General features: G+C 46.2%; 6 protein-coding genes; 1 reads left to right on the top strand and 5 right to left on the bottom strand.

Annotated features, from left to right (window-relative positions):
• Positions 1-40,320: 40,320 nt before the first annotated feature.
• Positions 40,321-41,875, bottom strand: GSTUM_00009287001 (uncharacterized protein). XM_002840603.2 has 3 exons: positions 41,454-41,875; positions 40,761-41,389; positions 40,321-40,688 (listed from the first exon to the last, which is right to left on the bottom strand). The coding sequence occupies exons 1-3, from the start codon at positions 41,567-41,569 to the stop codon at positions 40,636-40,638; spliced, it is 798 nt and encodes a 265-aa protein (XP_002840649.1). The 5' UTR covers positions 41,570-41,875; the 3' UTR covers positions 40,321-40,635.
• A 2,019-nt stretch (positions 41,876-43,894) lies between these two features.
• Positions 43,895-46,515, bottom strand: GSTUM_00009286001 (uncharacterized protein; the record flags this gene model as incomplete). XM_002840602.2 has 4 exons in its annotated part: positions 43,895-44,498; positions 44,570-45,812; positions 45,877-45,982; positions 46,033-46,515. The coding sequence occupies 4 exons, from the start codon at positions 46,513-46,515 to the stop codon at positions 44,300-44,302; spliced, it is 2,031 nt and encodes a 676-aa protein (XP_002840648.1). The 3' UTR covers positions 43,895-44,299.
• Positions 46,516-56,156: 9,641 nt separating this feature from the next.
• GSTUM_00009284001 (uncharacterized protein) lies at positions 56,157-58,218 on the top strand. XM_002840601.2 has 4 exons: positions 56,157-56,822; positions 56,900-56,924; positions 57,060-57,257; positions 57,306-58,218. The coding sequence occupies exons 1-4, from the start codon at positions 56,372-56,374 to the stop codon at positions 58,132-58,134; spliced, it is 1,503 nt and encodes a 500-aa protein (XP_002840647.1). The 5' UTR covers positions 56,157-56,371; the 3' UTR covers positions 58,135-58,218.
• A 556-nt stretch (positions 58,219-58,774) lies between these two features.
• Positions 58,775-61,382, bottom strand: GSTUM_00009283001 (uncharacterized protein). XM_002840600.2 has 4 exons: positions 60,744-61,382; positions 59,313-60,558; positions 59,038-59,251; positions 58,775-58,979 (listed from the first exon to the last, which is right to left on the bottom strand). Exons 2-4 carry the CDS (start codon positions 59,962-59,964, stop codon positions 58,919-58,921), a joined length of 927 nt encoding a protein of 308 aa, XP_002840646.1. The 5' UTR covers positions 59,965-60,558; positions 60,744-61,382; the 3' UTR covers positions 58,775-58,918.
• Positions 61,383-62,511: 1,129 nt separating this feature from the next.
• Positions 62,512-64,358, bottom strand: GSTUM_00009282001 (uncharacterized protein; the record flags this gene model as incomplete). The annotated part of the gene is made up of 5 exons (XM_002840599.1): positions 62,512-62,931; positions 63,013-63,455; positions 63,506-63,599; positions 63,697-64,135; positions 64,210-64,358. 5 exons carry the CDS (start codon positions 64,356-64,358, stop codon positions 62,512-62,514), a joined length of 1,545 nt encoding a protein of 514 aa, XP_002840645.1.
• A 2,983-nt stretch (positions 64,359-67,341) lies between these two features.
• Positions 67,342-70,377, bottom strand: GSTUM_00009281001 (uncharacterized protein). XM_002840598.2 has 8 exons: positions 70,319-70,377; positions 69,959-70,165; positions 69,607-69,895; positions 69,384-69,546; positions 68,893-69,144; positions 68,193-68,776; positions 67,607-68,135; positions 67,342-67,525 (listed from the first exon to the last, which is right to left on the bottom strand). The coding sequence occupies exons 3-8, from the start codon at positions 69,704-69,706 to the stop codon at positions 67,486-67,488; spliced, it is 1,668 nt and encodes a 555-aa protein (XP_002840644.1). The 5' UTR covers positions 69,707-69,895; positions 69,959-70,165; positions 70,319-70,377; the 3' UTR covers positions 67,342-67,485.
• Between the last annotated feature and the right edge of the window lie 374 nt (positions 70,378-70,751).

Below are 70,751 nucleotides of genomic sequence, written 5' to 3'. Positions count from 1 at the left end.
ACCTTGGGGATGTCACCATACAAGGCAGTTTTTGGCCGTCAATACCCCCTCCTACCTTCAACACTATTTAAGAACTCCTCAGTCCCTGCCTCTGATGACCATCTAAACTGCCACCAAGCAATTTGGAACGATGCCTTCCAAGCTATTAAGGCTGCCCGATTCCAAAGCACCACTACTGCCCAGAAACCACGACGCAAACATGTCCCCATCTTACCAGGAGACATGCTCATAGTACACGGTAACATGTTCATTACCAATGTCGGACGCAGCAAGAAACTGCAACTCCGATGGCGTGGACCCTTCAAAGTCATATCCTTTGACGAGCATACAGAGAACTACACTGTCCAGATGGATGGACGCATGTACCGCCGCAATACTGCAGTCTTTTACGCCTCAGCTGTCAAGCGATTCCATCCAAATGATGACTCCAAGTTTCCTGGAAGAACCCACTCTCGGCCTGCACCTATCATCATCGATAAGAAGGATGAATGGGAAGTTGAAGAAATCAGAGACCACCGCCTTTGGCATGGAAATGATCAGTTCCTAGTCAAATGGAAAGGATATCCGACGAGAGAAAACAGTTGGGAACCACTGGAAGGACTAGAGCACGCTATGGATATGGTGAACGGATGGTGGAAAGACAATATGCCAAACGAATCCCTCCCCCCAACAATCAATTATATCACCATGTGCTGGACACCTACAATGCCAGAAACTGAGCGGTGGCACGCAGAACTCGAAGCTAGAGATGGATTTTGGGCACCACACTTTGAGTCGGAGTTCGAAAGCAGCGATGAGGAGAATCAAGCTATGGAGCAGGCTCTCGACAACTTTATCTAGTCACCAATCACCATCTGAATACCATAACCATGTCAAACTATGTGGAGATCAATGTGAGGCTGCGACAACAGATTGTTGGACTGTTGTTGAACCGCGATGCTATCCAACTTGAAGACTATTTCGAAATCCTCTGGATAGATTACTGTCCTGACTGCGATCACGCTTGGGTTGATGTACAACGCGAATCTGGTATTCGTGACTACTGTGATTTACATTTCTTTGAGTCTAAGTGTTTCCTTAGGGTTTCTTTCTGCCCCTGGTGTGATACTTATGATGAGGAATTTCTTGCGGAAACTGAAGCCATGAGTTTCTCGGAATCCACGTTTGATGATTATTAGGTTTTGTTTGTTTTAAACAGTTGTTTTGTTTTGGGAAATGTAACCGGTACGGGTACTCGGTTATTGGTTTTGTTTTATGTTTTGTTTTAAGTATCGCTTTGATACTTGGTTTATTTTAAAGTATCGTTTGATACTTGGTTTTGTTTCATGTTTTGTTTTAAGTATCGCTTTGATACCTGGTTTGTTTTAAAGTATCGTTTGATACTTGGTTTTGTTTTATGTTTTGGTTTAAGTATCGCTTTGATACTTGGTTTGTTTTAAAGTATCATTTGATACTTGGTTTTGTTTTATGTTTTGTTTTAAGTATCGCGTTGATACTTGGTTTTGTTTTATGTTTTGTTTTAAGTATCGCTTTGATACTTGGTTTGTTTTAAGTATCGTTGGATACTTGGTTTTGTTTTATGTTTTGTTTTAAGTATCGTTTTGATACTTAAGGAGTTTTACCAAAGAGTATCAATTGATACCTTTGATTAGTTTCGTTCAAGCTAGACATGAACAGATTTATGTATTTAAAGACTGGCTGTTTCTACGATAGAAAAGGCAGACTTCGACAGACAGTATTTAAATATACTTGGTTGAACGGTTACTCCTTTGTTCCCCAGTACACCCGCGAAGCTTCCTTTAGTTCTCAGCTCTCACCTCCTCTCTGGAAGAGCAGGCCACCTGCCAACTATCGTATCTTTACCGATAACGTGATTAGCACCTTGCGAACATGTCACAGTGAAGGTATTGCCCCTTAGAATGTGATTGAAAGTGGTGAGAGCATCAATCACAGCAAGGGCTTCCTTATCTGTTGTTCCATAGTTCATTTGTGAATTAGTAAACTTCCTACTGTGTAATGCCGCCGGTCTTGCCATTTCATGAGAGACCCCTTGTCCAACCCATGCTTCAACCCCAACATCCAATGCATCAGTAATCAGCCATATCGGGTCCGGTTTGCTGTAGTCAATAGGTCGTATAACATTGGCGTTTTTAATCAATTCCTTGATGTTGGTGATGGCTTGGTCATGAGTGTGGGTCAAGACAAATTCTACATTGCCGGTAAGGTCTGTGAGTGGCGCTGTCACAGTGGCATGGTGTGGTAGGAACTGGGAGATATAGTTGACTAGTTCTAGGAATCGCATGAGTTCCTTTTGATTCTGGGGTGTTGTCCATTCTGTTAAACAGGATATTTTTCCAGGGACTGCATATATCCCTTTATCATCTATCACATGTCCTAGGATATCGAGCTTATCGGCAAATAGAATTGATTTGTTTCTGCTAGTGTAGAATTTAGCTTCCCTTAGCTTGGTACAAACCAAACCTATATGGTAGGGATGTTCTATTTTGGTGTTCGAGAAAATGAGAATATTATTAATGTAGACCCAGACAAAATGGTGGAGGTATTCGCTCAGGAAGTTTTCCATAATTCGCATAAAGGTGGTGGGCGCTTTCATATCACCTTGTAATATAACTCGGCTAATGAAACTTCTGAAGGGTATTTTGAAACTGTTGTAGGATTCGGATTCTAGATCTAACCTTGTTGGGAAGTAGGCATCACTTAGGTCAATCTTGCATCAGAATCTAGCCCATCCAACTGCATTCAGGATCTCGGTTTGATTTGGGATAGCAGAGCTGTCCAAAACCGTGTTTTCATTCCGTAGTTTGAGGTCAACCAAGGGGCGGATTCTTTTACCATCTGCTTTGAGTTGAACAAACATAGGAGCGGCACCTGGGGCTTTACCTCAGTAGATGACTCCTCTTCTTTATTGTTAGTTGATCCAATCACAAAGTAGGCTTTTGTATGCATCAGCGATAGAGTAGGTGGGTTGGTTCTTCAGATTAGATGGGTCTCGGAGGCTAATGTGGTGGTTTACCTCTCTCATAGGCTGCAGTTCTTCGGGTATACAATCAGGGAAAATATCAGAGTATTCATCCAATAGGCGTTGGGTCATTGCTTCACAAACTGTGGCTCGGTACTCTCCGCTTGTTGGCTCGCAAGAAACTCTGACCTGCTGATCTGGGAAATCGATTGTCGATTCCCCACATCTGATTATAGCTTTGTGGTGGTTCAAGAATGGCATTCCAATCAGGGCATCATACTTGGCTAGATTCCCAACTAGCATCTCCTGGGGAGGTAGGACGGCAGAACCAAGTCGAATAGTTGCGCCGCAGGTTTTATGACTTGTCGATTGTGATCCCTTTACTGCTGTAACCCGTACGGGTACTCGGTTATTGGTTTTGTTTTATGTTTTGTTTTAAGTATGGCTTTGATACTTGGTTTGTTTTAAGTATCGTTTTGATACTTGGTTTTGTTTTATGTTTTGTTTTAAGTATCGCTTTGATACTTAAAGAGTTTTACCAAAGAGTATCAGTTGATACCCTTGATTAGTTTTGTTCATGCTAGACATGAACAGATTTGTGTATTTAAAGACAGCCTGTTTCTACGATAGAAAAGGTAGACTTCGACAGACAGTATTTCAATATACTAGGTTGAACGGTTACTTCTTTGTTTCTCAGTACACCCTCGGAGCCTCCTTTAGTTCTCAGCTCTCACCTCCTCTCTGGAAGAGCAGGCCACCTGCCAAGTATCGTATCCTTTACCGATAACGTGATTAGCACCTTGCGAACACGTTACATTTCTTTAACCTCAGCAAGTGGTTAAGAACCTGTCCCAGGATTTAGGCCTGATCAACCTATCGATATCCACCTCAGAACGCTAGCGGAGAGAAGCGGCAGAATCACAGCACATTCGGCTTCATCTCAAACCCAAGATAGAGTCTTTGACAACCAGGAGTGGGAAGCAAATCCCACGGCAAGACCTTACAAGAAAGAAACAACCCCGGCGCTCTGCTAAAGAGCCAGGCGATCCTGCAAACACGGAAGATACACAGCCTCCAGGAGAATTCCCTTCTACTCCAGCAAAGAAGCCTTCCTTTGAACCTCCAAACGACCCCAAATCTAGTAGCGAATCAGATATGGCTAGCACAGGAGGAGGGCCTTCTGGAGGAGGGAAATCTCGGGCAAGGCCTGAAGAAGAGGAGGTACCCGCAGCATTTGAACCCCCTAAGTTTAAACTCCACCTCCCAGCGAAGTTTACAGGCGAAGGGAAAGACCTCAAACCTGAAGCCTTTGAACGATGGGCAACAGAACTCTCACACTTCCTACTCTTACAAGGAAAAGATGTGGAAGACCCTACAACCGGACTTATCATTAAATCATTCTGTGAAGGAAAGGCAACCGATGCATACTACCAATGCTATAAGGATTTCGGCGGAAATGTAAGATTAAGAGGATCTACAGTTCTCGATTACCTGAAAGGACAATTCCAATCCTCTATAACCAACGACCTCCTATACAACAAATTCAACCAGCTCCAGCAAGTTAATGGGACGCATGTCAAGCGAATCACCGATGTGGCTACAGACCTAATAATGTATAAGGGCCGGATGGAGAGAGGAAGTATCTCCAAATACATCCTGAAGCGACGATTCTACGACACCATGCACCCTACCCTCCGGCGAGAAGTAGAACCACTCGAGGAAGATGGCGATGATATTGCAGTAATAATTGCAAGAGCAGAATGAAAGGACGCCATTCTCCATGAGACCAAGGCCTACAAAACACAGACATCCTCTAGTAGGAACAGCCAGCCATGACACAAAGCCTCCAGTAACTTTGGAGACGATACCCCACGGGTTTTCAAGAAGAAAACAAAATCCTCCAAAGAATCGAGACGGGAAAAAGGAGAATGTTTTGAATGTGGAAAAACCGGACACATGGCAAAGAACTGTCCTACGAAGAAAAGAGAAGGAAAGGCAATTAAGCAAGAGGCGTCGGCCAACAATGTTGAAAGCGATAACGCTCAATCCAGTGAATATGAAGAGATCCATATCGGATATAGCGATGTGGAATGCAACAGTGTTCGACCTCCGGCTACATTCAAAGCACACACCGCTCTGGAAGGTTCTATCCTGATCAATGGCAAAAGGGCTCGAGTCCTATTCGACACTGGCGCAATCGGAAGAGATATGATCAGTAATGCCTTTGTCTCTGTCCATGGACTCCCAACCCGAGACCTTAACCAACCTATACCAGTCAATATGGCAGTAAAGGGATCACGATCCACAAGCCATAAAACCTGTAGTGCGACCATTCGACTTGGTTCTGCAGTCCTACCCCCCCAGGAAATGCTGGTTGGAAACTTAGCCAAATACGATGCCCTAATAGGTATGCCATTCCTGAACCACCACAAAGCTATAATCAGGTGTGGGGAATCTACCATCAATTTTCCAGTTCAGAAGGTTAGAGTCTCATGCAAGCCAACAAGCGGAGAGTACCGAGCCGCAGTCTGTGAAGCAACTGCACTACGACTATTGGATGAGTACTCTGATGCTTTCCCTGATCAAATACCCGAAGAACTACCACCTATGAGAGAGGTGAACCACCACATCCACCTGCGAGACCCCTCCAATCTCAAGAACCAATCCACCTACTCTATTCCTGACGCATACAAAAGCCCTCTTTGTGATTAGATCAACCAACAACAAAGAAGAGGAGTCATCTACCGGGCAGAAGCTCCAGGTGCCGCTCCTATGTTTGTTCAACCCAAAGCAGATGGCAAAAGAATCCGCCCCTTGGTTGATCTCAAGCTATGGAATGAAAATACGGTTATGGACAGCTCCGCTATCCCAAACCAAACCCACATCCTAAATGCAGTTGGACGGGCTAGATTCCGAAGTAAGATTGACCTAAGCGATGCCTACTTCCAAACAAGGTTAGATCCAGAAAGCGAACGATACAACAGTTTCAAAACACCCTTCGGAAGTTTCATTAGCCAAGTCATGTTACAAGGTGATATGAATGCGCCCGCCACCTTTATGCGGATTATGGAAAACCTCCTAAGCGAATACCTCCACCATTTTGTTTAGGTCTACATTGATGATATCCTCATTTTCTCGAACACCGAAATAGAACATGCCTACCATATAAAATTAGTCCGTACCAAACTAAGGGAAGCTAAATTCTACGCTACCAGAAACAAATCAATCCTGTTTGCCGACAAACTCGATATCCTAGGACATGTTATAGATGATGAAGGAATACATGCAGCCCCAGGAAAAATAGCCTGTTTAACGGAATGGTCGACACCCCGAAACCAAAAGGAACTCATGTGATTCCTAGGACTAGTCAACTATATTGCCCAGTTCCTACCACACCATGCCACTGTGACAGCGCCGCTCACGGACCTTACCGGCAATGCAGAATTTGTCTGGACCCACACCTATGACCAAGCCTTTACAAACATCAAGGAATTGATAAAAAATGCCAAGGTTATACAACCTATCGACTACAGCAAACCAGAACCAATATGGCTGATTACTGATGCATCGGATGTTGGAGTTGGAGCATGTGTTGGGCAAGGAGCCTCCCATGAAACGGCAAGGCCGGCGGCATTACACAGCAGGAAGTTCACTAACTCACAGATGAACTATGGAACAACAGACAAGGAAGCCCTTGCTGTTATTGATGCTCTCGCCGCTTTCAATCACATCCTGATGGGCAATGCCTTCACTATTGTCACCGACCACCAACCCCTCACTAATCTTAAAACGGAAAGAATACCTGGAAGAAGAAGAACAAGATGGATAGTCGAGATCAGCAAATACGATGCAAAAATCATCTATACCCCTGGGGGAACGAACTATTTAGCTGATGCTCTCTCCCGCCTATATGAGAATCAAGACATCGCAGACCCACCGTTCGTCCACGACCACACAAGACAAAGCAAGGACAGCCCTGACGACACCTCCTATGAACAAGAACCATCGATGGCTGCCACCAGCTCTGCCACTCCCTCCAATCCTTTCTCTTACACCATGTACTGTGCTGCCGGAACAGAACGAGGAAAGGACATTGATGAAGAATGGAAAGACAATTGCATGCTCCGCAGCACACCTCCTCACGAACTTGAACAAAGCAGACTCCACTGGTCCCACTGTTATCACGACACTTGTCCATTTCACCAGACTGAGATCAAGTTCGGCAACAGATACCAGCGACCGTACTATATGCCTGCTGACGATTCCACAGACACCAGCTTCGACACCGCAGAAGGAGAAGGAGAGATGATCGATGAGAATGAGTCAACCCAATCCCCTCATGTCCTTAACCATGCTCCAACACGATACCAAGGTGTTGAAGAACTCGAACAAGCAGCAGCCTACGTGGATGCAATATCCTATTTACACCCCCCACAGTCAGCCCCGCCATCCTCTCCTCCCATAATCGATTCACAACCACTATATGGTGGACCCTTACGAGTATATAACAATGAAACCATTGTCTCGGTCATACCCCCTACTATTCCCGAGCATCGGCATTAACTCTATGAAACCTTCGAGGAAGAGGAAGCCCCTATTGAACCAACAAGAGGATCCCTAATCGAGGATGAACGAGATGTTAGATCAACCACAGAAGAATTAACCTCCTGTTTCCGAAGCCAAATGATAGCCAGATATCGCCATGACCCAATTTACTTCAAAGCCATGGATAGCTCCAGGCATGGAGATCTTGCTCCGTACAACATATCCAACGGAATGGTCTTTACCAGTACCCATTACGGTGAACATTGCTTATACATACCAAAAGGCCACATGTTCAACGGAATGACGATTAGAGAATATGTCATATCCGAGATTCACAACAAAGGACACCACAGCGCGGACCGCAACCTTCAATACACTTCAGAATATGTTTACTGGCCTGAGATGCGCAAGGACTTCCGCGATTTCGTCAAACAATGTGAACTCTACCAGGCAAACAAGGAGCAAACACAACTACCTGAAGGAAAGGCGCAGACCCTCCAACTGCCATGTGAAATATTCGAATCATATGCCATCGATTTCGCAGGACCATTCAACAAGTCCGCCGGATATGACACCATCCTGGTAGCTGTGGATCGATTCTCTGGATACACCTGGTTAATACCAATGAAGGTCACCAACTCCTCCAAAGACACCTGGAATAACCTCCAACGATACCTGTTTACCCCCCACGGGTATCCCTTATCTATTGTCAGTGATACAGATCCCCATTTCACTACCAGATTCTGGAAACAAATCTTGACCTCCCTCGGAATAAACCACATTATGGCTGCCCCTGGACACCATGAGACTAATGGCCAGGCAGAACGAAAAATCCACGAGGTTAAGACCGGAATTAGGAACATGATCAATGAACGACAAACCAACTGGGAACCAGCCCTTGTTGAGCTCGCTGCATATATCAATGCTGGACTTTCAGATACATTGGGAATGTCACCATACAAGGCAGTCTTTGGCCGCCAATACCCCCTCCTACCTTCAACACTATTTAAGAACTCCTCAGTCCCAGCCTCGGATGACCATCTAAACCGCCACCAAGCAATTCGGAACGATGCCTTCCAAGCTGTTAAAGCTGCTCGATTCCGAAGCACCACTACTGCCCAGAAACAACGACGCAAACATGCCCCCATCCCACCAGGAGATATGCTCATGGTACACGGTAACATATTCCTTACCAATGTCGGACGCAGCAAGAAACTACAACCCCGATGGTGAGGACCTTCAAAGTCATATCCTTTGACGAGCATACGGAGAACTACACTGTCCAGATAGATGGACGCATGTACCACCGCAATACTGCAGTCTTTCACGCCTCACCTGTCAAACGATTCCACCCAAATGAAGATTCTAAGTTCCCTGGAAGAACCCACTCTCGACCCGAACCTATCATCATTGAGAAGAAAGATGAATGGGAAGTTGAAGAAATCCGAGACCACCGCCTTTGGCATGGAAATGATCAATTCTTAGTCAAATGGAAAGGATATTCAACGAGCGAAAACAGTTGGGAACCACTGGAAGGACTAGAGCACGCTATGAATATGGTGAACGAATGGTGGAAAGACAATATGCCAAACGGATCCCTTCCCCCAACGATCAACTACATCACCATGTGCTGGACACCCACGATACCAGAAACTGAGTGATGGCATGCAGAACTCGAAGCTAGAGATGGATTTTGGGCGCTGTACTTTGAATCAGAATTCGAGAGCAGCGATGAGGAAAATCAAGCTATGGAGCAGGCCCTCGACAATTTTATCTAGTCACAATCACCATCCGAATACCATAACAATGTCAAACTATGTGGAACTCAATGTGAGGCAGCGACAACAGGTTGTTGGACTGTTGTTGAACCGCGATGTTATCTAACTTGAAGACTATTTCGAAATCCTCTGGATTGACTACTGTCCGGATTGCGATCATGCTTGGGTTGATGTACAGCACGAATCTGGTATTCGTGACTACTGTGATTTAGATTTCTTCGAGTCTAAGTGTTTCCTTAGAGTTTCCTCTTGTCCCTGGTGTGACACTTATGATGAAGAATTTTTAGCGGAAACTGAAGCCATGAGTTTCTCGGAATCCGCTGTTGGTGATTATTAGGTTTTGTTTGTTTTAAAACAGTTGTTTTGTTTTGGGGAATGTAACCGGTACGGGTACTCGGTTATTGGTTTTGTTTTATGTTTTGTTTTAAGTATGGCTTTGATACTTGGTTTGTTTTAAGTATCGTTTTGATACTTGGTTTTGTTTTATGTTTTGTTTTAAGTATCGCTTTGATACTTAAAGAGTTTTACCAAAGAGTATCAGTTGATACCCTTGATTAGTTTCGTTCATGCTAGACATGAACAGATTTGTGTATTTAAAGACCGCCTGTTTCTATGATAGAAAAGGCAGACTTCGACAGACAGTATTTCAATATACTTGGTTGAACGGTTACTTCTTTGTTTCTCAGTACACCCTCGGAGCCTCCTTTAGTTCTCAGCTCTCACCTCCTCTCTGGAAGAGCAGGCCACCTGCCAACTATCGTATCCTTTACTGATAACGTGATTAGCACCTTGCGAACACGTTACAACTGCCATATTGTCTGGTATGGGATGGTTAAGGTCTCGAGTTGGGAGTCCATGGACAGAGATAACAGCATTACTGACCATATCTCTTCCGATCATGCCAGTGTCAAATAGGACTCGAGCCTTATTGCCATTGATCAGAATAGTACCTTTCAGGGCTGTGTATGCTTTAAATATAGCTAGAGGTCAGACGCTGTCGCACTCCACATTGATATACCCGATATGGATTTCCTCTTATTCGCTGGATTGTGTAACGTGTTCGCAAGGTGCTAATCACGTTAACGGTAATAGGTACGATAGTTGGCAGGTGGCCTGCTCTTCCAGAGAGGAGGTGAGAGCTGAGAACTAAAGGAGGCTTCGAGGGTGTACTGAGGAGCAAAGAAGTAACTGTTCAACCAAGTATATTGAAATACTGTCTGTCGAAGTCTGCCCTTTCTATCGTAGAAACAGGCGGTCTTTAAATACACAAATCTGTTCATGTCTTAACATGAACGAAACTAATCAAAGGTATCAATCGATACACTTTGGTAAAACTCCTTAAGTATCATAGCGATACTTAAAACAAAACATAAAACAAAATCAAGTATCAAACAATACTTAAAACTAACCAAGTATCAAAGCGATACTTAAAACAAAACATAAAACAAAACCAAGTATCAAATGATACTTAAAACTAACCAAGTATCAAAGCGATACTTAAAACAAAACATAAAACAAAACTAAGTATCAAATGATACTTAAAACTAACCAAGTATCAAAGTGATACTTAAAACAAAACATAAAACAAAACTAAGTATCAAACGATACTTAAAACTAACCAAATATCAAAGCGATACTTAAAACAAAACATAAAACAAAACCAATAACCAAGTACCTGTACCGGTTACAGATTGGTTATTCTCACTATCGCTTTCAACATTGTTGGCCGCTGCTTCTTGTTTAATCGCCTTTCCTTTCCCTTTCTTCATAGGGCAATTCTTTGCCACGTGTCCTATTTTTCCACATTCAAAACATTCTCCTTTCTGTCTTCTTGATTCCTTGGAGGATTTTGACTTCTTTCTGAACACCTGTGAGACATCTTCTTCAGAGTTGGTGGAGGATTTGCATTGTGGTTGGCTATTCCTGCTAGAGGATGTCTGTGTCTTGTATGCCTTGGTCTCATGGAGAATGGCAACCTTTCATTGTGCTCTTGCAATTATTATTGCAATATCGTCGTCGTCTTCCTCGAATGGTTCAACCTCTCCTCCAAGGGTAGGATGCATAGTATCATAGAATCGTTGCTTAAGGATGTAGTTGGAAATGCTTCCTTTCTTCATTTGGTCCTTATACATTAATAGATTCCTAGCTACATCTGTAATCCTCTTGACATGTATTCCATTAACTTGCTGGAGCTGGCTGAATTTGTTGTATAAGATGTCATTGGTGATAGAGGATTGGAATCGTCCTTTCAGATAATCGAGGACTGTAGATCCTCTTAATCTCACATTTCTACTGTAATCCTTATAGCATTAGTGGTATGCATGGCTTGCCTTTCCTTCGCAGAATGAACTAATGTATAGTCCAGTTGTAGGGTCTTCCACATCTTTCTCTTGCAGGAGGAGATAGTGTGTAAGTTCTGTCGCCCATTGGTCAAATGCTTTGGGTTTGAGGTTTTTTCCTTCTCCTGTAAACTTTGCTGGGAGGTGGAGTTTAAAATTAGGAGGTTCAAATGCTGTAGGTACTTTCTCTTCTTCAGGCTGAGCCTGAGATTTTCCTCCTCCAGAGGGCCCTCCTCCTGTACTAGCCATATCTGGTTCGCTACTGGATTTGAAGTCGATTGAAGGTTCAAAGAAAGACATTTTTACTGGAGTAGAGGGGAATTCTCCTGGAGGTTGTGTATCTTCCGTTTTTGCAGGTTCTCCGGGCTCCTTAGCAAAGCGCTGGGGTTGTTTCTTTCTTGTAAAGTCTTGTCGTGGGATTTGCTTCCCACTCCTAGTCGTCAATGACTCTATGTTGGTTTTGAGACAAAGCCGAATATGCCGTGATTCTCCCGCTTCTCTCCGCTAGCATTCTGGGGTGGATATCAATAGGTTGATCAGTCCTAAATCTGGGGACAGGTTCTTAACCACTTGCTGAGGTTAAAAAAATGTAACGTGTTCGCAAGGTGCTAATCACGTTATCAGTAATAGATACAATATTTGGCAGGTGGCCTGCTCTTCCAGAGAGGAGGCGAGAGCTGAGAACTAAAGAAGGCTTCAGAGGTGTACTGAGGAACAAAGAAGTAACCGTTCAACCAAGTATATTGAAATACTATCTGTCGAAGTCTGCCTTTTCTGTCGTAGAAACAGGCGGTCTTTAAATACAAAAATCTGTTCATGTCTAGCATGAACGAAACTAATCAAGGGTATCAATGGATACACTTTGGTGAAACTAATTAAGTATCAAAGCGATACTTAAAACAAAACATAAAACAAAACCAAGTATCAAACAATACTTAAAACAAACTAAGTATCAAAGTGATACTTAAAACAAAACATAAAACAAAACAAATAACTGAGAACCCGTACCGGTTATACCTGCAAGGTACACTCGCAAGGCATACTCGTCAGGCACACATCCCATGACTCATATTTGAGCCATGTGTGAAAGTATCACAATTCCTACACATAACAAATCATATGACTCAAATGAGTCATATATGTGAAACAATAACATACCTGTGACTCATAAACATGTGTCACGTGAAAACCTTTTCCTTGCCAAGCTACATTCATGACATAATGCTATAAACTCTTCCAGGGGATCTCAAAGCTCCAAGGACTATTTTAGTGAATCATAATCTCCTCCCCAGCGAGTACTATTACCATTGATAAGGGACAATGCCTTGGTACTTAGGCTAAGTGACTGCTTTACTCACTCGGCAAAGCGATCATGTCTTTGTGGTCAACAGAAAATCCACACAATAATATTGTGTAACTTGCCAAGAGGCCTCTTGTAATGATCCCTTCTTGGATAGTTAGTTCTTGGTGACGGGGAAAGATACTTCTCTTCTTCTGTTTCTTTCCTTAGTCTTACGATAGCACTAGGCCTTTGCCTACGTTACCGATAGTACAAGACCTTGGTCTTCTATCGGGAACGCCTATCATAAAGTTTCTCTAACTCTTCTTCGTAAAGAACTTTCCTTGGCATAACAATAACGTTGTAATAGAGATAAAGATCGTAAAGGTGTTTTATATTCATTAAAGTAATAAATAGGAAAAGTACTTAGAACAAAGTGTGAAGAACCTATCCTCCTCGGCCGTATCGGCCTTCTTATATAGTGTTCTTCCCACCCGTACTCATGTGACCCAAAGTGGTCACATGTGCGAAATCAAATCATAACAAACTAATCATGTGACCAAGATTGTCACATGCTCAAAACACATGACCTCATAACGAGGTCATATGCAAAACTCATAAACTAATCATAATGCAATAAACAAGTCATATGACTCGACTGAGTCATATGCATGAAACCTATGACCTCATTATGAGGTCATGTGTGAAACATAAATCATATGCGCAAGGCATACCTGCAAGACACACTCGCAAGGCACATTTGCCAGATGCACGTCCGGTTAGGAATACCAGAACCCGATACCTAGGAACCACCATAGGTAGGATAACCCCACTCGGAATTGGAATCTCTGGTCTCCAACACCCCCCTCCGGCTCCCTTACAGGGCCCACGAGTCATTATATATATTAATCTCAGTTGCGTCCTGTGACTATATTACCACAGAATTGCAGGTGTTAGAATAACACCATATACGTCGTCGCCGTCCGTCCGACCGGATCCTGTTCGCAGGATATATGAGAGGGGACCTTCGGCTAGGCCTGGGAAGTAGAATGGAGTAATTCCGTCAACTACCTAGAGAGTTGGTGGCTTCAAAGTCATGACACCTTTGGCATGGGCTGTAAGTAACGGGACGATTTTTGCACAAAGAGATGGTATCAAATGGTAAAGGATCTCTACTAGAGACCAATACATTTACATCTACCAGAAGAGTCTAGAACTCCAAAAGACACTACCAAAGAAGCCAACAAACTTCATGGAGTGTTGCAATTGGGTTTCGGAACACGTCGTAGCTATGGGGTGATTCTCAATACTACAATGGTTACTGAAACCTACTACCCAGAGAGCAACTAAGGGTTGCCGACTGAGGCATTAATTACCAATCTGGTGGAATAGCTTCCTGTGAGTTAATAGGAAGTTATCCAAAGAAAATCACTCAGTTGGGTATGATGTTACAAAGGATTGGAGTCAGATGATCTACGATGGTTGTAATGATGACCACCTTTGCAGATATAGCAGTGGATAAAACTGATCATTTTCTCAATGGCGAAGACAATTGGAGTCAACTCAGTTCAACTTAAGAACTAGGCCATAAGCTTAAAGACTCTGCTAATCGGGATATTACTATTGGGGACAGCACGCTTCCTAAGAAGAAATATTGTAATTACCGAAGAGGGTGTGATGGTTTTCAGGGTCCACAGGTGTTCGCACCTTGGAAGAAAACTCGACGTCGCGAATTACGATTGAAGAAGTACATAGTTGTATGATAAATAGATGTAGTCCGCGAACACCCAGATGTGGAATATAAATATCGAAGTGCCTCCCAAGCTTTAGACATCATCAAGCAATGGAGAAGAGACCTTAACAATATAATATTGTTTTTACGATTCCACCCTACTTTACCTATTTTACTTCGCTCCTAGTAGTCATAAACGAAACGAGCAAAGTCCGAGCCTTCCTAGACAATCTCCATCTACAAAAACGAATCTCGATTGGCTTAGACAACTTTGAAGTCTATCAAGTTGTCTCCGCCTACCACGTCCCATGACTCATATTTGAGCCAAGTACGAAAGCATCACAAATCCCACACATAACAAATCATATGACTTGAATGAGTCATATGTGTGAAACAATATCATACCTGTGACTCATATCCATGTGTCATGTGAAAACATTTTTCATGCCAAGCCACGTTCGTGACATTAGCTCCCCTCCTCCTAAGCCTGAGTTCCATCAGGCTTTTTCTCTCAGTTTCAATAGTTCCCGTCCTGCCGAGTGCATAGTCCTTCTCAGCTTGTGGAACTTTTCGTCGACTGTCCTCTATCTGACCCTTACCGATTCTAGGTTCAGATTCGCCATCTCAATCATGTACCGCTGATTATCGTTCAGCTGTCTCAGCTCCACAATCATTTTGTTGTTTGCCGAAATTGTGGCCTTGACCTGGCCAAGTTGTTCTTGGAGTCCCTGGATTTGCCTGTGTAGGCTCCTGACGTCCGGTTCCATGTCTGCTGAGGAGTTTTGAGCCCCTCCCTCCCTGGACTATGTCGTCGTAGTCCATGTCTTTCTGGTATCCTCTCCTTCCAACTCTTTCTTGCTTCCACCCTTCTGCGGGTAGAATCCTGCAGAGATTTTCTGTGCCCTGTACATTCTGCATCCATTTGTGAAGCATTGTTGCCAATACTTCAGGACGTGGTTCGGGTGTGGACCACACTTTCGACATTCCCTCGGGAACTATCCCGAGCCTTCTTTGTTACCAAAATGTGTTTGGCAACCGTCATCATAGCAGACTGTCCATGACATAGCGTTATACTGTGCTTGTTTTTCCCTCTCTTTGAGTTCTTCATTGGTCGGCCCCATGAACGAGTATTCAGTGCTGGTCTGTGTGGTTTGGCGGGTACTATTGTTCCAGCCCTCGTGTTGTTGCAATGGCGTGGGAGCCTTTCCCTCACCTTTGTCTTGGTTGAACATGATTGTTACCTGGGCCGGGCTTGCCTGGGTATTGCTGGTGGAAGGTTGAGATGGCATCTTGTGCGTATTCAAAGTTGTGTGTGAAATACTAAGTTTTATCGTGTTCGGGTGAATATTCCATCCACTTGGCTCGATATTGGAGGTGACCGTGGAAGAAGCGAGAATCAACTATTTCGTCGAGCTTGTATTCTGGTTCTCCATCGAGTTCAATTGGAGGAGGAGGAATAAGTGTTTGTGAGGTAAACTTGTTGTCATTGTATAATTCAAGGAGTGGGATGTGGAATGTATTGTGTATTCGCATTGAGGGTGGAAGGTCAAGTTTATAAGCTCGGCTGCCCACTCTTTCCAGTATCCTGAATGGACCGATTTTCTTGTAGTCCAATTTCCTTGAGGGTTACGTCATATGGATATTGCATAGTATCAGCCATACCATATCTCCCAATTGTATGTTCGGATCCGTTCTTCGGTGCTTATTGTATTGTTCTTTTTGTAGTTGTTGTGCTTGACTCATTTCGTATTGTAATGTCTCGTGTAGTTTTCCCATATCTGTTTTGTCCAGTATTATACCATTAATCATATGATATGTGGTCTGACTTTGTGGATGTTGTCCGTAATTTACGAAGAAGGGTGTCGTGCCAATTGTTTCTTGCTTTCCATTGTTGTATGCGAATTCGGCCATTGATAACAGTTTGTACCAATCATCTTGTTGATAATTGACGTAGGCCCATAAATATTGTTCGAGTATCACATTTACCCATTCCATTTATCCATCCGTTTGCAGGTGAACACTGTGCTCATTCTGTTTTGTATTCTCATTTCTCTGGTTACTTTCTTCCATAGTGCTGATGTGAATAGTGTTCCTCGATCGGTAATGATATTCTTTGGAAGGCCGTGAAGTTGGAAGACTTCTCAGAAGAATGTTTGTATAAAATCCCTCGTGTCACTATCTTTTCTGACTGGAATGAAATGACTCATTTTAGTCAGACAATCTACTATGACCAGGATGCTATCGCAATTTTCCGATACCGGTAAGTCTATGATGAAATCCATAGTGATTGTTTCTCATGGCCATTCAGGAACTTCGTTTGATTTCCGTAATCCATAAGGTGCGTGTTTAGCCGTTTTCGTCCTTTGGCATATGTCACAGTTTTTGATATATCATTTGACATCTTCACGTAGTCCTGGCCAATAGAATGACCTCATGATGAATTCCATAGTTTTAGCCGTTCCTCCATGTCCTGCCATTCGGATATCGTGGTGTTGTCGTATGATATCTGTCCTTATCTCTTCGTTTTCCAGAATCTATTGTTTTTCATTGTACCACATGTTTCCATCTTTCCATTGGCATAAACCCAGAGCAATTCCTTTTATCTCCTTTTTTCCTTCCTTCACTGCTTCTCTTATTGCCTGAATTGTTTTGTCTCTTTCATTTGATTTCTCAATTTCCCTTTCCTCAGTTGATGTGAATTGGATAACCTCCATTACCTTGAAGTAGGTTTTTGGTAATAGTGTTCTTGTTTTTTGTTTGATTCTTTCATCCTCTTTCGTTTGTGGTTTGTCGCTTGCAATCCTTGTGAGAGCATCTGGCTTTCCACTTTCTTTGCCTGGTCAATATTCGATTTTGAAGTTGTATTTGCTAAGATGTTCCATCCACCTTATCTGGCGGTCGTTCAGTTCTTTTGTAGTCATGAACGGGACCAGATTCTTATGGTCGGTTAGAACTCGGACTGGATAGTCATTGTTCAAAACGTATCTCCTCCATTCCTTTAATGCTTGAACTATCACTAATAGTTCTTTGTTCGCAACATCGTAGTTGCACTGCGCGGGGGTTATTATCTTGAATCGGTAAGACACTGGCCTCCATTTTCTATGGTCGCATTGTTGCGATAATATCCCTGAGTACACATATTTTGAGGCGTCCGTTTCGATCATTGTCTTTCGGTTTGGGTCGAAATAAATCAGTATGGGTGCCGATATTAGATGCGTTCATATTGCCTCATATGCTTTCTGTTCTGTTTCTCCCCATTCCCATTTCTTGTCTTTCTTTGTTAGGTTATAGAGTGGTTTTGCAAGCCTGCTGAATCCCTCTATGAATCTTTGATAAAAGTTGCAGAATCGCATAAAGCATTGAAGGTCTGTTTTGTTGTTCAGTTTGGCCCAATCCTCTATTGCTGCTGTTTTGACAGGATCGACCTTAACCTCACTTCGATTGATGATAAATCTGAGGTATTCGGTTTCTTCTTTATGGAATTCGTATTTTATTGGTTTGATCTTCATTCCTGATCCTTATATTATGGCCATGATATTGCTGATATCCTTCTGGTGTTGTTGCATTTTTTCCGAGTAGATGAGTACATCGTCCAAGTATACGATGCAACATATGTCGAGGTGCTTATTGAGTACCTTATTGATCGATCTCTGAAATGAAGCCGGTACATTGGTTAGCCCGAAGGGCATAACCAACTATTCGAACATGGTGTATCTTGAGGCGAATGTAGTCTTCCATTCGTCTCCTGCCTTGATTCGTATATTGTGGTATGCGTCCTTGATGTCGAGTTTGGTGAAGTATTTTGGTGACCATAGTCTATCCAGTGCTTCTCCAATCAAGGGTAGTGGATATCGATCTTTCTTGGTAACCGAGTTGAGGGCTCTGTAGTCCACACAGAGTCTCATTTTTCCATCTTTCTTTTTGACGAATAGTATACTGGATCCTCCTGATGCAAAGGAGTTTCTAATCCATCCTCACTTTAGGTTTTGCTCGATGTACTTCCTCAGTTCTTCGAGCTTTACTTCTCCTAGTGGGTATAACTTCTTGTAGGGAATTTCTTTTGTTTTTCCCGTTTTCTCGTCTATTTCCAGCTGAATTTCGCGATCGATTCCTGGTCTTCGAGGTGGTAGCTCTGTAGCTTCCTCTTCTTGGAATAGGTTTGTGAATTGATGATATTCCTTTAGAACTAATTCTTTCCATCCCTTTTTGCTTTGGTATTTCCTGTCCTGGATTGCTAGCTCCGTACTGATGTTGATTTTCGCTAAGACCGCTTTTTCATCTTTGTAGGTCCATTTGAGAATTCCTGTTGTATCTCCCCTTCGATAGTACCGTCCAAAGGCCTGTACTGTGATCTCTTTGATCTTGACTTTTTTTGTTGTATCGAGCTGGCTTTGGTCCGTACTTCTAAATCCCTTGTTTCCTCTTGTGGTTTCTTCCAGTTGATCTACTTCATGCAGATCCTCTTTGTTGATTTTTTCGATGATTAACTGTGCGATTCAATCACCTTTTTGGATTTCGCAGTCCTCTTGAGCCAGGTTGGCCAGGACCACTTTGATTTCACCTGTGTAGTCGACGTCGATCACCACTGCCATGGTCATGAGTCGATGTGTGACTGCTAGACCACCGCAGGGTACTATTCGTCCATAGGTGCCTTCTAGTAGTCCGATGGCTATTCCTGTTGCTATCGTTGCCTGCCCATTGGCAGGTATCTTGATTCCTTTGTTGGCATACAGGTCATGTCCTGCTGCTCCTTTGGAACTCTTGGTAGGCACTTTTGCCACTTGGTTCAGTCTTTGTATCCGGACTCTCTTATCTTGCTGCATTTCAGTGAACTTTGCATATAAAGTTTCTTCTTCCGCTTCTCGTATCGGTATCGAGTAGACCACAGGCGAACTGTTGAGACATCGTGTTGTACATAGTTCGCTTGTAAAAGTCATCTTGTTCTCATTCCAATCAATTGTCGGATTATGTCTTCGCAACCATGGCATCCTGAGGACTATCTCATGGTTCTTGAGATCTGCTACCTGAAAGGTTACCATTTCCCTATGGCTGTCAATGTCCATAGGTACTGTCACCGTATGGGTTATAGAAGCCATTGCGCTTGGCTTTCCATCGGCTAGGTATACTTGTCTCACTTTCTTCGCTTCTTTTGTGTGGAGGCCGTATTTGTCGCAGATTTCCTTGTCGATGAAATCTTCGGTAGCTCTGGAGTCGAGCATTGCATATATTGTTGTTTCTTCGTCTTCTTCATTGTATATCTTTGTCTTGATCATCACATGATCTCCATCTCCTTCTCCTCTTTGCGTATGTAGTACCGTGTAATAGTTTACTAACTTGATGAGTTTTCCAGGTCCACATCTTGGGTCTCCCAGACCACAGTTTACTGGGGACCCTCATCGTTTTTCGCCAGTAAATCTTCTGTGATCATTTCGCGAATGTTGCTTCTTTTTTGATTCTGGAAGCGATTATTTCCAGCTGCTTTGGTGCCTTGGTATCCACTGTCGGGTCAGCTTCTATATTCTCGTATCTGATGTCCTGCTTTTCCGCACCTTAAGCAGAGTTTCCTGTTCATTCTTCTGCCGTATTCTTCCTTAAACATGTTCAGAGCAGGTCCTGCTCTTGATTTGTCCAACTCCATTGGCTCACCTGGTGGTAATGCTCAACTTTCTCCTTGAACTGCTTGCAGTTTAAAGGTTTCGTCCACTTTCGTGGATGATTGGACCACCCTGTATGCTATAGTATTTTCAGAGTTGCTTTGAACCATATTTAGCTTGCTCTCCTTATTGATGGCCCACCTTGCAATTTGTCCTGCTATGGTGTAACGCAAGTCGGAAATTCCTCATGCCTCTCAGAGTCTCTCGCTGTAGTTCCTTAGGAGGATGATGTCAAGTGTAGCATCATCAAACTCGGCCTCATATTTCAATAGTTGGCATTCGTTCCAGTATGCCGAAAAGGTTTGTTTTCCTTGCTGGAGTTTTTCCATCTTTCGTCTTGCTATCTCTTTAGCGTTGGGATCTCCAAATTGCTCAAAGAGTGTCACTTTGAACTTGTCATACATGACCCATTCCCTCTATTTTCTTCCATCTTGGAAGGGCATGATCTATTACCCTCCGAGTCCTCATAGTAGAGATTACACATATGGAATCTTGATCTCATCATGGTGTTCTCCATAGCCCTTAATGGCAAAATATCCTTCACACTTTGCCAAGAATATTCGTAGCTTGTCTTCAGCTCCTTCGTATGTGTCAGGTTTTTTTGCATTCGGTCGTTGGATGTTTCCTTGTCCTGTGTTTCATGTTGCTGCTAGAAATGCTTGAAACTGATTCTCAGTCATTCCAAGTATGCTAGTGCCTGGTACGGGAGCAGCAGGGGCCAGTGGCCCAAGTACAGCTAATCCTGACATTGTAACCGGTACGGGTACTTGGTTATTGGTTTTGTTTTATGTTTTGTTTTAAGTATCGCTTTGATACTTGGTTTGTTTTAAGTATCGTTTGATACTTGGTTTGTTTTAAGTATCGTTTGATACTTGGTTTTGTTTTATGTTTTGTTTTAAGTATCGCTTTGAAACTTGGTTTGTTTTAAGTATCATTTGATACTTGGTTTGTTTTAAGTATCGTTTGATACTTGGTTTTGTTTTATGTTTTGTTTTAAGTATCGCTTTGATACTTAATTAGTTTCACCAAAGTGTATCAATTGATACCTTTGATTAGTTTCGTTCATGCTAGACATGAACAGATTTGTGTATTTAAAGACCGCCAGTTTCTACGATAGAAAAGGCAGACTTCGACAGACAGTATTTCAATATACTTGATTGAACGGTTACTTCTTTGTTCCCCAGTACACCCTCGAAGCCTCCTTTATTTCTCAGCTCTCGCCTCCTCTCTGGAAGAGCAGGCCACCTGCCAACTAACGTATCTATTACCGATAACGTAATTAGCACCCTGTGAACACGTTACATTTTTTTAACCTCAGCAAGTAGTTAAGAACCTGTCCCGGGATTTAGGCCTGATCAACCTATCTATATCCACCAGAATGCTAGCGGAGAGAAGCGGCAGAATCACAGCACATTCGGCTTCGTCTCAAATCCAAGATAGAGTCTTGGAAGACCAGGAGTGGGAAGCAAATCCCATGGCAAGACCTTACAAGAAAGAAACAACCCCAGCGCTCTGATAAGGAGCCGGGCGATCCTGCAAACACAGAAGACACACAACCTCCTGGAGAATTCCATTCTACTCCAGCAAAGAAGCCTTCCTTTGAACCTCTAGTCGACCCAGAATCCAGTAGCGAATCAGATATAGCTAGCACAGGAGGAGGGCCTTCTGGAGGAGGAGGAAAATCTCGGGCTAGGCCTGAAGAAGAGGAGGTACCCGCAGCATTTGAACCCCCTAAGTTTAAACTCCACCTCCCAGCGAAGTTCACAGGAGAAGGAAAAGACCTCAAACCTGAAGCTTTAGACCGATGGGCGACGGAACTCACCCACTATCTTCTCCTGCAAGGGAAAGATATGGAAGACTCTACAACCGGACTATACATTGGATCATTTTGCGAGGGAAAGGCAACTGACGCATACTACCAATGCTATAAGGAATACGGTGGGAATGTACGATTAAGAGGAACTACAGTTCTCGATTACCTGAAAGGACGATTCCAATCCTCTATAACCAACGACCTCCTATACAACAAATTCAACCAGCTCCAGCAAGTTAACGGAACGCATGTCAAGCAAATCACCGATGTGGCGACAGACTTGATGATGTATAAGGACCGAATGGAGAAAGGAAGTATCTCCAAATACATCCTGAAGCAACGATTCTATGACACTATGCACCCTACCCTCCGGCGAGAAGTAGAACCACTCGAGGAAGACGGCGACGATATTGCAGTAATAATTGCAAGAGCAGAATGAAAGGACACCATTCTCCATGAGACCAAGGCCTACAAAACACAGACATCTTCTAGTAGGAATAGCCAGCCACGGCACAAAGCCTCCAGCAACTCTGAAGACGATACCCCACCAGTTTTCAAGAAGAAAACAAAATCCTCCAAAGAATCGAGACGGCAGAAAGGAGAATGTTTTAAATGTGGAAAAACAGGACACATGGCAAAGAACTGTCCTACGAAGAAAGGGAAAGGAAAGGCAATAAAGCAAAAGGCATCAGCCAACAATGTTGAAAGCGATAATACCCAATTCAGCGAATATGAAGAGATCCATATCGGATATATCGATGTGGAATGCAACAGTGTTCGACCTCCGGCTACATTCAAAGCACACACCGCCCTGGAAGGTACTATCCTGATCAATGGCAAAAAGGCTCGAGTCCTATTCGACACTGGAGCAATCGGAAGAGATATGATCAGTAATGCCTTTGTCTCTGTCCATGGACTCACAACTCGAGACCTTAACCAACCCGTACCACTCAATATGGCAGTAAAGGGATCACGATCCACAAGCCATAAAACCTGTAGTGCGACTATTCGACTTGGTTCTGCAGTCCTACCCCCCCAGGAAATGCTGGTTGGAAATTTAGCCAAATACGATGCCCTAATAGGTATGCCATTCCTGAACCGCCACAAAGCAATAATCAGGTGTGGGGAATCAACCATCGATTTCCCAGATCAGAAGGTCAGAGTCTCATGCAAGCCAACAAGCGGAGAGTACTGAGCCGCAGTCTGTAAAGCAACTGTCCTATGACTATTGGATGAATACTCTGATGTTTTCCCTTATCAAATACCCACAGAACTACCGCCTATGAGAGAGGTGAACCACCACATTCACCTCCGAGACCCCTCTAATCTCAAGAACCAACCCACCTACTCTATTCCTGACGCATACAAAAGCCCACTTTGTGATTGGATCAACCAACAATAAAGAAGAGGAGTCATCTACCGGGTAGAAGCCCCTGGCGCCACTCCTATGTTTGTTCAACCCAAAGCAGATGGCAAAAGAATCCGCACCTTGGTTGACCTCAAGCTACGGAACGAAAACACGGTTATGGACAGCTCCGCCATCCCAAACCAAATCCAGATCCTAAATGCAGTTGGACGGGCTAGATTCTGAAGTAAGATTGACCTAAGCGATGCCTACTTCCAAACAAGGTTAGATCCAGAAAGCCAATGCTACAACAGTTTCAAAACACCCTTCTGAAGTTGCATTAGCCAAGTCATGTTACAAGGTGATATGAATGCGCCCGCCACCTTTATGCAAATTGTGGAAAACCTCTTGAGCGAATACCTGCACCATTTTGTTTGGGTCTACACTGATGATATACTCATCTTCTCGAACACCAAAATAGAACATGCCTAACACATAGGTTTGGTTTGCACCAAACTTAGGGAAGCTAAATTCTACGCTAGCAGAAACAAATCAATCCTGTTTGCCGATAAACTCGATATCCTAGGACATGTTATAGATGATGAAGGAATACATGCAGCCCCTGGAAAAATATCCTGTTTAACGGAATGGATGACACCCCAGAATCAAAAAGAACTCATGCGATTCCTAGCACTAGTCAACTATATTTCCCAGTTCCTACCACACCACGCCACTATAACAGTGCTACTCACAGACCTTACCGGCAATGCAGAATTTGCCTGGACCCACACTCATGACCAGGCCTTTACCAACATCAAGGAGTTGATTAAAAACGCCAACGTTATTTGACCTATCGACTATAGTAAACCAGAACCGATATGGCTAATTACTAATGCATCGGATATTGGAGTTGGAGCATGGGTTGTGCAAGCGGCCTCCCATGAAACGGCAAGACCAGCGGCATTACACAGCAGGAAGTTCACTAACTCACAAATGAACTATGGAACAACAGACAAGGAAGCCCTTGCTGTGATTGATACTCTCGCCGCTTTCAACCACATCCTAATGGGCAATACCTTCACTATTGGTACCGACCACCAACCTCTTACTAATCTTAAAACGGAAAGAATAGCTGGAAGGAGAAGAACAAGATGGATAGGCGAAATCAGCAAATACGATGCAAAAATCATCTATACCCCTTGAAGAACGAACTATTTAGCTGATGCTCTCTCCCGCCTATATGAGAATCAAGACCTCGCAGATCCTCCTCTTGTTCATGACCACACAAGACAAAGCGAAGACAGCCCTGACGACACCTCCTATGAACAAGAACCATGGATGGCTACCGCCAGCTCTGCCACTCCCTCCAATCCTTTCTCTTACACCATGTACAGAGCTGCCAGAACTGAAACAGGAAAGGACATTGATGAAGAATGGAAAGACAATTGCACGCTCCGCAGCACCTCTCCTCACGAGCTTGAACAAAACAGACTCCACTGGTCTCACTGTCATCACGACACCTGCCCTTTTCACCAGACTGAAATTAAGTTCGGTAACAGATACCAGCGACTGTACTATATGCCTGCTGATGATTCCAAAAACACCAGCTTCGACACCGCAGAAGGAGCAGAAGAGATGATCCATGAAGATGAATCGACCCAACCTCCTCATACCCTTAATCCTGTTCCAACATGATACCAAGGTCTTGAAGAACTCGAACAAGCAGCAGCCTACGTGGATGCAATATCCTATTTACACCCCCTACCATCAGCCCCGCCATCCTCTCCTCCCATAATCGATTTACAACCACTATATGGTGGACCCTTACGAGTATACAACAATGAAACCATTGTCTCGGTCATACCCCCTACTATTCCCAAGCACCACTGACAACTCTATGAAACCTTTGAGGAGGATGATGCCCCTATCGAACCAATAACAGGATCCCTGATTGAGGATGAACAGGATGTTAGATCAACCACAGAAGAATTAACCTCCTCTTTTCGAAGCCAAATGATAGCAGGATATCCCCATGACCCGATTTACTTCAAAGCCATGAATAGCTCCAGTCATGGAGATCTTGCCCCCTACAACATATCTAACGGAATGGTCTATACCAGCACCTGTTATGGTGAACATTGCCTATACATCCCAAAAGGCTATATGTTCAATGGAATGACTATTAGGGAATATGTCATCACCGAAATCCACAACAAAGGACACCATAGTGCAGACCGCAACCTCCAATATGCCTCAGAATATGTTTACTGGCCTGAAATGCGAAAGGACTTCCGCAATTTTGTCAAGAAATGTGAACTCTGCCAGGCAAATAAGGAGCGAACACAACTACCTGAAGGGAAAGTGCAGACCCTCCAACTACCATGTGAAATATTCGATTCCTACGCCATCGATTTCGCCGGACCTTTCAACAAGTTGGCAGGATATGATACCATCTTGGTAGCTGTGGATCGATTCTCTGGATACACATGGCTCATACCAATAAAGGTTACCGATTCCTCCAAAGACACCTGGAATAACCTCCAAAGACACCTATTTACCCCCCATGGGTACCCCTTATCTATTGTCAGTGATGCTGATCTCCAGTTCACCGCCAGATTCTGGAAGCAAACCTTGACCTCCCTCAGAATCAACCACATTATGGCTGCCCCTGGACACCATGAGACTAATGGCCAAGCAGAACGAAAAATCCGCGAAGTTAAGACCGGAATTAGGAACATGATCAATGAACGACAAACTAACTGGGAACTAGCCCTTGTTGAGCTAGCTGCATATATCAATGCCGGATTTTCAGACACCTTGGGAATGTCTCCATACAAGGCAATCTTCAGCCGCCAATATTCTCTCCTACCTACAACCCTATTCAAGAACTCCTCAGTCCCTGCCTCCGATGACCACCTCAACCACCATCAAGCAATTCGGAATGATGCCTTCCAAGCTGTTAAAGCTGCCCAATTCCGAAGTACCACCACTGCTCAGAAGCGACGAGGCAAACATGTCCCTATCCCACTAGTTGATATGCTCATAGTACATGGAAACATGTTCATTACCAATGTTGGACGCAGCAAGAAATTACAACCCCGATGGCGAGGACCTTTCAAAATCTTATCTTTTGACGAGCATACAGAAAACTACACTGTCCAGATAGATAGACGCATGTATCGCCGCAATACTGCAGTTTTCCACACCTCAGCTGTCAAGCGATTCCATCCAAATGATGACTCTAAGTTCCCTGGAAGATCCCACTCTCGACCTGCACCTATCATCATCGATAAGAAAGATGAATGGGAAGTTGAAGAAATCTGAGACCACCACCTTTGGCATGGAAATGATCAGTTTCTAGTCAAATGGAAAGGATATCCAACGAGTGAAAACAGCTGGGAACCACTAGAAGGACTCGAGTACGCTATGGATATGGTGAACGAATGGTGGAAAGACAATATGCCAAACGAATCCCTCCCCCCAACTATCAATTACATCACCATGTGCTGGACACCCACGATGCCAGAAACTGAGCGATGGCATGCAGAACTCGAAGCTAGAGATGGATTTTGGGCACCATACTTTGAATCGGAATTCGAAAGTAGCGATGATGAAAATCAGGCTATGGAACAGGTTCTCGACAGCCTTATCTGATCCCGATCACCATCCGAATACCATAACGATGTCAAACTATGTGAAACTCAATGTGAGACTGCGACAACAGATTGTTGGACTGTTGTTGAACCGCGATATTATCCAACTTGAAGACTACTTCGAAATCCTCTGGATAGACTACTGTCCTGCTTGCGATCATGCTTGGGTTGATATACAGCGCGAATCTGGTATTCGTGACTACTGTGATTTACCTTTCTTTGAGTCTAAATGTTTTCTTAGGATTTCTTCTTGCCCCTGGTGTGATACTTATGATGAAGAGTTTTTAGCAGAAACAGAAGCCATGAGTTTCTCGGAATCCGCTTTTGATGATTATTAGGTTTTTTTTATTTAAACAGTTGTTTTGTTTTGGGGAATGTAACCGGTATGGGTACTCGGTTATTGGTTTTGTTTTATGTTTTGTTTTAAGTATCGCTTTGATACTTGGTTTGTTTTAAGTATCATTTGATACTTGGTTTGTTTTAAGTATCGTTTGATACTTGGCTTTGTTTTATGTTTTGTTTTAAGTATCGCGTTGATACTTGGTTTGTTTTAAGTATCGTTTGATACTTGGTTTGTTTTAAGTATCGTTTGATACTTGGTTTTGTTTTATGTTTTGTTTTATGTATTGCTTTGATACTTAATTAGTTTCACCAAAGTGTATCAATTGATACCTTTGATTAGTTTCGTTCAAGCTAGACATGAACAGATTTGTGTATTTAAAGGCCGCCTATTTCTACGATAGAAAAGGCAGACTCCGACAGACAGTATTTCAATATACTTGGTTGAACGGTTACTTCTTTGTTCCCCAGTACACCCTCGAAGCCTCCTTTAGTTCTCAGCTCTCGCCTCCTCTCTGGAAGAGCAGGCCACCTGCCAACTATCATATCTATTACCGATAACGTGATTAGCACCCTGTGAACACGTTACAGACATTCTCTCAGGTCATAGAGTTCCTGCGGGAAAGCTATCGACTGGTGATCCTTTCTCTGGGGTTACTGGGCTTGATGCTCTCGAGGACTCTGCTGAAATGTGATCTAGGGTGTCGCTGAATCCTCATAGATTAAGGTTTTGATCGTCGATGTTGATATCTCCTTCCCTGTCTGAGTTGAAGGATGCTGTCTTGTATCGTTTGGCATCATACTCGGTGACATTTTGTAATGTAATGATCCCTCCTTGGATAGTTAGTTCTTGGCTATGCGGAAGGATACTTCTTTTCTTCTGTTTCTTTCCTTAGTCTTATGATAGCACTAGGCCTCTGCGTACGTTACCGATAGTACAAAACCTTTATCTTCTATCAGGAACACCTATTGTAAGCTTTCTCTAACTCTTCTTCGTAAAGAACTTTCCTTGGTGTAACGATAATGTTGTAATAGAGATAAAGATCGTAAAGGTATTTTATATTCGTTAAAGTAATAAATAGGAAAAGTACTTAGAACAAAGCGTAAAGAACCTATCCTCTTCGGCCGTATTGGCCTCCTTATATTGTGTTCTTCCCGCCTGTAGTCATGTGACCCAAAGTGGTCACATGTGCGAAATCAAATCATAACAAACTAATCATGTGACCAAGATTGTCACATGCTCAAAATCCATGACCTCATAATAAGGTCATGTGCAAAACTCATAAACCAATCATAATGCAATAAATAAGTCATATAACTCGACTGAGTCATATGCATGAAACCCATGACCTCATAATAAGGTCATGTGTGAAACATAAATCATATCCGCAAGGCATATCAGCAAGGCACACTCGCAAGGCACATTCACCAAGCGCACGTCCCATGACTCATATTTGAGCCAATTGCAAAAGTATCACAAATCCCACACATAACAAATCATATGACTTGAATGAGTCATATGTGTGAAACAATAACATGCCTGTGACTCATATCCATGTGTCACGTGAAAACTTTTTTTATACCAAGCCACATTCATGACACCCCTTGCGCTGCCATGTCTCCAATTCTTCTACCTCCCATTCTCACTGTTGATATGATATAATCTCACTTTTAAAAGCCACCACATCGGTACTCCACAAAAAGCCCTTTACCACAAGATTGATTAGGTGGCCAAAGCAGCATAGCCAGCACTCAATAGGATCAAAAGCCAAATCCGAGTCCATCTCTGTTAATCTTTGTGAAATAAACTGCATTGCGGTTCCATTGTTACTCGCATTATCCAAAGTAAAGTAACTGATCTTCTCTATAATATCATAAGATTGAATGATATTAAAGAAACTGTTAGCTTGGTTCTCTCCAGTATGCTGGCCATGAAATCTACACATCCTAATTACAGTACTTTGTAGCTTGTAGTTCAGATCTAGCCAGTAAGCAACAACACCAAGAAATGCACGATAGTTAGGGTGATGTCCATATATCGAATGTAAAGTGGATTTTGCTTTTAGAGTACTTAAATAATCGGTTGAGATCTTGTTGACTATGGTGGAATTGATCTAAAATCCAATTTTTAATTGTCGTACCGGAACTCAGGAGTGCTTGAGGCATTTCAGTATAAGTAGCATTCTAAAAAATCAGAGTCAGTGTAACCGGTATGGGTACTCGGTTATTGGTTTTGTTTTATGTTTTGTTTTAAGTATCGCTTTGATACTTGGTCTGTTTTAAGTATCGTTTGATACTTGGTTTTGTTTTATGTTTTATTTTAAGTATCGCTTTGATACTTGGTTTGTTTTAAGTATTGTTTGATACTTGGTTTTGTTTTATATTTTGTTTTAAGTATCGCTTTGATACTTAAGGAGTTTTACCAAAGTGTATCGATTGATACCTTTGATTAGTTTCGTTCATACTGGACATGAACAGATTTGTGTATTTAAAGACTGCCTATTTCTACGATAGAAAAGGCAGACTTCGACAGACAGTATTTCAATATACTTGGTTGAACGGTTACTTCTTTGTTCCCCAGTACATCCTCGAAGCCTCCTTTAGTTCTCAGCTCTGGCCTCCTCTCTGGAAGAGCAGGCCACCTGCCAACTATCGTATCTATTACCAATAACGTGATTAGCACCCTGCGAACACTTTACATTTTTTTAACCTCAGTAAGTGGTTAAAAACCTGTCCACGGATTTAGGCCTGATCAACCTATCGATATCCACCAGAATGCTAGCGGAGAGAAGCGGCAGAATCACAGCACATTCGGCTTCATCTCAAACCCAAGATAGAGTCTTTGACAACCAGGAGTGGGAAGCAAATCCCACGGCAAGATCTTACAAGAAAGAAACAACCCTGGCGCTCTGCTAAAGAGCTGGGCGATCCTGCAAACACGGAAGACATACAACCTCCAGGAGAATTCCCTTCTACTCCAGCAAAGAAGCCTTCCTTTGAACCTCTAATCAACCCCGAATCCAGTAGCGAATCAGATATGGCTAGCACAGGAGGAGGGCCTTCTGGAGGAGGAGGAAAATCTCGGGCTAGGCCTGAAGAAGAGGAGGTACCCGCAGCATTTGAACCCCCTAAGTTTAAACTCCACCTCCCAGCGAAGTTCACAGGAGAAGGAAAAGACCTCAAACCTGAAGCTTTTGAATGATGGACAACAGAACTCTCACACTTCCTACTCTTACAAGGAAAAGATGTGGAAGACCCTACAACCGGACTTATCATTGGATCATTCTGCGAAGGAAAGGCAACCGACGCATACCACCAATGCTATAAGGAATACGGCGGGAACGTAAGATTAAGAGGAACTACAGTTCTCGATTACCTGAAAGGACGATTCCAATCCTCTATAACCAACGACCTCCTATACAACAAATTCAACCAGCTCCAGCAAGTTAACGGAACGCATGTCAAGCGAATCACCGATGTGGCTACGGACCTAATAATGTATAAGGACCGAATGGAGAGAGGAAGTATCTCCAAATACATCCTGAAGCAATGATTCTATGACACCATACACCCTACACTCCGGCGAGAAGTAGAACCACTCGAGGAAGACAGCGATGATATTGCAGTAATAATTGCAAGAGCAGAACGAAAGGACGCCATTCTCCATGAGACCAAGGCCTACAAAACATAAAACAAAACCAAGTATCAAACGATACTTAAAACAGACCAAGTATCAAAGCAATACTTAAAACAAAACATAAAACAAAACCAATAACCGAGTACCCGTACCGGTTACAGTCAGCAGATACAGAGTTCTTGCTCCAAGTCCTCAACCAAGCAATTTCCTTGTTTCCTCATATGGCCGTAACAATTAGAAAAATATTTACTTACACATGCTACTAAGTATCTCAATAGAACTCAAAATGAACTCTGCTCTACCTGCCGGAAACTTATATGATTTTCCACAATCCAGCGAAGAAGCAAGTCCCGAAACAGATCCCTGTTAAAAGTAACTTGTGCACGCGTTTTACCAAAGGCAGTTTCAATAAAAACATGACCATGTTCCAGTGCAATCGGGCTATCATGTCCAACCTTATGTACCTCACGGAGGTGGTCAATCATATTCTTAGTTGAAGAGTCAGAAAATGTTACTGCTGCGTCCTTTGATGGACCTAGGTTCAATTTACATGGAATTAGTATTTTTAGTGACACGCAATGCAAGACATAGTCCTTGATATCCTTCAAGCTAAAATCCGAGTACGAGAAGGTGATAAGAGTAGAGTGGGGAAACCTACATCGAACACAATACCACTGAGTTGTTCTATTGGAGGTTGTATACTCCGAACCATTTTCAGGAAAATAGACCCAACTCTTTCTTATCTTCCGTCTTCTCTCATAAATTCTCTGTTCCGATTGGGTGCCATATCCGACTTCACCGGCCGTACTACCAATTGTGGGTGTTAAAAGCCCACTTGGAGCACTACTTAGAGCACTTCCGGGACTAGTACCATGGCTACCGGTATTTCCACCAGGACTATCATCGGCTGAAATGGCATTCAGGAACTTGGCATTGGCAAGACCAGTAACTGGGTCCATTTTCAAATCCCATATGGTTTCTTGTGATGTTAACTCAAATTGCGCATTCAACATATTCATCTTGGTATTGGTTCAAAGAGATTATGGAGAAGAATTATAGAAACACAAGAATTGTGAGTAGGAGATTTCGGTATCTGGTATGGGTTTGATATTCTTTCCTGCCCCAACGAATCGGGCAAATTCTATACTTATTTATCTCTACTGAATAGCTTGCTCTATCTCTGAATATAATTTGATAAATTTCTGTATCGAATTCAGGAGGGCGTAAGGAAATCCCTTCGATAGGATTCCCAGATAATTCCCGATAGTCCCCCACCGTCATCTGCAGTCACCTGTAGTCATCTGCAATCACCCGCCGTCATCTGCAATCACCCGCCGTCGCCTGCAGTCACCTGCCGTCACCCACAGTCACTCGCAATTACCTGCCGTCCTCCACAGGTCCCGGCAGTCCCCCACAGTCCACGCTAGTCCCCGGCGGTCCCCTGTAATCCCTCACGCTAATTGGTCTCACAATGCAGGGCCCGCCGTCCCCCGCATGACCGCCGTCCCGAGGTTTCTAGGACGGGCGTGGACTGCAAGTTGCCGTCCCGTCCCGTCCAGGGCTCTTGGCAGTCCCTCCGTGGGGCCCTGCCGGGGCCCCGGACCGTTGGGAATACTGGGAGACCCGTTTAACGATGGTACTCTAAGTGCAAAATATAAATTGCTGTAGAACAACCCCCATGTGAAAAACGCTTGGTCATCCACTAGACTGAAAAATGAAAGAGTTTGGGATGATATTTCTGTTGAGATACCGCGGGGAAACCTAAAGGATGGGAAAAATGAGGAAGTAAGGATTTGTGGATAGTTTAGATACTCGAACGTTGTATCATCCTTGCTTTTCAATTTTAACTTAGAAGGATAACTGGCACTTTATATAGACAAAAAGAGATAGCATCCTCCCCACATAGTGTCCCTGCCACTACTGTAAACCAGAATAACTAATACTTATCGTTCCTCTGGTATTCCCTCCTAGAACTAACATAACTATTCACTCCCTTGCCTTGGACAATCTCCAACCATGCACGTCCAAATGCACATCTAGGAAATATCAGCAAGGTATCTCCGGTCCCCTTGCCTCGTGAGTGATCCATAACAAAAGAAGAAAAAGAATGCGAGAAAGCAATGGCCAAAAGAAAGAAAACGAAAAAAGGAACCAATGAATCTCATTCAGTTAACCGCGGTATCAGTTGATGGGGTGATTATATTCTCAATTGTTTCGGTTTTTACGGTATAGAGGGGATCAGAAATCGGTCTGTTCACCCCGCCGAAGGAAAACAGAAGTGCTCGTACACACCGCATCAAGGAATACAGAAAACTGATGGCTGTGGTTGTTATTGAGATCGGCTCAGATTTTAAGTTTGTTCAGGGTAATGCATTCCATGTTATATTCCGATACTGTAACGGTAAGCCTACAGCAATATAGCGAATATTTCAGAGATCAGAAGGCCACTTCATATATCTATGCACATCTCTCCCCCATTTGCATTAGAAATAAGCACAAATTGTATAGCACTCATAATTCTCCTCCAATCTCGGTGGGAAACAAATGCGAAAAACTAATTGGAAACAAATAGCACTTAGTGTAGAAGGAACAAGGGTAAAGCGAAGATTTTAGAATGAACGAACTGCCAAAAACCAACTAGATCTCTCCTGTTATTACTGGCTGAATGGATTACCGTTCCCTACTCTCCTGACCACATATCCATGCTTTCTTTAAGTCCATGTCTAAAAAACTCGGACCTGGTATAACCACTCCTCTGTAGTTCTGCCTCAAGTTCTGCTTCAAAAGCAAGCATAGCCTCTTCCACAGTACACTCGCCAAAAACACGACTGCTACCTGAAATGGATCTTTGAATCCACCGGGCTCGATACTGCTTTGAAAATTCACTTACTACCGTCTTCTGTAATAATTCTCCCTTCACCGTTGGCATACCCCAAGGCCAGTCCCACCTTCTACATGAGGCTCCCACACAGAACTGTCGCCCACCTAGCCGATTAAATTCTTCTATCCAGATCTTGCAGGAAGCACAGCTAGGTTTTGAGACCGCAATGTAGCTGAATGGGGGAACAAAATCCCATTTATTGTCGTGCTTGGCCTCAAGGTGCTGGATGATCTTACATTCGCAGTGGATTGGGCACAGGAGTTCGGTTGGGTGAAACGCTTCAACTAGTAGACTTGCATCCTTGCTATGCGAATCCTTGTGCCCAGGGCTGATGGCCTCCAATATGGACATCCAATGGTCCTGCGATACGGGTAGTAATATGGTATGGGACTTGTCTGGGACAACCAAGGCTGAAAATTTGTATTGTAAGCGCGACCGCCAGTGTGGAGATTTTGCGTATGCAACTAGACATTCCACATGGCAGGCTGGGAAAATGAGCTTCTCAATCGCCTTCCGAAGCCGCCTAGGGCCTCCGCGAAGGTGATCTAGCACAGATGTAAGGTTAGGTTAATGGCATGAATAATGAAATCCTGCAGCCAGTAGAAGGGACATACCTGGGAACTTCTTAGCCAGGTCCTCACAGTGGGACTTGCAACTGTCAGCAAGTAGAAGGCGCGGATTACTGCAGGCCAGTATGATGTCTGGGCGAATTTTTTCCCACTCACTATCGGTAGGCGGGTTTTCCTCCTTATTATGAAGCTTACCGAGCAAACGAAATGCCATCCCGAGCCCAGCCGCAACTTGAAATAGGTTGTCTCAACCCCCTCTTGTAGGTCATCATCGCCACGGTAATCACACATCTGCATTATGAAACCCCTCAGGTCCTCCCACCACTTCTCTTTGCGCTTCATAACCCTTTCAATTGAGAATTCACATATTTCACAGAACATCTGCAGCTTTATCGCACCCACACGGCTAGCTGACCCCACGCTGCTCCTCCCATACTCCTTTGATAGAGCCTGTAACATACCCCATACCTTGGTAAGATGCTCAACTAGGTCCTCCCTCACAGCTTCGGTCCCTGCAATCGTAAGGTGAATCTCACGTCCCTGTGGGTGCAACTGCAGAGCTATGGCGACAGCTTCCGATCTCTTCTGGGAGACAGCTATTTTGGCAAGACGGTCCAGGAGAGAAAAGGTGCGATCGGCCTTGGTTTCATCGGTGATGGAATCCTCCCCGATATTGTGTTTAGTGCTTACGCTGCTGGGAAAGTGGGGCTTCCGCTGTGTGTCTGTAAAATTCATCAGGGCAACCAGGTGGTGAGGATTGAGTTCGTTGGCCATTCTCCTTTAGGGTTGGCAGGTGAAACAGGACGAAATAGGCTTTTGCCAGAACTATTTAACGGAGTTAGGCCTAGCTCAAAGAAGGTTAACTTTAAGGCGATACCCACAAGTATGATAGATGGACAGAGAACCCAGACTTTGAGCGGAGGGAGCCCGATAACGGGTAGATACAAGGAGGGAGACTCCAGAAACGGGTGTGGTGATGATAGCTTTATAGGTGAAAGAGTTTTCTGGGGAAAGAGGCAGGGCACTCGGTGTCAAGTCGGGTGGGAATACTTGTAGTACAAGTGTTTCCAGCATAGGAAGTAAAGAGGGGTGAGGTCGGCGGTGTGTAGACGGTTCATGGTAGAAAGTAGTCAAGTGAGAAAAAGATTTAAGCGGTAGGCTAACTGTGACCCACTGCACTTGCGCAAACAGCCACACAGGACAATGAAGGCCACGGTGACGCACCCCACATTAAGAATTCAGGACACGTAAAATTGAGTCACCCCTAGCTCCCTTATCAGGAGTTAAGGTTGCCCCAAGCATGCACAACAGGCAGCAACTACTCAAGTAGAAGAAAATTCACCCCACCCCAGCTTTCCACTACAGACACACAAATTGACTCCAATTGTCGAATCAACACATTACCCCCGCACTCGGGCAGGGACCGGTACTGGAGCACAGATATGCCTGTATCCCGTAGTCGAGTTTCCCAACCTGCAATAACAAAAAGCCCAGACAGTGGCTTCGCACGAGCCCTAGAAAACCTCCTCTCCATGTGGCAAATGCAGTTTGGCAACTTGTCAGTGCCTCCCTCTCGCTTTGATATGATGTCAGGACCCGGTAAACTTTTACCTTCAAGCTTCCAAGAAGGTGATAGTCCTGTCCTGTGGGTATTGGAGGCTGTGGGAACTTTCGCGTTCACAGTGAGTGTCGGCGACTCCAACAAACCTGACCGTTTGTCCCCGATGGATTTTTTGGACCTTTTGTTGTTTATTAGAGGGCTAGTTGTTCCTTCGCTCCTGTATATGTTCGATCGCCGGATACAGCGAAATCTCCAATAGTTTCAGTAGCTCGAGAGCCACTCAAAGGTGGGAATAAGGGGAACATGGAGGGAGGGAGAGGAGGGTTTCACATATCATAGGAAACCCTGCCGCTGCAGCATGAAACCGAGTGATACCACATGACGGCAAACTGAGGGCAAAAATCTGCGTACAGTTGCATACATTGAGAACAAACTGAGGAATATAATCTTAAATACGTAACAGCTACTACTCCGAGCCAATTTCATTAGTAAAGGATGACAAAATCTACTCCTTTGTGTAGTAGATTTTCGGAGCCCTTGCACTCCCCATATCCTCTCCAATTCCCCGGGTATTTCTCTTGTCTTCAACACATCTGCACCAAATTTTTCTCCTCCGGATTAGCAGTGTTGTCCTACCATTAACTCCTCCTTTCTGGGCATAACCCTCCCCCCACCCTACCGGATCCTCCTCTAAAACTTGCTCCTATTAGGTTGGTATACCACTGCAATGCGTATATTTGTCGTATCCACGATCGAAAGAATTCACTGCAAACAACAGTTGTTCCCTCCCTTGCATTCTAGGACTAAGTCTAGCCGCGACTTCGCCATAGGGAAAACGCGAAGGGAAAAAAACACAAGAAAAGGTATCATGGACAAATATCCTGCTCAAACGAGAAAAAAAAAACAGCCGTACAGGATCAAAATTTATATTTATATCTAAATAGACCGAGGAGGGATGCCTTGCCAATACCAATCACTGACTCGGAAATCTCTGATAAAATGGGAGCATGCCTAGAAGAAAAGGAAGGATGTAAGTGAGAAATGCTAAAAGACAAACGAAAGAGGCAATGATAGAATACCAGTCGATAGCAAACAAGAGGGTTGATGGGGTGTTGGGGTGGATGATAGTTTTCACGGGAGGGTATCTGAAGCTCAGGGGCAGCGTGAGCGGTTGGATTGAGGGGAGGTTGCTATCTGCGGACTCGGAAACAGAGTCCTGGAGGCCCTGTGCCCCCTCTTGCTCATCCAGGTCTGCCAACCGGAGCGCATGTCGGGCGTTAAGGTTTGTGGGGTTGGTGTTAGGCCCATCGCCTTTGAATCGCATCTTTACCGCACCCCCGCCTTCATGTCCAAAGGAGGGTGGGAGAGATACCGGACCACCTTAATCTGTAGTGTTGGGATTGTCATTTTTTCGGCCCCCTAAGATCCCCTCAGCACCAAGATGTCCTTTCGAGAATTCGGGCTATGGCGGTGTTTGGTCCCCGGCTGTCTGGCGTGGCGGTGCATACAAATATCTTTCCATTCCAAGAGCATCCCTACCACGCCCTCGCGCTCGCTCCTGCTGGCCCACAAGAGTCGCGTCTGGCCATAGTGGGTGCCTTACGAATTGGGATTGATATCCTCTCGTTCCAAAAGAATATAATTATTACCCCCCCTCATGCCCGAGCTCAGCCGCCCACGAGAGTGGCATCTAGCAATGTGTGGTGTCTGGCGTATCGGGATTGATACTGTATCAACTCGTTCTAAAAGCATCTTGACTACCCCATCATATCCGTACCCAGCTGCCCATGAGAGCGGTGTGCGGCCATATTCGAGTCTGCCATATTAGGATTTACGCCGTCTCACTCCGAAAGTACTTGTACTAGCCTATGGAATAATCCCAACAGCTGATGTTGTGGCCATGTCAGGCATAGAGTAGTCTACTCGAGTAGTCTATCTATCAGTTGGAAAGGCATGAGCGGTTGCTATCGCATGAGAGTGTGGAAGAGGGCATTGCCCTAAGTGTTTGAGTGTGCACTATCATCATAATTTACCTCTTGGCATGCATATATTTTCTGTATGATATCTACGGAGGTATAATAGCCCCTAAATACCCCCGTAAAGGTGACCATCTTCCTATCATACATGGTTCCGCTCAAGACAAAATCAACCGAAATGTGGTGGAAAAGGTGGGCCCAGGAAAAAGGTAATACATACTTCAAAGCTGTAAATATTTAAATTCCAGAGAGACTACTACATTGTGGTCGGAAGGTGTATCTACAATGCGTATATCCCCTAGAGAATCACAATTGCAATTATTATTGGGAACACAATAAACTTTTAAAAAACTGGGAAATTCCCAGCAGGTAGGTCCTTGCTTGGTAACGTTCTCAAATCGTGATCTTGGATCAAGATTTGGGGAAAAGATTTTATCTCTGGGGGTGTTTGACAAACGCGATTTGGATCTTGAATCGCGATTTGCAAACCAAATCATGCATTGAAGATCATGGGGTGGCGATACAACTTCAAAATCTTGATTTGAACATGTGATTTGATTTGGGGTTTGATCGTACAATTTAGATGATAATATATTATGTAAATATTTAGGGTTAGGTGGATAATAAAATTTATATCAGTGCGACACGGGTTTTTTTGTTTCACATCTCTGAGCCAAGAAAAACAATTGCGTGATAACATGTTAAGTGACCCAAATCACAATCCAAACCATGATCAGGTTAGGGGGGGGGGTGCTTGGCAAAGCGCGATTTTGAATTGCAATTTAAAAAAAATGATGATTTCAGGGTTTAAAGACCTAATCTCAAACCACAAAATCACGATTTTAAATCCAAAATTAATCATAATTGCCGAACACCCCCCTAAAATTCTGAATTGAAGATTTAGGGCAATGACTGTTTCGTCTGTACCATTTGGGTACTTTATTAAATGGCAAGGGCTATGATAATATTCTTATCATGACAATGTCATGAGAGCCAGATAGAATGTTTCATATAGTCTAGGGAAATCGCAGTCGATATGCCCTACTTCTTTACTCGACTCCCCAGAGCTAACCCCAAATCATGATTTGAAAATCAATAGTGTTTAGCAGAGGCGCAATTTGCAAATCATGATTTCAAATTGCGGCTATCACGTTCTCAAATCACAGCGAACCAAACGGGTCCTAAGATATCCAGAGATAAGTGCTTGGCAGAAGCCCATACCCGGTCTTGCTGCCCTACCTTCAATTGATCCACTTCGTATCATAGTCCCACCGTGCCAAAATAAAAGGGCATAGGTGAAGGCCAGAGTATCGGCAAGTCCCAGGAGCCCTTTTTTGTGAGGGCCCTCTTCGCACATTCGATGCCAATTACATCTCCCTTATTGCTGGGGAAACAGACAATGAGTCCCGGAACTGGTCATAATGTACAGGGAGATAGTCTAACTTAATACTTCCACTTCTATTCAAATGGATTCCCAATGCAAACCATCCAGCATCACGAATCCATAAGTTAACAGCCAAAACCCGCGTCGGAGATGAGCGCTTAAAAATATCAGCCGAACGGCATGGGCTAAAGACAAGTGATTGGGCCGGATATAGAGGCGCGTTGATTGAGATAAGCTAAGCACCTGGGGCCGATCGAAAGCAAGGACAGGACTACTGTAGCCAACGGCCCGCGCGAATCGCAGCTCATCTGCCGAGCTCTCTCCTTTATATCTGCGACTCGTTCGGGTTTTCATTTGCCGTACCCTCTCAGTTCGAACCCTCTTTTCACGCCGGATCACACGGAGTAGACACGAGGTACAAAGTGGGTGATTTGGTTTGCGGTATTGGACATAGTTGCCCCTCCCCTCCCCGAACCCTCAATTTCAAAGAAAAAAACACTGCACGCCCGGGGCAGCTCCGACCCGAGTCCCATATCGTGAATCGGGGCCTCCCGACCTCGATGTGGATCAACCGGGCTCCAGTGTCACATTGTTGGCGTATCTAAGTCAAAGTTCATATTTGGCCGGATGTCTTCGTAGTAAACTATGTGTTTTATCCAGCAATGTGATGAAAATTAGATTTTGGGTTATCATATCTCCTGCGGTTTTCAAACGGCCTCTCCTGCCAGCCTGAAAGAGCTAGGCCACCTAAATAGCAATTCTAGAGATCCCATACTTGTGTATAAATAACCTTTGCCCTCTCACCATAAATGGCCGGATCTCTCCCAAAGGCGATCCCACGCTAGTGGCTTTCTCTCTCTCGTTAACTAGCAGTGTAAATATTCCAGAACTCCTATACCTACGATAGCGATCTCGCCCCAGGCGTATATATATGGCCCGTCGCCCCCCTAAACTCAAGTCTGATAAAATGTACCTCCGAAAAACAAGCCCCCGCCCAAACTTCATAGCCGTCGAACAAACAAAATCTCACCCCCTCCCCTAAGCAAGCGAATGTCTCTCCTGCCTCCCCCAGAACAACGGTTCCCCCGGGATTCCATAAACCCATACTGTCCCAAACACTACACCATAGACTCCAAAAATTAATCATAGCGCACCCAACGGCCAGATTGTTCATAGCCCGCGACTCAGCCCCCACCCCCGCCCCACCGGAACGGCCGGCCTATCTATTCATTCATCAGCATCTTCTCTCCCTACCTCTTGAAGACAACCCCCCGGGAGTAATCACGGATACGCACCCGTCAGATCCGCCCGAACGTTACTCTCCTCAAACTCCGTTGGTATGTCATAGTCTATCTCCGAGCGAAACATGATAGCCCCCGAATCCCGGCTCACCTGGGCCCTGGGCCTCTTGGCTGGCCTCGCAAGACTCCGCTTCGTCTCCGCAGGCGGGTAGTACGAAACCGGGATTTTTCTTGTGGACCGCCTGAGGGCCGGCTTTGGTGTTTCGGCTGTTGGTGCGGAATCATGATTGGACGTATCCCGGTCACCTCGCCGAGCCGGCGGATTTGTCTCTGGAGTGTCCGCCACTCGCTCTTTCCCCTTGCGAGTAGCGGCTGGCTGCGGGGGGGTGAAAACCCCGTTCGTCTCCTCGTATGGAGCTTTAGGTATTCGGTTTCCACACGCCGATCTCCGTGCTCGTGTCCCGCGGACGGGAGTAAATGCACTTTTCTCGGACTCTTGCGCAGAGACTCTTGTCTGAGCCCGCGAGCGTGTATTTCTCGCCCCAGACGCCCTCACAGGGAGCGTATCATTCGGGCACGTCACATGCTCAGCTGAATCCATAGCTTGAGCGACACCATCGGTCATTTTCGGCGTGCTCACGCCTTCGCGCGCCTCCCCACGCGCCCCGATCTCGCCAGGAAATCTAGCGGAATCAGCCACCATACTTTACCCCCCATCAAGAAAAAATAAAACTAGAGGTGACAAACCGCACGACGATGCACTCGTATATTTCTTCATCTTTCCTGTCGGTGCTATCGACTTGCTTTCTTTGACTCCGCTGCTTTCGCCGGCTAGGGGCGATATTCCTTTTTATACGACTCATGGGGGGGAAGGAAAACTCTGCTTGTGGGAATGGCGATGTGGTGATGTGTTGTGGTGGTGAGGTGAGGTGGTGTTTTGATTTCAGCGTGAGGTGGCTTCAAGCACGGCAGATCATCGCCATGGGTATAGACCCAATAGATAGGGGTTCGGTTGGCGCTCGCTTGGGTAAAATGGTGAGTCAGAAAGTTAGAAAGGCGTTGTTCGACAGGGAATAAGATAAGTTACTTCTGAGCCTATGAAAAAATCTCGCCGGTGTGGGGGGTTTCTGGGGCTGCGTTGTTTTCCTTTCTCGAGCGGCCCCAGCTTGATAACGGGGTGGTGGTATGTAGAGCTGAATTCTGATAGGTGGTGAGATTCAGCACAGGTAACTGGTTAGCCGCTGGTACCTGCGTCCCCCCACAAAGTGTGAGGGACTGATTGCTCTACTACCCAGGACCAACTCAAATGCCATACTTTGTCAATGATAGGGTTATTGGGCTGATTAGAGCAAGACCCACCCTACCCCGCACTCTGCTAGCACTCTGCTGCATGTACCTAAGGAAGATGGGGACGCCATTTGCCAAATAGTCGGACCACCCCCAGGATTGTGTTTGGGAAATTCAAAATAAGGAGACTCCTCATTCACGCCTTAGTAATAGCATTCAACCTTTATAACTGCTTCCAAATACTCGACCAATATTATAGCGAGCACTTTATGGAATTGACTCGCCGCTGCGGTAGTGAGAGCTTCCCTCTCCTGCTAAGGCGAGCCAGGGGTCATGCGCTATTCTGGAAACAAGCCAGAAACAACCAAATCAACTGGGGTTGGAGCACACTAAAAACTGGAATAATTGAGAATGACGCTAGGACGTCCAGAATTTCCTCCTTAGGATTACTATAAGGGTGAAAAGGAAGCAAAAAGAACCTCTTTCAGTCTTCAGGTGAGACAAGTAAAAAGAAAAAATGGAGCGGACATAACTAATCAGAGGAGGCAACCTCAACGTCCTCTTCTAAGATTCTCAATTATGGGGAAGTGGACGCTGACTCGCCGGGAGGTATACCCATAATCAAGATCTCCAACGGGTCGCCAGCTATATATATAGCCCCTTAAACTCCAACCCTCACCAAATAAGGTTCCTCTGAGCCATCACCTAAAACCGATAGAATCCGCTCAAATGGTAAAATATCAAAACTCGGAGCCACAGCATACAGGGAGGGCATGAGGTTAGCGGCTCACGAGCTCTCCGGCCAGCAACTGAGCGAGTGGTTCGTCGTCTCAAAACACGACTTGACATACCCGAAGTGCTTGGGATATCCTCGTTTTAAAAACGGTTTTTGCATTTACAAGACCACGCTAAAAGGTGTTGGTGCCACGTCAAAGGACATATCACCAAGCCGAATTCCCGGCACAGAGCGGTTTTCAAACGCATTTTGAAATTTTTTCTTCCCAGACCGCTCGGCAGCGGGTCGGTTTCAAGACGTAGTCTTCAAATTTTAGTAAACGCGTTTTGAGATGACGAACTGCTCAATCGATGGCGACCCTAACAGCCCCTGGGTTTTTTAGATGATAAGGTAGGATGCTTGAAAGCGTATTCAGGGAAACCTATGGCCCGATTTGGTGCGCCCGGACTAGCTAGGATTTGGACCTCAAGTCCGAACATCAGAAGAAAAATCCCAAAACTTGAAAGCCTAGACTCACACCAGGATCTAGATGTAGACTTTCGTTAACCTTTGATCGTTTTCGTAACAGATATGAGGATAAGGAGAAGGAAAAATACTCCGATATCATAGTAGGTTTGTGGAAAGTTTTTCTCCAGGGTTAAGCAGGGGTTCGAAAGTCCGGGCTAGAAATTATGATCCACTCTAAGCCCAGATCAAAACGCGGATTTTGAAGTCCAAAACCGGGGTGGGCGGTCAAACTATGCCTGAAGCTTTCCAAGGAGAGATCACAGTGGGGAGAAAGCTGTACAGGTGGCTGGACATTGGACACACACACACCTTATCGGTTTTGTCGAAGGACTACAAGGGTTTTTCACAAAAACAGCGGATGCATGGAACGTTTGGTAATCGGAAGCTTCGCACGATCGCGAAAGTTCTGGTAGTTTCGAGTGATCAAAGGTGACCTCACGCGTGAACTTCAGTCCTGGAGGCCTGGAGAGGACCAAGTTGCACCTTGCGCCAAATTTTAGGAGATACTTCCTAGGTATTTTACCAAAAGACCAAGTTCTCAAAATAATTTTATCCGCCTTCGCACCTAACTTAGCACATAAAAAATTACTCATCTTGCTCTCAACAACGCATCGTGAGGTGCTTCCGAAGACGTCACAAGAAAAACCTTGATCCAGAATACGGCAATGATATTCACCATTCAGCTTTTCAGTGTATCGTACACTATGCTATCCCACCAAGACAATCGAAATTGAAAAAAGAAAAGAAAAATGGATTCCAAAGAAAATAACTACCCAGGCTATCAACTCGTTCATATCATAAAGAAACACCAGGCGTATAGAAATGAAGAGGGCATACATATCACGACCAGTGAAAAAATGATGAAACGAAATAATACTAAAACACGCTCGAATAGGAAAAAGGCCCGGGAAAACAAGAGCCAGAGCCACGACACAAAAGCTTTTACCTCCAGTGATGAAAGATGAAAGGGGGAAGACAAGAAACCAACATCGTATCATCTCACAACCAAGCGGCAACCGCCATCGCTGCCCATATGGCCCATCCAAATCTTGGATCATCATCATCATGGGGCCCAGTACGAAGAGCGATCTCTCGCCCTTCCCCTGTCCCCGCCATAATGACTACTGCGTCTACCAACCCCCGCCCCGCCCCCGGGCTGCGCGCGTCGGTCCCTGTCATACTCATCCTGATAGGCGTACTCGGCCACCCTCCTATCATCCCTCTCCCCCCGCCCCCGCGGCGGCCCCGCAAACTCATCATATCTGTCACAATTTATAAGCATCAGGTTCGTTATGTAAAGGAAAATAGAGAATGGAGAAAAGAGGGGTTATACTCGTATGCATCGGCAGGGGGTTCATAGCGCCCAGGGGGCCCATACCCGCGGAGAAGCTCCTCCTGCTGACGTGCAACTCGGGCAACTTCATCTGCCTTGCGCTGGGCACGAGGCCGTCGGTCTTGAGCGTCTAGGGGAGGTGGGGCGGGAGTGGCACCTGGTATGGGGACACCAGCGTCGGGGGCACTGGTGGGGGTTTGGGCAGATACCCCACTCGACCCAGACCACTCTGGGTCATGCTCATCCGCAGGAGATCGGTCGCGCCGACCGCCACCGCGGTGGTGGGAGTGGGAGTGTCGATGAGGGTGAGGGCGGCGATATTCGGAACGCTCTCGTTGATGGCCACGACGGGTTGACTTACTCCGGAGTGGAGCCTCGGGTAAATCCGACAAATCCCGTGGGTCTCGCGTCTCCCTTGGGTCTCTAGGATCTCTCGGATCTCTAGGGTCACGGGGGTCTCTATCGGGGCTTGGTTTCGCGTATGGTTCTTCTCGGAACTCTCGAGCATCTCGTGATGAATGATGGCCATGAGAGGTATGCGGGCGAGATGGTGGTGGAGGGCCGTTCCGTGTCGAGGATGCTTTGTCTTCACCGAGAGTAGGACGAGGGTTTAGTTCTTCTTTCCATCCAGGATTCCCGGTACTAGATGCATAGGGCTTACGGTGTCTTTCCATCGGAGGAGGTTTATCCTTTCCGCTCTCAATAAATGCATCCAACTCATCATCATTCATATCCTGTGGGTTAGGCGGATATTTCTGTTGGGTTTTCTTCCTGGCCATTGGTGTGGCGGTGGCGTAATCGGCTCCCGATAGGGGACCGTGGAGCGGAGGAGGCCCGTAGTATCTGTTACCATTACTATCGCCTGGCGCCGGTAGAGCCAAAGGAGCTTGCTCCTCCTCTTCGTCTTCAAAATCAGGCGGAAACTCTTCCCATACTCGCCACCATCCCTGGAAAATCACCGAGTCCTCCTTCTCGGGGAAACAGCATCTTGGAATGGATTTCGGGAATCTCCGACCCTCCTTCGTGTCGTGAATCGGCCACGATGCCACGACTTTCTGTATCCGAGCCGCCTCACGCGAAGGGTGAGTCATGAGCTGAGTAAACATCCATGTTTCAAAACCCTGAGGAGTCAGAGCCGGAATAGTGGGCTTCTGCTCACGACTGATGGGGACATAAAAGTGCTCGCAGCCCAAGACCCTATAAATGGAAGATAAGGAGGAGTCTGTCCGGTTGGTGAAGTAACCTAGGTTAGAGAAGCGGGTTAACAAATGCCTTCACAAGGTATCGGGAAACCGGTATATATCAACCTTTCCAATTCATATGATCGTCGCCATCCACAGCATTTACCGCATAAAAATCGACCATCTTTTCAGGAGTGATGACGATGCTCCCTGCTGGCGTTCGTTCTTTGATCTACCAGAAGTTAACCCGAAATATATGGCATGGCGCAGAGATAAACTTACGATATAATTTGCAATTTCCCGGAACAAACGCACCAACTTCTCCTTCGGCATTGGCTCCTTTCCGTGCCCATGATCAACCAAATCTCCCCACGTTTCATAATGAATATTTCCATCTTCCATTTTCGTGGGTTTAGCAGCGGGACCAGAAGAAGTCGAGGTTGGCGGCGTTGATGCGTGGCTGTGATGAGTTGAGGTAGTATTTGACCTATATCGCTGGGTAGCCTCGCGACGCGGGTTGTCGTTCTGTCGTTGCTGCATCTGGGGGTGACTAGGGCCTAGCGGTGGGCCCTTAAGGTCAACTGGGGGTGGAGCCGACGAAGCGGAACTGGCAGGCACCGGTTGCGGTGGAAAGTACCCTTGCTGCGGAGGGTATCCTTGTGGCTGTTGCTGCTGTTGCTGTCGCCATTGGTGGTGAGGGACCTGCGGGGGTTCCTGTGGGGCAGGAGCTGGAGCGTAGGAAGGAAAAGAACCGGGAATTGGCATTTGGGGGGGCTGTTGCTGCTGCTGCGTCGGCGGCGGTTGTGGCGGTGGTCCCATACTGGGGGCTTGTACCCCCCCAGGCGGGGCGGGGTGATCGAGTCTTGGGGGAGGCCCGACAGGAGCAACTGTCGGCGGTGGTATCTTAGATTGCTGGATACTCCTCATCAAGTCGGCTGCAAGTTTCTGTACTACTTCCGGTGGCACTCCATGACTGCTCGCAATATGTGGAATATCCGAAGCGTATCCCGCAGATGGTGCCGGTGGTGCTGGAGCAGCCGGGGCTTGGGTATAGTAATTTCTCGGTTGTTGGGGTTGTTGTTGCGGGCTCCCGTAATCGGATGTTGCTTGCTGTGGTTGCTGTTGCTGAGGGTGGTAGCCCTGTTGGGATTGTTGCTGCTGCGGCGGAAACTGCTGGTAATAACCATTGGGCCCTGCAGAGAGTGGGGGGCCAAAGCTAGAGCCGGGGTACGGCGCAGTCGTGTGCGGTCTCGGTGGAGCTTGCTGCGGAGGTGAGGGGGGATAACCGTGGGCGGAGTCCGGAGAAGTCGCTACATAAGATGATTGCTGGTGCTGGTGCTGCGGGGGTGGGGCTCCATGATTGGTGTGCAACGGCTGTTGCGGCTGGTGGGCATAAAAAGGTGAGGAGGGCTGGGCTCCGTAAGAGCTTGACATCTTCACCGTGGCGACGCCCGATGGCTGGGAGAGCTATCACGATATGGAAGATTGCTGGGCAGGGGCTAAAGGAGTGATCACAATGCTCCAAATATCAGTTAGGAGGTTGAAATGTTAAACCAAAGCCTGTCGGATATAATCAAACCATCCGCTACCTAGGGGGCAGTGATAAGATAGGAGGAAGAAAGGGAAGGGGAGTAAGTGAAGGGGAGTAAGTGAAGGGGAGTAAGGTATAAAAATAAAAATGCTCGCAGTGAGAAGACGAGGCCAAAGGTGTGAAGAGGGGAGAAGGGGAAAGGGACGGAAGGAGGGGATGGAAGGGGAGAAGTAGGAGGGAGGGGAGGGGAAGTTGGACCGGGAAACAGGAAAAATAGTACAGCGCAGTGGGTAGGCGATGACTGTCGGCGAAGGTGCTTCCTACATTCAATCCACTGATTGGAAAGAAATGATCTTTGCGATTGGGGCCATGAAAAAAGGAAAGAGATGATAGTATCTCGCATTGGTATGCGGAGTTTCCTCTGGTCTGGCGGCGTCTTTATTTTTATTATTATTATTTTTATTTTTATTTTACTTTCCCCTCTGCCACTGATGGTGATGTTGGTGCAGATGCTTGTTGCTCTGCCACACGCTTTTTCTTTTCTTTTTTCCTTCTCCCTCCCTTCCTCGTTCATTCCACTCACACCCTTTTTGCTCTCAATTCAAAAGCTCACTCGTTCACCGTATTTCTCCTTAATCCACCCCCTCACCAAAACCCCTTCGACGTGCAGCGTGACGTGGTTTATCACTACTGAAGGAAAACAATTCCCCGAGTACGTGTGATGACTAACATTCGCAATATTTTATCAAATTGGGACCGTTATTTCTCCATCGGATCCATGCTCGAACAGTTGCAGCCAAAGATATGTTTGCACTCGGGCAACGTAAATAAATGGCTTGCTTCATCTAATGAGTGGAAAGGAAGCATGGCAAGGCTTTGATCAAAGGAGGGGAAAGCGAAGGGGGAGGAGAAGACGAAGAAGCATTCCATCATCATCAGCCGAGTGATTCCTTCCTAGCAACCGGCGACACGTAAAAAGGAAGGCACCAACAGATCCCTTCTCCCTCCTCAAGCACCCTCAGAACAGAGATGGTTTGTTGTCTGGCACTCTCTCTTTGGTAGCATCTATGCGAAGAGCCTCATTACAACTGCACGAACGAGAGAACCTTCTTCACAGCCCATACCGGTAGTTAATTTGAACTCTCTCCAGAATTATCATCGATGACTCTTCCGCAGCGCATACAGGATACGCCGCATGCTACCGACCTGAGCATGCTCCAAGAATGTACTCGTAGATACATAAGCCACTCGATGGATTCCCATCGGGACAGTTGGATAGCTTATGCTAAGTGAGAGTAACCCGTTATCGATACGTACGGTGACCGTGGCAATCGCCGCCAGCATCGGTATCATCCTGTACTTACAGTACGGTAAGCCTCGTAACTGGGGCATTCTTTAGCACGAAGGAGCGATTGCATTCGTGAGGTATCATAGCCTCAGACATCCTCAAGCAGCACTTCGTATTTGCTGCGTAAGAAGGCAGCCTCAAGAATATGGCTCTGTATGGTACTCGAGTACAAGTACAGTGCATTCCCTTCTCCATATTTATTACCTTGCAGCCAACCTGACCAGCTCCAACACCAGCATCTACTATCGCTTCCCCCGTCGTATCATACTCGAGTACGGTATTATCCCCACATCCTACTCGAGTACCGCCATCCAACTCATGGGAGCACTCATGTTGTAACACAACTAATTGCGTCTTCCAAAACATGATACCCCATCGAGATCGAATTGCCCTGCCTGTACTCGAGTACGAGTGCTCCTAAATCGCATCCACCGCACCCTCTCGCATCGTGACTGGAATAAATAAAGAAGCTGGGGGGAGGGAAATATCCCTCGTCGAATCAGATGGCGGCCCCCGTCCCACACCAATGATCGTGCATGCATTGCATAAACAACGAAATGGCCTCCCAGGACCAATTGCAGCGCCGAGATATTTCAAAGCACCAGCGCGCTGCTCGTTTCTAACCCCCGGGCTTTTGCTCACCCTAATGGCAGAACAGTCTACTCGTATTTGAGACTTCCGCACATTTTCTTTTTTTCCCCACTCTGTGTTTCCTTTATTAAATTTTTATTTTTAAGTTTGGGTTTATTCTACCGGTTTTGTGATTTGCTGCTCGAATTGTACTCGAGTGCTATTCGGTGGGAGGATTGTTTCTTTTTCGAGCGGGTCCCATCGAGGCGAGCGCTTGCCATCTCGGTCGGAATCTGAAAGAGCGGCCCGAGTGGTTGTGAGAGCACGCTAGGGAAAGGCGAGTGGTGAATGGTCGGGAATGCGTGCAATGGGAGGAAAGGAAGGTGTGGGGAAAGAATGCAAACAGGAGTGGTCGGCATGCCGAGACCCGAGTCCATCCCGCCGTCCCGGTACCATATCACCGTGACCCACGAGCACCCATTTCCCGGACTCACTATACCGGCACTCCACCCCAATATACCAAATACAGTATGCGCGTATTCCCCTTCACTCGGACCCTTCTAAATCCTCGGGCTGTATATTGCATACTCGAGTAGATCATCCACCCGCAAATACAAATAAACGAACCTCTAGTGTTTCATAGGACTCTGGAATCTTGCTCCGTGGCATTGCGAGGTTCCTTTCACCGTTAGTGGACACCCCTGGGACCGGTGAAATAGATTCAGCCGTATTCCCTCAATCGCCCCAGCAAACATCGCACTAATGACGGGCATGGGTGCGAAAAACCGCAGACAAACCCAACCCGCAAAGTGCCGAACTGCACCCCAAACACGGTAAACGACCCTCTACTCGAGTATGATACTCTTCCCCATCACCGAAAGTGAAAACTGAATTCGGCAGCAATACCGTAACCGGTACTCCCATGTCACTGCAACATCCCCGTCGATTCACAACTCCCTCTATGATACCACAGGAGCAGATGTGGGTCAAAACATTCATTTCCACATGCGCCTAACCCGCATTTTCCGCATAAAGGATCTCCTTACGATACTCGAGTATCACCTAGCTATCAATGTTGGCCCTGTACTCGTATAGGTACAAGTAACAAGTTACCTAAAACAACACCACGGGATTCACAGGAAAAGAAATATGTTGGCCCGTAACTGGAATTTCCCGAGCATAACCCTCAAGGGTTCAGTTCAGTCCAAGGACCAGACTTTGGCTAGTTTTGTTACCGTTGCGGTGGGCTGCCGTGGCGCGGGGTGTGACCTTCTTTAGCCCCGTTGGAGCCATGTGCTGCCACGGTTTGCGGGCAGCGCGCTCATAATGTGTCACTCGAGTATTGAATTTCTGCTGTTATCGCTCACCATCTTAGGTGGAGCGCGCGGCCCAAGAACTGTACTTAGGAGTTTAGGGTGTAGATTTGGGTGGAAGAGGTGGAGTGTTTTAAATATAATGCATTATAACTTTTAGTGCGCTCACTACGAGAGGTATCCCATGAATTATTGAAGTTAACGGCCGGCAAGTTTCAAGAAATGCCGGTGACATAAAATTACAAAAGTGCGACTGTTGTAGCATTTTAATAGCATTTTGGCGAATCGAATCGATGATCGTGAGTTCCCATGGCCAACAGCTTAGGGTACCCGGTACGGGTTTGAGCTACGAGCACACTTATTAATAGGATGTTCTCTGTTGAACTCCTTGTTTCAGTCCCTGCGGATTCCTTTGGCTAACTGTTTGAATGGATACAACAGAACTCCGGGAACTAGACCAATATATGTTCCGCATCAGAACTCCATAGAAGGAAAACCAGGCGTAGCGGAATAACACTGTGTCGAGGGTCCATCAAACCCGACTGAGGGAATATTCTAGTCTATCGCTCGAGCCAAAACTGTAGTCATGGCACCTTCCCGTATCGCAACAGCGTAGAAACAGGCAATTAATAAACCACAGGACAAAACAAAAATGACGAAAACCCCTCATAGAAGCGACCCACGCACGGGTAATCACGCCGGGGTAGGGCTGGTCGGTTGGTCACATCAGATCACCAGTCTCCGGGAATCTAGCATTGCTGACAAGAAGGCCCGGAGACTCCGTCGCCACCACCGAAAGGCGACTGTGTAATAGCATTCTCAAGGTTACAACCTACTCTATACGACACGCCTATTCCTTGTGCTCGGCGAGGTTGATTCTGAGCAGCCAATAATCCGGAGCATCCACGATCGTTACTGGACCACATGGGCGATTCCAAGAGGCGATGTCGTTTCAACCAACGATAATATTTCCAAGGCGCACCCGAACTGGCACTTCCGGGATCGATCATCGCTCGCGCGGCATGCACCACCCATATGCTTACACCATTCTAGGTAAGTGTGAATGAATACATGAGGTGAAAACGGAGGCCATCGGGGGGGGAGGCACCTGGTGCAGGATCAGTCAGACGGGAATCGACAAATCATAGATGGGAGCTGGGCTGAGGGGAATATATATGTTTGCCTTGCTTTTGCACATTGGCATTGCCGGGATAGATCGAAAGATTAATCTATCGATAGCACCAATCGAGTGCGGGGGGCGAAGGATACGAGTGACGAGTTGTGAGGGGTGGTGCACCAGGAATAGGACGGGAATCATCACCTAATCGCGTTGTTTGTTTTTGTTAGTTTTGTTGATCGTTTGGAAGGAGCAGATCCAAATACTTGCGATCGCATGGCAGTGTTTGGTGCCGCGATAGTGGCTAATCGAAACACTAGACAAAATGAAAAGACACCACACTGCTGCCCACACATGCGACAATACATTCCGAGTGACTTAAGATGATGCGCTTAGATTAGGAAATATGGGAAATGCTGTGAAGAATGAATAGCAATGGAACGTGAGAGTAGATGGATGTAGCAAACTCTGAATGAAGGTGTTAGTCCAGCACAAAATGCCACCGATATACAAAGGTAGTGAAATTGGCTGGAGAAAGAGGTCGCCGATGTCGGGGAAGGAAGTTCTAGAATCAACTCAACTCGAAATCAAGGAGGCAACTTCCCGGTGACGGGGGCTAAAACTAAAAATAAGTTGGGCACATACGAGGTGTTTTCGGAGCGGCTCATTATGGACCTATTTGGGGGGTTCTTTTTGAACACGAGAACACTCCTTTTAGGTATTGCAGAGGAACAAAGTTTTTCCTGTTAGGTATCATATCTGCTGTAACAATAGGGAAGTCTTGCCAATCCTAGAACCCAAGGAAAGGAGCATACCCCGATCCAAAAAAGAACCTGGGTCAAGGAAACTAAGCCCGAGGCTTTGGAAGGGTTGGGTGATAATGATAAACAATACACCCGACAACACACCCATAACCTGGGTCATGCTATCTGGACTTATATGATATGAGTAATATAATAATTGGCGTGTTATCACACCCTCTTCCTGTTGCGTTCATGGAGTCGGTGCGGGGAATCACCAGTTTTCCAGACGCACGGTACCCCTGGCAGGAGAAGGCTTATGGAACGAACCCCTGGCATTCCAGGAAAGGATCGCTTGGTAGGTTTATAAGATCCCTGAGAGACCTGCCTGGAGGTCTTTGCTTATATCGTGATAGTTGACCAGCTTAGTAGTAGGCAGTGTCGGTTCCAGCCTGTATTTCAAGCGAACGTGACCACGCACAGTCTGTCTCGTGATCTCACCTCTGCTTTAGGAGTACTATGAGATATCAGTATTCGTGCTTCCTACCCCAGGGGTTGGCCCATTCTTCGAAATGGTTCCCCCCGAGTTGGGAGATACCATACTTAAACACAGTCGAAGACCAACCTAGATAAGGACCGACTCACCCACCTTAGTCCAACCCAATAAAAACCCCTGTTACCCAGAAAACCCAATTTTGAAGGGTACAGTAGTTTCTGGAGCGCATCTACAAAGGGGGTTTACAAGCTACCTAGGGGGATTTGACTGTCAAGATAAGACACTTGCGTGGTTTTAGTATACCCCGGAGAGAGGTTTCGTCTGATTTAGTTTCCCCACACAATCCCGGCTGGAAGGCGAGCAATATTTTGCGAGCTGAACGGGTCGCGAATATCGGCACAGAGGGGGGCTCGGAGATGGGACATGGGTGAGCCTGGCGGAGTTCAAGGCCCGGGTGGTGTGATGGGGGAAGATGCCTGGGAGTGATGGTGTTGCCATTGGAAAGTTCTGCGGATCTAGGATGCTAGCCTTGTATTTCCTTTTTTTGAGGAATTTTCTAACATCTTTACTTCATGTTAGAACGGTAGGTGAAGGCAGAAACACTTAGACGAACTTTGGGTTGCATATGTTTTAGTATATTTACTCCCTTCTTTCCCGCATGATATTCTGGGTGGATTGATTCTTAGTACAGAGCTCCGGCAGGAAGGTTTGGAGGCGGGCTCACTGATATCTCCTCTACTATGATAAACCGCACAACGGAGAGCTTGCTCACGCTTGCTACAGCTAACTGGTAGGGAGCACTTGTGAGTGACCCCAATTTTAGGTTAAAAAATAGCCAGTGATAGGATATGACCCAGAGCTTTTTCGGGGGGAATCCAGATCTAGGATTACATTCTGCTTTCCCACGATTGTTGCGAATTTCAGTCGTAGTCTCAGGGTCGAATCTATCACCTATAGAGGGTACAACTGAAAATTCGGTTTATGAATACTTTACGAAAGTTGGCTGCAAACACCATCATCAGCTCTTATATTTGAATCCCTAGGAACGGTGATTATAGGCAAGTTTTCGGTCCCAGAAAGATCGACATTCGTGCTCTTAAGTTCAGTGGGTTGACCTCTAGTTAGATAGGGCCTGCCTAGATTCTGGATTCTCTAGCTAGCCTAGCACTACTTCAACTTACTCTGTGCCGACACAGCTATGGGCTTTGGAACTGGCCTTGTGGGCCAGAGGGGGGCTGCGTCATTTACCTATATTTTTCTACCTACCACACAAAGCACCAGACCGCCAGATACCAAAAAGCACTGCCATTCGAAGGCGCTATCTCCTCAGCTTCCTGCCCCCAATGCTCAGGCTAGAGCAACCTCTCCCCCGGACTAGGTAGTCTAAATAACGTAAATACACCGAGACGTTCAGCGGCTGTGTGGCGCAGTGGAAGCGCGTCTGCTTTACAATGTTGAAAATCGCAGACGGCCGCAGGTTCGAACCCTGCCACAGTCAAGAGTTGTCTTTAGGGGGATTTCTTTTTGGGCCGATTTCGTTTTTGTAGGGTGATGTTGTGATGGTTGGATTGTTAGACTGTCTGGGCATCTTGAAATCCCCCTCCACACAAGGATCTTGAATATTCTGGAATCCGCCTTTTAGAAGTATGTACTTAAAATATCTAAGGTGGATAAAGGTATCATACATTGTAGATGGGGTGGTCTTGACCCTCTGGGTTTACCCTCATTAGATGGAAGAGGTTCTTACAAGGCATGATATCATAGCTATATAGTCTTACCTATGGGGAGGTAAGCAGGGCAACTCCTCTACAAGGCTACAGAGTAATTTAATGCATGAAAGCATGCACAATTAGTTTTCCATTGATTCGACTGTGGACATTGGCTATAGCATGGCACAAAGCATTTGGAAGGTGGACCAAGGCCATTGCGTTACGAAATGCCTTAATTGGCTAGGGTACAGGGTAAATCATGAGGATTGTGTAATCTTTGCTGTAAAAGGCTTTAAAGTTGATGAAGACTTGATAGTAAAAAAAAAGAAAATAAGGTAGATAATATTATGATGCAGGTAAGGGAAGTGAAAGTGATGATAATAATTAAACATATACGAGAAATGATATATTACAATTATGATAAGTTGCAAAACTTCTGCCATTACCATCACGGCCCTATCATCTACCCTGTACCATAGCCAATCAAGGCATTTCATAATGCCACGGCCTTGGTCCATCTTCTAAGTGCTTTGCACCATGTCATATCTTAGATTGTCCTTTGAAATCCTCAAAATCTAACGCCAAAGCTTGATGACTGATGGAAGCTGGGTGTTACACGAGTGATCGTTAGTGATTCCAAATGGACATATGATGTCCATATAAGTTTTTTTTTTTGAGGGATTGGTAATAGTTTGGGTGTAAGGTGGATAAAGAGGCTTTGCTGCCGGGGTTAATGCCGGACGTGATGGAAGTGAGGGATCGCACTTTAGTCGTATGATAAGTTATGTGCTTTTATTAAAACTACCTTTGAAATTACACCCGGATAGTTCCCGGATTCAGGCATCCTCTGGTACTCGTACAGCGGCAATGATGCTTACTCGTACGACTGCCAACTTGGGGGCTAGAATTATACCGCTTACCGCCCGGCCCAAACCTCCCTTCGAAAAAGAGCCCCAATGAACGCTGATGGGGCTCATGTTGTGAAAACTACAGGGGCCAATGTCCGCGAGATATATAGTTGAAGTGCTAGTATATGGTTCCCTCTGGGGGGGTGGAATCAAGTCAGAGATATTTGTTAGTTCAGTTTTTGCTCTACTTTTTCTTTATTTTTTTCTGCCCTCAATCCCGCCCGGTCTGCTAGAGATGATTGGTTGTTCCTGGGCTAATATGTTAGTTTCCTCGGTACGAACGAGATACTGTGCCCCACCCAAGTGCGGTAGTCTGGTAAATTTATTATGAGAATAATTGAAGACGTATATTCGCATCTCAATCACCGACAAAGCACATATGATCCCCCGCCGATATGAACTCGATTGTATGGTTCCCAAATTTATGGAAGCGATGCCTGTTCATGAAATTCCGACAAGTAGTCCTTTGGCGTAGAAAATGATTTCTATACGTCTACAGGAATTCGTCAATTATCGTCTCATACAGGTAGGCCAAAATCAAAGGATTGCCGAGACTTTAACCGAGCTTTGTTGTGCTGTACAGTACATGTACTGTACAGTCATCCGCATCTTCGCCTTACTTGTAATATGCTTAGGTATACGCTAGATACCGTATCTCTTTTACCTACGAGTACAGTACATAAATTTGCCGGTAGTCTAGAGTTATCTCTTCTAACCCATGCCATAAGTTACAACGGGACTTGAGGCGATGAGAAGGGGTAACATTATTGGGCTGCCGACATGGTGGAATTCTGTGCGGAGTCCCCGTCATAAAGGATTGCGTCACTTTTCTCCCCTCAGCTTCTCCTATTCACACAACAAACAACAAACCTATCTACAATTACAAACCATGTTTCCTGACCAACGCCTATTCATTAATGGTACCTTTTCCCCTTCTGTGGAGGAGAATCCCACTTTCTTTACAACGACCAACCCCGCTACAAGCACTCCGCTCGCAAGGGTACACGAGGCTTCACCGAGGGATCTTCAATATGCCGTCGATGCCGCTACAAAAGCATTCGAGACTTGGTCCAGGACAACACCAATTGAACGTTCTCGTATACTTAACAAGGCCGTTTCGATTCTCCGGGCCAGGAGCGATGAAATTGCCGGTGCCGAAAGCCTTGATACCGGAAAGCCGTTCTCTGAGACAAGCACTGTCGACGTACCCACTGGGGCTGATGTCCTGGAATACTTTGCCGGTGTTTGTCTGAGTGGCCTGGAAGGGAAAATGATTCGACTACGGGAGAAGGCATGGGCCTACACTACCAAGGAGCCATTGGGTGTTTGTGTGGGGATTGGTGATAAATTTCCCCCCTCTTCCCTTCCCTCCCCCTTCCCTTCGCCCCAATTTTCTGACCATCTCAACTGTTGACAGGCGCATGGAATTACCCAATTCAAATGTGAACTTTAGTCCATCTCCGTATCCCGAGCTGCTCCGCGTCCCACGCTTCTTGCACATCTCATTTCTCTCCTCCTTTCCTATCCCGGATTCTCGCATGTCCGACATTTCAATTCTGACATTTCTAAATTTCTAGAGCACTTTGGAAGTGTGCGCCTGCTCTAGCAGCTGGAAACACTTTCATCTTCAAACCATCGGAAGTTACACCCCTCACCGCAAACATCCTCGCTGAGGTTTTCACAACTGCCGGGCTTCCCAGTGGAGTATTTAATGTTGTGCATGGAGGCGGGGGTGTGGGGGCTTGGCTTAGCAACTGTTCAGGGGTAGCTAAAATGTCTGTCCTCACCTCTGCATAGCAGCCCTTGCTGACTTAACTGGGCAGCTCGTTCACCGGCCAAGTTGAAACCGGGAAAAAGGTTTACTCTTCTGCTGCCGGCTCGTCGCTCAAAAATGTTACGCTGGAGCTGGGAGGAAAATCCCCGTTCATCGTGTTCCCTGATGCCGACCTCAACCTAGCTGCCGATGCTGCCATGGTTGCGAATTTTTACTCTTGCGGTCAGGTGTGCACCAACGGCACTAGGGTCTTTGTCCATTCTTCCATCAAATCCAAATTCGAGAAGCTTTTACTCGAGAGGGTTAGGGATGGAATTCGTGCGGGAGACCCACTGGACCCCAATGTCAATTTTGGCCCGTTGGTTTCAGAGGGCCATTCTAAGAAAGTCAAAACCTACATTCGGCATGGAGAGGAGGTTGACAGGGCACGCCTTCTCTGCGGTGGGTTGAAGGGAACCGTTTCGCTCCCGGATGGGAAGGGACTCGAAAAAGGGTTCTTTGTTGCCCCCACTATCTTTACCGACTGTAGCGATTCCATGCTCATTTGCCGTGAAGAGATCTTTGGCCCAGTCTTGTCCATCCTTACCTATGAGACAGAAGAGGAGGTTGTCCGCAGAGCCAATGATACGGAATTGGGATTAGCGGCGGGAGTTTTTACCAGGGATATAGATACCGCGCACAGAGTGATCGGGAAGATGAACGCGGGTATCTGTTGGATCAACACCTGGGGAGAATCGCCGGCAGAGATGCCGGCGGGTGGATGGGGATTAAGCGGCTTGGGGTTTGAGAATGGCAGTGAAGCATTGTCTCAGTTTGTGAGAACCCGGAGCGTGCTAGTGGAAAATGGCAGATTCCCGGCTGTATTCTCCAAGTCTTAGATCTCAGGTCTCATTGTCTGGGCTTGTTGTATTGTCTTGTGACAATACAGTCACCCGGATCCAATTCCAAGAGCTGAATTGAAATTCTGGCACGCAATAATTAGATAGACTTATCGTAGGATATGTAGATCGCTGCGGGAGGCTGCCTACGGAATATCAACCGTCGCCACATGGCTACCGTTACTACTACAAACGAAGAACCCTAAAACTCGAAGGCGATCGACAGTATGGCCAGAATGAGGGACTCCCGGTAGGATCATGGATGGAACTTAGGAAGCGCCAAGGCATATTTCCCAACATCCAACCAAAATCTAGAAACCATCCTCTAAATTCTAAATCCCCACCACCCCCTCTCGGCCCACGTCTGAGAATGTAGGAATCTAGGAACATGCACTACACTCGAGTACAAGTATAAGATTGACCAAAAAAGGCTTTTGTCGCCAATTCCTTCACTGATTGAAGATCTTCTCAATGCGAAGGGTAGAGAACTGACAAGCGGCCGCTTGATGCAATGTTGAATCATTTCCTATTCGCAGTCAGTAGTTTTCCTATGGGAAATTTCGTTTGGCTGCAGCGTTCACAATCTAGAAACTTGGACTGTCCTTGTCACCACGGGAGGAGTCAGTGTTTTGAGACCCTATTCTAAATTCCAAACTTTTTAAATTCTAATGGACAGTTCGACCCCATCTATAAAAATTCATGCACCCCCAGGCCATCAATTCCATCATAATACCCGAAACCCCTAGCATATATGCTTGCGCTGTAAACAGCATAGCAGAGCACTCTAAGTCTGTGCTTTAGCGGTGGTGCTTGGAAGAATAGCCCTTCCCACTGCCGTGATCACACTTCTCCTTCTCCTTCTCCTTCTTCTCCTTCTTCTCCTTCTTCTCCTTCTCCTCGCACTCCTTGCAGGACTTGTCGTCGCATTCCTCGCACTCCTCGCACTTGTCGGATTTCTCTTTGTCCTCGCACTTCTTATATTCATCCTCCTCCTCGCAACGGTAGTAGTCCTTTTTGGCGGCCTGTTTATCCTTCTTGTGCTCGTCCTCGTGGTACTTCTTGTTCATGTCACGGTAGTAGCCGTAACATTTGTCATACTTTACCCCCTTATCGAATCCTGTTCATCCACCCACCTATCAGCCACCACTAAAGCTACCAAAAGGGGGAGAAGGAAATACCGTATCCCTCCTCAAAGCAGCATTCCTCATCATGGATCTTTTCATCCTTAGACTCAGCACACTCCTCAAAGTTCTTGCACTCCTCCTCCTTCTCCTTCTCCTTTTCTTTCTTGTAAACCTCGTCCTCCTTCTCTTCACACTTCTTGGAATACTTGTCGTCCTTACGTTTGTGCTCCTCGCTCTCGTGCTTCTTGAACTCGTCCCCATCTTTGCCCTTGTCGTAACCATCTTTGCCCTTGCCGTAACCATCTTTGCCTTTGCCGTAACCTTCGCCGCCGTAACCTTCGCCGCCGTACACATAGTCCTTTCCGTATGGGGGGTTCTTGGGAGTGCGGTGATAGCGCTTCTCATCGTAGTATCCCGGGATGAAGTTGTAGCGCTGTGGCTCCTTCTCGTGGTGCTGGGCGTAGCCGTCGACGTGGTGGTCGTATACCGGAGCTGGAGAGGGGGCTGCGCTTGCAGTGAGAGCGCTCATGGCGAGAAGAAAGAGAGTTGAAGCGTGCATCTTGAAACGAATGAAGTTGTAATGAGTGAAGTTGTAATGAGCGGTTGTGATGGTGATAAAGAAGGTAGTGTGTGATATCGGAAGGCGAAGTGAAGTTGGGCGGTGAGGACGGGGTTTTATAGGAAGTTGTATCGTGCTGTATGTCATCTAATCCCTTAGCGAGTGGGTGATCAAAGGCCTACAGCTTGATACCCTCCGCCTTCATTTGACCGCATAGTCTGTAGACCCTGAACGGCCTGCTATTCCTTAGGACTTTGTTGACGGCGAATATATTTCATCCGTCAGTTTTACAACAAACTTCACAAAAAAACCACAATTCGGACCACAGTCCCAAGCACCCTGTGTTCCTCTTCAGCCGGTCTCTCCAATCCGACCGGCAGCCGCAGCCGGCCTATAGCGAGTGATGTCTAGTGATTATCTCAGTGGTGAGAAAATACGTGCTCAACTGTTTCCGGGAATGACAAGAGGGGTTGTAACAGGGTCTTTTCGTGTGAGAAAAGAGATTGTTCAGGAAGATTCGGCTCGCCCTCGTTGGCATAAGAGATGTTCGTCGACACTTATACTAGGTAGTGACATAACGCCTGCCGTTACTATTGAGTTAGGTGAGCCTGGAGGTTGAAGCTAGGTGCTGGCAGCGGACAGCTTTATTTCTGGTAGGTTCGAAGTCCGTTGCAGGCTTTAGTCCGGCTATGCTATAGGCAGGATTCGGCGAGACTACTGTAATGGCTCTGAGACGGATATCTAGTTTAAGTTGTTAGCCTTTAACTAAGAAGTAAAAACGCTCAGTCGCATCATCCCCCCGCCTGCCAAAAAAAAGCACAAACCCATCCCGATCTCAACGATACCTTAGTTTAAATAAGGTCTAACCCAGGAATCGCCCGCCCCCAACCGCGATTACAAAAACCCCGCCGAAGGGGAAAACTAACCAAGCCAAACACAAGACCCATTATCCCTCCGTGAGAACAAAATCCGGGGTATGATGAGTAGTCCTCCCGAGGCTACTCCCCACCCGCCCCACTCCCGTAACCCACTACGAGTATCATACCGTATCATACGAGTACAACCGCCCCGACCCGCCCCCGACAATCCCCCAAGCCCAACCCCGGAGCACAGCTTCTCCCTAAACCAGCAGTATGTCGGCAGGTTTGCAAGAGGCTGTTTCCGAGGCTAACCCAACAACCCCCTCCCCCCAACAACCAATCCCTAAGCAGTCATAGCCTGCCCGAACACCAACACAACAGCCCAAACCCAGATGGACTTAAAAATCACCAACTTCCCATGACGTCATGCTTCCTCTCAAGCAGAACCATCAACCGCGCGAATCCCAGTCCATCCAGGGATGCGCATATCCCATAGTCTCGGGTTCCAAGTCTCCGCGCAGGCCGTCGAGGGGAGGTTCGGGCTAAGTTATTTTAGACCTTCCGGGGTTTCTACCGTATCAGTGCGGAGGAGAGAGTGGAAAGGGGTGAGCGGGGTTAGGGCGCTGAGAAGGTCGTCTACCGGTAACTTATCCCATAGTGCAAGGAAAAGCAGCCAGAGGCGTGGTTAATATGCTTGAGGATTAGTTTAGTGCGGTAGTTGGGGTGGTAGTCATTGGCCTCAGTTTCACGCGACAACTTGCCAGCGCGTCAGACAAATTCAGTTTTCCGGAGGGGTCACTGGGAGTCAAGGGTTACCCGGTGATGGATCACAGGGGGCCACAAGCAGTAAAGAGACAAACTCAATCGTGCCGTTGGCTTTCTCATGATACGAGTACAGTACTCATACAATTTTAGTCGAGTTTTGTTAAAATGTCTAGATATCGCGACACCGTTCCCCTCGATCTTGGCCTGTGCCATACATCCGGGGAAAGGTACTTGCACACAAAAATCTCGGTCATAGTATGAAGGGTACTGCATTTCAGGTGACTGGAGAAAGTACTTGGCATCACTCCGTTCTGAGAAAGCGGGGGAATCTTTAAACCACCGGTGCTGTGTCCTTGGTGGACTTGGGGTGATCTACCATTATCTCTTCTATTAATTTTTCATTAGGAGCTATCGGGCTTTACTGGGTTGAAAGGCGAAGAAGTTCTTGGTACAGCAGGACTGTTTCCCCCCTGTTATCCGGGGAACTGTATCATACCGGTGCTCGCACTGCCTTCACCGTAGGGAGCATTGAATGGGAGCAGCAGGCAAACATGCCAATTATCTAGCACAATGCTGCTCATTGTTCTGCGTAAAAAATCCCCCTCCTGAGTGGATGGTCGGTAATACAGTGTGATACACACGGGTGACACCTGTACTATGAAACCATGAAATGCACTTCTAGTAGATAGGCCCGGGGGGTCAAGGGGAGAGTTGAAGCCAAGGAATTGATGTCTATCTCACGGGCGCTCCCTGGGCATCCATGTTATCACCGAAGATTTGCGAGTCCCTCCTCGTAAATAGGGTAATAATTCTGCAGTGGGAATTTTCCATGATTATCTTTCACGCACTCCCTAGTAGGCTGTGGTGAATGTTCCGCTGACGAGAGGTCGAAGCTAAAGGCGGAGAAACAAGTAAAGCTAGCGCATACGTTTTACTCTCGTTAACGTTCACTATTCAAGCATAAAAGAGTAGCAGAAGTCTCGGCTACTCAAGCTCGGGGTATATCACAGTAACCTGTCAATCTTGCGCTCCTCCTCCGCCGCCATAACTGCTCGCCACTCTACCAACTCTACTCCTCTTTGGAGCCCCGAATCTCTATCTTAACCTTCTTGATATCAAACTTTGCCCCCTCGAGCTCAATCTCCGCATCTTTAACCTTAATCTTTGCAAAATCCAGCTCCACATTCACTCCTTCCATCTCCACCGTACCTCCTTGCACCCTAACCCTATCCACCCGCTCTCTAAAATTTCCACCTTCATCGCCCTCCTCTTCAGTCCCAGCATCCTTTCTATCACTAGCACCTTCTTTGCTCCCCCTAATCATCTCCGTGAGCACCAGTCCAACACTGTCTATATCAACGTCCAGCCCCGGCTTGTGCGGGTTGCTCGCTTCTTTTATCTTTACCTTTCCTTGCTTTACCTCCTCCTCACTGAGGACAACAGCGAATCGATATGTTGGTTCCGGCATTTCCTTGTGCAGGAACTCAGCCTGTAAAGGTTAACAGGGTCCATCTTTTGAAAGCTGTCAGGGCTCGACCTTAACTCCAGCATCCCAAAGTCGCCTACACACTTGCATTCTCTCCACTAGAAAACTCCCGCCAACAGCCATGACATACGCGTCTACTTCGGTATCCCAAACCTGGCCTGCGGGAACTCTTGCTTTGATGATTCTGAAAATATCCTCCAGTTCGAATTCGATCCCGGTGATTGGGAAAGCAGCCTTGTAGAGATACCCGCTCCATTGGTAATAACTAGCACCAGACGCAATTTCCACGCTATCAATCGTCTTCCCAGATGACTTGATTGAAAGTGGAAGTGTCACAACTTCATACATTAAAGCCGTGCTGAGAAAGTCAGGGCGAGCAAGCGACAGGTCAAAAGCGATCTTTGGAGTGACCCCAAATATCTCTAAAAGGTCGGAGAAGTTCTTCATCTCGTTAATTCCTTTGGAAAACGCAACGTTTTTTGTAAGTTCCTCATCGAGTAGCAGGTCGTAAACCAGATGTCTGCCTCCTTGTTTCTAGTCAGAAAAATCCTGCAGGATAGTTACGCACGATACATACCTGTTTTTGCAACGTAGCCTCCAAGTTTATCAGCTATTGCCTTCCCAAGCTCCAAATCTGTGGTCATCTCTAGGTATACCTGATCCCAAGATGTCTTCGTGCGTTGTTAGAAATCGACCTTCTGCTAAGGCACAGGGCCGAGCCCTAAGAGGGCCATGAATATCCACAGCACTTCACGGAGTGAGGTTTACCTTGCTGATGTTGTTTATCATCTTTGCCAACTTTCGCCACAACTTCTCGGGCACTTGACACACCTCCAACACCCCCTTTAAGATAAGAGAATGGTTGATCTTGATAGAATAAGCCCCCAGCTTGAGCCCGTCCAGGACCTCCATAGTAACCCTCAACATCTCCGCCTCTGCAAGTAGTCCATCAGAAACTCCAAAAACTCCAAGATGACACCTTATCTTCTCCTCCGCGATGCTTCTGCCAAACCCATCTGCGATCCGCCGGTATTCCTTTCCGACCTGATATATCTTCGCAGACTGAGCGCCTCGCAGTGCCAACCACCTGGTGAGTGAATCTCTGAGGGAATATCTCAACGCTGTGAGTTCCCCCCCTTGATCCGCCAGCTTGCAAACCGGAGACTCATCCTGTCCCGATATCATCGGATTTAACAGCTCAAAAATGCTGAAATCTGGTCACTACTCTTGCCCCAGCTCAATACCACTTGTTTGTTCTCGAAAGGAAGTTTGGTGTCTTACGGGGTATCAATTGTTGCCGCTCCATGGCGCTTAAAAACTTCAACCATCGACGATATGATCTTGTCGCGAATTATTATGTCTTTGCCGAACCAGTCGCGTGTGCCCTGTGGGGCCCTCACGGAAAATGTCCTTTTATTGGTAGTATCCATTATCTCTGGTAAAAACGATGGAGTTGATTTAGCACGACTTTGCGATGAGATGGAGATGCGGGGGGTATTGTGTCTCAGCCACGCCGCAAAGCCTCGAAGGTGCCCCCGAACCTGTGACGTCACCTCTCTCTGTGAGGGCGCTTGACCGACCTACCGGTACTAGTACTCGAGTACTGTACTCCGGTTTATGCACCGTAAACTGCTATGTTCAGTAGCTCATCCAATAATACGACTGAATTGGCAAAAAAGAAAAAGAAAAACAAGGCCCCCTATGCAAAAATAACCGCAACGCTTTAACGGAAAACACGAGGTCAACGAACAGGCTGCCCACTCGTTGGCATACGGTAAATTTAGTGCCAGAACAAAATGTCACTAGAGGCCACTAAATATCACAATACATCACTCGTTAGGAGCGCATCACCGCTTTTAAAATATTATGATACCCTTGCATCCATTTGCACTCAACAGCAGTGTAGAGCATGAAAGCCGATCTGTCTATTTCGGTTCCAGTAGTCTACCCATAGCAAGTTTCCCCATCCCTTCACTTTAGAGTGTATACTCTCCGGGGGAAATGCATCCGAGAGGGTCAACGCAATTCCCGACCTCGTACAAAATATGTTGGATATTTTGGTTTCAAATTCTTCCAAGATCTCAAATAGTCATCCACACAATCCCCTAAGGCAATCGGGGTAGTTAATATCTTTTTTGGTTGTTCTTGTCGGCGATACAGCAAGAGCCCTAGACATATGGTTTGCACTAGGTCATTTGTAGTATTTCCATGGGTCATCTGTTATGAATCACTGTCTATTGAATCGAACGTGATCCTCACGCCTTTGCAAACATTGGGAGGTTAGACCAAGCCTGATTCCTCTACCACCCTTGGCCCCAGATGCGCCTGGCGTGGCCGGGGTCACCGGCGCTCACAGTTTGTCCAATCATATCCTCGGATTGCTAACGCCTAAAGTTCATCCACCACCTAGTGGCCTGCCTTTGCTCTCCATTAACTTACACGTACACCAAAACGGGTGATGTTTCAACTGATACAAGAGCTCTTCAATGGTAAAATACTACTTGTACTATAGGAAACCCCAAGCCCCACTCGCCCCATGACAAAACACCCCACGCCCGCTATGGTATCTCATTATAAACCCCGAAACCTTACTTAATGCTAATACGTCAGGACATTCCCACACATCCGTTAACCCAGTCCCGGGCACCCTTCATCGGAGGATTGAAACCCTTTGTGTCCTGATACCAGCAGAACCCCCAACAACAGTTCTCCGTGGCGCAATTGGTTAGCGCGTTCGACTGTTAATCGAGAGGTTGGAAGTTCAAGCCTTCCCGGGGAAGTTTATTCTTTTCTTGCACCCAGCTACCCCCACCCCCCTCAGGGCCCTCTTATCCGGCCATTTCACAAGAATTTTAGAGAATAGGTTCGGGGGTCTCTTCCTCATCGCGGATAAGAGTTTGCCCTAACCTACCAAAACATTCTGCTAATCCAGAAGTTGTCCGAACTGAGCCAGCCCACCTATAACAGGAAAATTCCAGTGGGTGCCATATGATAAGCTGACAAGTAGAATTATTCCTTAGGTTGTCTACCGCAAGTGCTATCCGGGCTGCGAATTACCACCACCAAGCCACCTGAAAGCTGAGAAGTGCTCTGTTAACAGTCAAAGCTACAATCAGAAACTCGAAGCACTTGCTGCATGGCCCCAGCGCGGGCCCGCAAGAAGCCATATTCTGTCCAACGATCCATCGCAACACACGCTCTCTCCCACTCCACCCTTTCAACATCATCTCGAGAAATATTTTTAAATAAATTTACCAAGTATTACTTTCAGCTATGTACTTACATTTTTTATTTTTACTTCCACTACCATGATGGTGGGGTTGCTTGGAGAGCGTGGTTCCAATTGCTGCAGTTTTTTCTGGTGCGCTAGGTGCGCGGTTAATTTTGGCAAGGGACTATATAGACATTGGAGAATCGCCAAAGGGGCTTGTACAGTACTCCCTCTAAGGAATGGTCGGGGTACGAATATGATACCGAAAACATTAGAATTTGCTTCCCGACGCCGAGGAGCATCACTATTTCATTTTCCCACTGACAGACCCGATTGATTACTTTTGTCAAAAACCGGAAACATTCACGAGTGATGACACGTGACTCTCCATTTTCCCGACTCCTCGGAAACATTGAACCGCTCGACTCGCGGGAGATGTACGGGCGGGAGAATTGGAAACTCATCTTGGGATAACGAGATCGATAGCTACCCACCTTCCGCTAATGTTCCCGGAACCCCCAAAGTAGCCCGGTACTGTACTGTACAACTCCAGGAGGAATCTATTTATCATACAAATTCACACCCGCGTGAACTCCGAAACCCTCGGTGCACCTCCTAGGAGAACGAGATGCCCCCTCCCCTTCCCCGCGAAAATCACCACCGTACCCTCCTAACCAGTGGAACGCCCCGGGGCGGGAGAGGGGATACAAAGAAGGCTTTTCCCCGGGAAGGCTTAAACTTCCAAGTCGCTCAATTGAAAGTCGAGCGCGCTAACAATCTGGGCCGCGGGGAATCGGTGCCTGGATAACGGTTTTTTTTGGGGGGGGAGGGACACTCAGGGATTGTCATGCACGATCGGATCGCAGGAGAAAAAAAAAACCCCCGATTTCTAAAAAGTCTCTGCGGATATTACCATATTACTGTATATTTGTATGATAGCGTTTTTGAAGGCCTCTCAAACCCCAGCTCCGGCTATGGTTGAATCAATACCCCGTGTGTGTGTGAATGTGGGTGTGAGATGTTTCGGAAGATCTTGACTGATAGCAGATAGAGCGCTTGCGCACTGAGTTTGATTCTTTGCGCAGCATTTGGCCCTACCGCGCCGGTGATCCCCAGTCCTGGCAAACAGACTAGCCCAGCCTCATTACAGCCCTGGAACTAACTTAATCTTGCCTGTAGTGCGCAAGCTCTCCAATCACAGCTTTCTCGGCGAAATTGGCATCATGTCTATTCAAATCCACAATCTATCGGCAAGACCAGCTGAACAAAAACAGTCTCTCATAAACATACAGGTAAAAAGCGTATACAAAACCCAACGCAACCCCCCTCGCCAGTGATCCAATCAACTAACCGAAAATCTCATCCCAATATTTCATGAATTTATCCCTATTTATCATCATAATCAGCACGATACACAGTTTCGATAGTGAGGGAGGGGGGGAGCGAGGGGCTTTGGCGGCGACCTACCGGGGCGGCTTTGGAAAGTAATCCCTATCGTACTGATCTATCTCCTCCTTATCCTGTAATAAGTCTATGTCTTCGGACCTCCGCCACTTTGTCTTGTGTGTGATTTTCCAGCCGACAAATAGCGCTGGCACAATTATGATCATAGTGTATGAGAATAAGAAAGTGGGGATGTCCCAGTTCCCCGGGAGGAAGACAGTGTATCCGCCAACGAAGCACATGATCGTCGTAGCAGCGAAGGAGTACCAAGCGCAGTAGGGTTGTAAGAATCCCTTATGCGGTAGTGAGTCGCGCGGGATTCCTTGCGCCTTGAGTCCCTTCATGAACTTTATGAAAGTGAAGGTCATGAAGGAGAAGTTGATTAGTTGGGAGGCGGTAACGAGGTTAACAAACCATTGGAGGACTACGGCCGCACTGTTGGAGACTTGGAGGAACGATAGAAGGGCGATTGCTAAGACAACCGCTACGGAGTATATAGGCACACCGCTCTTTGTGCATCGTGCTAATACTCTAGGTGCCTTGCCTTCCAGCGCTAACACCCCCATAGATCGTTAGATAAGATAGGGATAGGATGTCACAAGCCACCCACCAAGCCCATATAGACTCCTGCTAGCGCAGTATACATATGAATTTCCCGCTGAGAATGCCGAGGTCAAAACCAGCGCATTAACAATATGTGGTAGAGTCGGGATCCGCAGGCGGTCCATCGCAATTACATACGGCGAAGCAGCCGCTCCTGGCTTCCCTTCCCTAAACGCAGCAGCTAGAGCAGGGTCGTTGTATGGGACGACAATTCCGACAGCCAAAGAGCCCATAACGAAGAAGAAGGTAAGACGGTAAAAGATTGCCTTAAAGGCTCTCGGGAGAACAACTCTCGGGTTTTCCGCTTCTCCTGCTGCCATGGATACATAGTCTGGACCGGCAATGGTGAAGGATGCCTGGATGAGACATGCGAGGAAACCGAGAAAGCGACCTAAATCACCAGTCTTGATATTCTCTGCAAATGGTCCAGGGTCCCTCCAATACCGAAATCCGTAACGATCCCCTAGCGGGTTTCCGCCCAACATGGTCACAAAGGTAAATGCGATTAAGCCGAGGATAAGGATGACCTTTCCGAGGGCTAACCAAAACTCAGATTCACCGTACCATGAAACGCCGAATATGTTGATGATTCTGTCGTAGAACAGCGGTCCGTTACGGTTCACCTTTTAGTAGACCTTTCATTGTGGAACGGGGAGGGGGGTCCGCTGGGAAAATCTTCCGGATAAATACAGTTCGGGAGAACTCACGCATAGCAGAACAGAACAACGGCGATAACGATTCCCACATGAATCTCATCGGTCCAATAGTGGATAATAACGTTGCAAGCAACTATTTCGAATGGCACAAGGGCCGCTTGATAGACGAAAAAGTTGTACCCGGCAGCGAAACCAAAAGCATCATCCACGAAACGACCAGCAAAACGAATAAATGGTGAGGATATCGGCAAATAAGTGACCATTTCTGACATGGAATTGTTGACGCCTAGAATCACTGTACACCTAATTCTTGCGTAAAAATGTGAGAACCACATTTCACGATCCGAGCCTGGCTAGATTGCCCGCCCCTTTCAAAAGATCCAATTCGATCCCAACGGATGGGTCTCTCGTAGAATTTTTCGCCAGGAAGCCTGTTCAGGGGTAAGGGGAAACATGGGTCATTTGCAGAGCGATTCCACGATAACACCACGTTCAAAACCGACGGGTGGATAGGTGGGTAGGCAGACAAATAAATAACGTACCAAAATGTGAAGGCAATAAACAAACTTGCCGGTCCACCCTGCATCAGTCCTCTCCCAATAGAGACATAGAGAGCCGTTCCGATGGTCCCCCCAATACCAATCAATTGAATATGCCTTGGTCTGAGTTTTCTATGGGTATGATCAAAAGTCGGTGGTGGCGACCCTGTTTCTTCTTCAGCATCATAGATAAAGGGCCGCTCGTCCTCTCCCTCAGTGTCCATACGCTCACTAATGGAGCTGCGCGTAGAAGAACTCTCGCCCGTGAGCCGCTGCTCTGGCATCGAGGTGCAATCTCCAGGGCTAAAAGAGGATGAAGATGCCATTTTCGCGAGTGAGAGAGGTGAGAGTGTCGTAAGTAGGTAAGGGGGTGAAAGGATGGGTAGTGTTATCAAAAATCAGAAACCCTACTCGAGCAGGTTCTCAGGACGTTGTAAGCGAAGCAGCGGAGTATGAGCCCCGATTTAAGTTACGATAGCACAAAGCTAAGGCCAGAGGCTCAAGCGGGGGGGACACTATCATCATCACATGTCAGCCCTAACACGGGGGAGGAGACAACGAACAGTGGGACGGCGAACAAATGCCGGTACCGGTACTCAAGTACTCGTTACTGTATCATACGCCAAAAAATGCGGTGGCAAAAACATGAAATCTGGTGCTTGAGTGCCGGTACAAGTATGATGGGGCTGTTCTTCGTCCCCCCCCCTGTTTATTATACTCGAGCGCCGACAATCTCCTCCATCCCTTGGGCCGTCTGAGACAGTAAAATTCGCGCCCAGGCACACCTAACCCAGGTCAGTCGACCGCCAACAATTTCGGGTCTCATGATGAATTCCTTAGCGATCCTTAGTTGCCAGAACAGGATCATCCCTCGGGGAGGTGAAACAACGAAATTCAGTGGAGCCAAGAATTGCGCAGGGGTGGGGTCCAAGACATACAATGAATAAGCAGCCTCATCGAGAGTTGAACCCAGAGAGTGACTTCAGCGATACCGCTGGGTCTAAGGTATCGTACTCGAGTACTCGGGTACCGGTAAGTCAGTCTACTGCACCGGTACGAGCACTAGTACTTGTACAGTACTTGGCAACCAACCCCCGATCCCATTCCCCGCCGATGGCGCAATTTCTTGGCTGCACCGAGTTCCGTCGTTTCACTCCTCTACTCTAGTAAGGGAGACCGGTAGCGTGCCTGATCACGAATTTTAAAGCTTTAGACCGCCCAATGGATACAAGTACCCGATATGTACTGTACCGGTATTTCCTTTCAATCCCCGTGGACTTATGTCCTGGGATAAGTACAACACCCGTATCAAACCGGTACAATAACGCCCGAAGAAGCCGTGCGAAGGCCCCACGCTTAACCCCACACAGC

The sequence above is a fragment of the Tuber melanosporum genome (genome assembly GCF_000151645.1).
Source record: "Tuber melanosporum whole genome shotgun sequence assembly, scaffold_55, strain Mel28".
Classification (NCBI taxonomy): domain Eukaryota; kingdom Fungi; phylum Ascomycota; class Pezizomycetes; order Pezizales; family Tuberaceae; genus Tuber; species Tuber melanosporum.
The sequence above is the reverse complement of the archived record's forward strand: the minus strand, read 5'-3'. Positions and strand labels throughout refer to the sequence as shown.

Excerpts from the sequence above, each read along its gene's own strand:
- GSTUM_00009281001 (XM_002840598.2), bottom strand. The coding sequence starts at position 69,706 with ATGGCATCTTCATCCTCTTTTAGCCCTGGAGATTGCACCTCGATGCCA. Across the intron at positions 69,145-69,383 it reads TTTATTGCCTTCACATTTTG|GTGTACAGTGATTCTAGGCG; the intron begins GTACGTTATTTA and ends CGCAAGAATTAG. Across the intron at positions 68,777-68,892 it reads GTTGTTCTGTTCTGCTATGC|AATCATCAACATATTCGGCG; the intron begins GTGAGTTCTCCC and ends GTTCTACGACAG.
- GSTUM_00009284001 (XM_002840601.2), top strand. The coding sequence starts at position 56,372 with ATGTTTCCTGACCAACGCCTATTCATTAATGGTACCTTTTCCCCTTCT. Across the intron at positions 56,823-56,899 it reads GGGTGTTTGTGTGGGGATTG|GCGCATGGAATTACCCAATT; the intron begins GTGATAAATTTC and ends AACTGTTGACAG. Across the intron at positions 56,925-57,059 it reads TGGAATTACCCAATTCAAAT|AGCACTTTGGAAGTGTGCGC; the intron begins GTGAACTTTAGT and ends CTAAATTTCTAG.
- GSTUM_00009287001 (XM_002840603.2), bottom strand. The coding sequence starts at position 41,569 with ATGAGTCGTATAAAAAGGAATATCGCCCCTAGCCGGCGAAAGCAGCGG. Across the intron at positions 41,390-41,453 it reads TACGAGTGCATCGTCGTGCG|ATTTCCTGGCGAGATCGGGG; the intron begins GTTTGTCACCTC and ends TGATTCCGCTAG. Across the intron at positions 40,689-40,760 it reads CGTTCGGGCGGATCTGACGG|ATAGGCCGGCCGTTCCGGTG; the intron begins GTGCGTATCCGT and ends ATGAATGAATAG.
- GSTUM_00009283001 (XM_002840600.2), bottom strand. The coding sequence starts at position 59,964 with ATGACATACAGCACGATACAACTTCCTATAAAACCCCGTCCTCACCGC. Across the intron at positions 59,252-59,312 it reads CTGCTTTGAGGAGGGATACG|GATTCGATAAGGGGGTAAAG; the intron begins GTATTTCCTTCT and ends GTGGATGAACAG. Across the intron at positions 58,980-59,037 it reads GACGACAAGTCCTGCAAGGA|TGTGATCACGGCAGTGGGAA; the intron begins GTGCGAGGAGAA and ends GAGAAGGAGAAG.